Source organism: Centroberyx affinis, unplaced genomic scaffold (genome assembly GCF_046629955.1).
Source record: "Centroberyx affinis isolate AG114_WGS23_722 - 3 ecotype Tasmania unplaced genomic scaffold, CSIRO-AGI_Caff_v1 ptg006512l_1, whole genome shotgun sequence".
Taxonomy (NCBI): Eukaryota; Metazoa; Chordata; class Actinopteri; order Beryciformes; family Berycidae; genus Centroberyx; species Centroberyx affinis.
In genome coordinates, this window is record NW_027283297.1 from 1 (window position 1) to 58,626 (window position 58,626).

The 58,626-nt window shown below is 44.6% G+C and overlaps 48 non-coding genes and 1 pseudogene across 48 annotated transcripts; 48 read left to right on the forward strand and 1 right to left on the reverse strand.

Moving 5' to 3' along the window:
• The first annotated feature begins 91 nt into the window (after nucleotides 1-91).
• On the forward strand, nucleotides 92-282 carry LOC139638718 (U2 spliceosomal RNA). Its single transcript, XR_011694790.1, has one exon. It is a non-coding gene; the product is annotated as a U2 spliceosomal RNA (small nuclear RNA).
• Nucleotides 283-618: 336 nt separating this feature from the next.
• Nucleotides 619-734, forward strand: LOC139638745 (U5 spliceosomal RNA). Its single transcript, XR_011694815.1, has one exon. It is a non-coding gene; the product is annotated as a U5 spliceosomal RNA (small nuclear RNA).
• Nucleotides 735-902: 168 nt separating this feature from the next.
• Nucleotides 903-1,093, forward strand: LOC139638701 (U2 spliceosomal RNA). The gene has a single exon (XR_011694775.1). It is a non-coding gene; the product is annotated as a U2 spliceosomal RNA (small nuclear RNA).
• A 336-nt stretch (nucleotides 1,094-1,429) lies between these two features.
• Nucleotides 1,430-1,545, forward strand: LOC139638727 (U5 spliceosomal RNA). The gene has a single exon (XR_011694797.1). It is a non-coding gene; the product is annotated as a U5 spliceosomal RNA (small nuclear RNA).
• Nucleotides 1,546-1,713: 168 nt separating this feature from the next.
• On the forward strand, nucleotides 1,714-1,904 carry LOC139638714 (U2 spliceosomal RNA). The gene has a single exon (XR_011694786.1). It is a non-coding gene; the product is annotated as a U2 spliceosomal RNA (small nuclear RNA).
• Nucleotides 1,905-2,240: 336 nt separating this feature from the next.
• Nucleotides 2,241-2,356, forward strand: LOC139638728 (U5 spliceosomal RNA). The gene has a single exon (XR_011694798.1). It is a non-coding gene; the product is annotated as a U5 spliceosomal RNA (small nuclear RNA).
• Nucleotides 2,357-2,524: 168 nt separating this feature from the next.
• LOC139638725 (U2 spliceosomal RNA) lies at nucleotides 2,525-2,715 on the forward strand. The gene has a single exon (XR_011694796.1). It is a non-coding gene; the product is annotated as a U2 spliceosomal RNA (small nuclear RNA).
• Nucleotides 2,716-3,051: 336 nt separating this feature from the next.
• On the forward strand, nucleotides 3,052-3,167 carry LOC139638729 (U5 spliceosomal RNA). The gene has a single exon (XR_011694799.1). It is a non-coding gene; the product is annotated as a U5 spliceosomal RNA (small nuclear RNA).
• A 168-nt stretch (nucleotides 3,168-3,335) lies between these two features.
• LOC139638719 (U2 spliceosomal RNA) lies at nucleotides 3,336-3,526 on the forward strand. Its single transcript, XR_011694791.1, has one exon. It is a non-coding gene; the product is annotated as a U2 spliceosomal RNA (small nuclear RNA).
• A 336-nt stretch (nucleotides 3,527-3,862) lies between these two features.
• LOC139638730 (U5 spliceosomal RNA) lies at nucleotides 3,863-3,978 on the forward strand. The gene has a single exon (XR_011694800.1). It is a non-coding gene; the product is annotated as a U5 spliceosomal RNA (small nuclear RNA).
• A 168-nt stretch (nucleotides 3,979-4,146) lies between these two features.
• On the forward strand, nucleotides 4,147-4,337 carry LOC139638737 (U2 spliceosomal RNA). Its single transcript, XR_011694807.1, has one exon. It is a non-coding gene; the product is annotated as a U2 spliceosomal RNA (small nuclear RNA).
• Nucleotides 4,338-4,673: 336 nt separating this feature from the next.
• LOC139638731 (U5 spliceosomal RNA) lies at nucleotides 4,674-4,789 on the forward strand. The gene has a single exon (XR_011694801.1). It is a non-coding gene; the product is annotated as a U5 spliceosomal RNA (small nuclear RNA).
• Nucleotides 4,790-4,957: 168 nt separating this feature from the next.
• On the forward strand, nucleotides 4,958-5,148 carry LOC139638748 (U2 spliceosomal RNA). Its single transcript, XR_011694818.1, has one exon. It is a non-coding gene; the product is annotated as a U2 spliceosomal RNA (small nuclear RNA).
• Nucleotides 5,149-5,484: 336 nt separating this feature from the next.
• On the forward strand, nucleotides 5,485-5,600 carry LOC139638749 (U5 spliceosomal RNA). Its single transcript, XR_011694819.1, has one exon. It is a non-coding gene; the product is annotated as a U5 spliceosomal RNA (small nuclear RNA).
• A 168-nt stretch (nucleotides 5,601-5,768) lies between these two features.
• LOC139638702 (U2 spliceosomal RNA) lies at nucleotides 5,769-5,959 on the forward strand. Its single transcript, XR_011694776.1, has one exon. It is a non-coding gene; the product is annotated as a U2 spliceosomal RNA (small nuclear RNA).
• A 336-nt stretch (nucleotides 5,960-6,295) lies between these two features.
• Nucleotides 6,296-6,411, forward strand: LOC139638732 (U5 spliceosomal RNA). Its single transcript, XR_011694802.1, has one exon. It is a non-coding gene; the product is annotated as a U5 spliceosomal RNA (small nuclear RNA).
• A 168-nt stretch (nucleotides 6,412-6,579) lies between these two features.
• LOC139638720 (U2 spliceosomal RNA) lies at nucleotides 6,580-6,770 on the forward strand. Its single transcript, XR_011694792.1, has one exon. It is a non-coding gene; the product is annotated as a U2 spliceosomal RNA (small nuclear RNA).
• A 336-nt stretch (nucleotides 6,771-7,106) lies between these two features.
• On the forward strand, nucleotides 7,107-7,222 carry LOC139638733 (U5 spliceosomal RNA). Its single transcript, XR_011694803.1, has one exon. It is a non-coding gene; the product is annotated as a U5 spliceosomal RNA (small nuclear RNA).
• A 168-nt stretch (nucleotides 7,223-7,390) lies between these two features.
• On the forward strand, nucleotides 7,391-7,581 carry LOC139638703 (U2 spliceosomal RNA). The gene has a single exon (XR_011694777.1). It is a non-coding gene; the product is annotated as a U2 spliceosomal RNA (small nuclear RNA).
• A 336-nt stretch (nucleotides 7,582-7,917) lies between these two features.
• LOC139638734 (U5 spliceosomal RNA) lies at nucleotides 7,918-8,033 on the forward strand. The gene has a single exon (XR_011694804.1). It is a non-coding gene; the product is annotated as a U5 spliceosomal RNA (small nuclear RNA).
• A 168-nt stretch (nucleotides 8,034-8,201) lies between these two features.
• Nucleotides 8,202-8,392, forward strand: LOC139638721 (U2 spliceosomal RNA). Its single transcript, XR_011694793.1, has one exon. It is a non-coding gene; the product is annotated as a U2 spliceosomal RNA (small nuclear RNA).
• Nucleotides 8,393-8,728: 336 nt separating this feature from the next.
• LOC139638735 (U5 spliceosomal RNA) lies at nucleotides 8,729-8,844 on the forward strand. Its single transcript, XR_011694805.1, has one exon. It is a non-coding gene; the product is annotated as a U5 spliceosomal RNA (small nuclear RNA).
• A 168-nt stretch (nucleotides 8,845-9,012) lies between these two features.
• On the forward strand, nucleotides 9,013-9,203 carry LOC139638705 (U2 spliceosomal RNA). Its single transcript, XR_011694778.1, has one exon. It is a non-coding gene; the product is annotated as a U2 spliceosomal RNA (small nuclear RNA).
• Nucleotides 9,204-9,539: 336 nt separating this feature from the next.
• LOC139638746 (U5 spliceosomal RNA) lies at nucleotides 9,540-9,655 on the forward strand. The gene has a single exon (XR_011694816.1). It is a non-coding gene; the product is annotated as a U5 spliceosomal RNA (small nuclear RNA).
• Nucleotides 9,656-9,823: 168 nt separating this feature from the next.
• On the forward strand, nucleotides 9,824-10,014 carry LOC139638706 (U2 spliceosomal RNA). Its single transcript, XR_011694779.1, has one exon. It is a non-coding gene; the product is annotated as a U2 spliceosomal RNA (small nuclear RNA).
• Nucleotides 10,015-10,350: 336 nt separating this feature from the next.
• On the forward strand, nucleotides 10,351-10,466 carry LOC139638750 (U5 spliceosomal RNA). The gene has a single exon (XR_011694820.1). It is a non-coding gene; the product is annotated as a U5 spliceosomal RNA (small nuclear RNA).
• A 168-nt stretch (nucleotides 10,467-10,634) lies between these two features.
• On the forward strand, nucleotides 10,635-10,825 carry LOC139638707 (U2 spliceosomal RNA). The gene has a single exon (XR_011694780.1). It is a non-coding gene; the product is annotated as a U2 spliceosomal RNA (small nuclear RNA).
• A 336-nt stretch (nucleotides 10,826-11,161) lies between these two features.
• On the forward strand, nucleotides 11,162-11,277 carry LOC139638736 (U5 spliceosomal RNA). The gene has a single exon (XR_011694806.1). It is a non-coding gene; the product is annotated as a U5 spliceosomal RNA (small nuclear RNA).
• A 168-nt stretch (nucleotides 11,278-11,445) lies between these two features.
• Nucleotides 11,446-11,636, forward strand: LOC139638722 (U2 spliceosomal RNA). Its single transcript, XR_011694794.1, has one exon. It is a non-coding gene; the product is annotated as a U2 spliceosomal RNA (small nuclear RNA).
• Nucleotides 11,637-11,972: 336 nt separating this feature from the next.
• On the forward strand, nucleotides 11,973-12,088 carry LOC139638738 (U5 spliceosomal RNA). Its single transcript, XR_011694808.1, has one exon. It is a non-coding gene; the product is annotated as a U5 spliceosomal RNA (small nuclear RNA).
• Nucleotides 12,089-12,256: 168 nt separating this feature from the next.
• Nucleotides 12,257-12,447, forward strand: LOC139638708 (U2 spliceosomal RNA). Its single transcript, XR_011694781.1, has one exon. It is a non-coding gene; the product is annotated as a U2 spliceosomal RNA (small nuclear RNA).
• A 336-nt stretch (nucleotides 12,448-12,783) lies between these two features.
• On the forward strand, nucleotides 12,784-12,899 carry LOC139638739 (U5 spliceosomal RNA). Its single transcript, XR_011694809.1, has one exon. It is a non-coding gene; the product is annotated as a U5 spliceosomal RNA (small nuclear RNA).
• A 168-nt stretch (nucleotides 12,900-13,067) lies between these two features.
• On the forward strand, nucleotides 13,068-13,258 carry LOC139638709 (U2 spliceosomal RNA). The gene has a single exon (XR_011694782.1). It is a non-coding gene; the product is annotated as a U2 spliceosomal RNA (small nuclear RNA).
• Nucleotides 13,259-13,594: 336 nt separating this feature from the next.
• On the forward strand, nucleotides 13,595-13,710 carry LOC139638751 (U5 spliceosomal RNA). Its single transcript, XR_011694821.1, has one exon. It is a non-coding gene; the product is annotated as a U5 spliceosomal RNA (small nuclear RNA).
• Nucleotides 13,711-13,878: 168 nt separating this feature from the next.
• On the forward strand, nucleotides 13,879-14,069 carry LOC139638711 (U2 spliceosomal RNA). The gene has a single exon (XR_011694783.1). It is a non-coding gene; the product is annotated as a U2 spliceosomal RNA (small nuclear RNA).
• Nucleotides 14,070-14,405: 336 nt separating this feature from the next.
• LOC139638740 (U5 spliceosomal RNA) lies at nucleotides 14,406-14,521 on the forward strand. Its single transcript, XR_011694810.1, has one exon. It is a non-coding gene; the product is annotated as a U5 spliceosomal RNA (small nuclear RNA).
• Nucleotides 14,522-14,689: 168 nt separating this feature from the next.
• Nucleotides 14,690-14,880, forward strand: LOC139638712 (U2 spliceosomal RNA). Its single transcript, XR_011694784.1, has one exon. It is a non-coding gene; the product is annotated as a U2 spliceosomal RNA (small nuclear RNA).
• A 336-nt stretch (nucleotides 14,881-15,216) lies between these two features.
• LOC139638741 (U5 spliceosomal RNA) lies at nucleotides 15,217-15,332 on the forward strand. Its single transcript, XR_011694811.1, has one exon. It is a non-coding gene; the product is annotated as a U5 spliceosomal RNA (small nuclear RNA).
• Nucleotides 15,333-15,500: 168 nt separating this feature from the next.
• On the forward strand, nucleotides 15,501-15,691 carry LOC139638713 (U2 spliceosomal RNA). Its single transcript, XR_011694785.1, has one exon. It is a non-coding gene; the product is annotated as a U2 spliceosomal RNA (small nuclear RNA).
• A 336-nt stretch (nucleotides 15,692-16,027) lies between these two features.
• LOC139638742 (U5 spliceosomal RNA) lies at nucleotides 16,028-16,143 on the forward strand. The gene has a single exon (XR_011694812.1). It is a non-coding gene; the product is annotated as a U5 spliceosomal RNA (small nuclear RNA).
• Nucleotides 16,144-16,311: 168 nt separating this feature from the next.
• LOC139638715 (U2 spliceosomal RNA) lies at nucleotides 16,312-16,502 on the forward strand. Its single transcript, XR_011694787.1, has one exon. It is a non-coding gene; the product is annotated as a U2 spliceosomal RNA (small nuclear RNA).
• Nucleotides 16,503-16,838: 336 nt separating this feature from the next.
• Nucleotides 16,839-16,954, forward strand: LOC139638743 (U5 spliceosomal RNA). The gene has a single exon (XR_011694813.1). It is a non-coding gene; the product is annotated as a U5 spliceosomal RNA (small nuclear RNA).
• Nucleotides 16,955-17,122: 168 nt separating this feature from the next.
• On the forward strand, nucleotides 17,123-17,313 carry LOC139638716 (U2 spliceosomal RNA). Its single transcript, XR_011694788.1, has one exon. It is a non-coding gene; the product is annotated as a U2 spliceosomal RNA (small nuclear RNA).
• A 336-nt stretch (nucleotides 17,314-17,649) lies between these two features.
• LOC139638744 (U5 spliceosomal RNA) lies at nucleotides 17,650-17,765 on the forward strand. Its single transcript, XR_011694814.1, has one exon. It is a non-coding gene; the product is annotated as a U5 spliceosomal RNA (small nuclear RNA).
• A 168-nt stretch (nucleotides 17,766-17,933) lies between these two features.
• LOC139638717 (U2 spliceosomal RNA) lies at nucleotides 17,934-18,124 on the forward strand. Its single transcript, XR_011694789.1, has one exon. It is a non-coding gene; the product is annotated as a U2 spliceosomal RNA (small nuclear RNA).
• Nucleotides 18,125-18,460: 336 nt separating this feature from the next.
• On the forward strand, nucleotides 18,461-18,576 carry LOC139638747 (U5 spliceosomal RNA). Its single transcript, XR_011694817.1, has one exon. It is a non-coding gene; the product is annotated as a U5 spliceosomal RNA (small nuclear RNA).
• A 5,359-nt stretch (nucleotides 18,577-23,935) lies between these two features.
• LOC139638723 (U2 spliceosomal RNA) lies at nucleotides 23,936-24,127 on the forward strand. Its single transcript, XR_011694795.1, has one exon. It is a non-coding gene; the product is annotated as a U2 spliceosomal RNA (small nuclear RNA).
• A 330-nt stretch (nucleotides 24,128-24,457) lies between these two features.
• LOC139638753 (U5 spliceosomal RNA) lies at nucleotides 24,458-24,570 on the forward strand. Its single transcript, XR_011694822.1, has one exon. It is a non-coding gene; the product is annotated as a U5 spliceosomal RNA (small nuclear RNA).
• Nucleotides 24,571-52,311: 27,741 nt separating this feature from the next.
• On the reverse strand, nucleotides 52,312-52,476 carry LOC139638724 (U2 spliceosomal RNA; annotated as a pseudogene).
• Nucleotides 52,477-58,626: the final 6,150 nt, after the last annotated feature.

Genomic DNA, 58,626 nt, shown 5'->3' on the forward strand with positions numbered 1-58,626 from the left:
ACCAGCAATTGTTATGGTAAAAGACTGCGACACCCCGACGAGGACGGGCCGGACCGGAGGGGCGGCCTTGTGCTGCCAACGGCAGGGGGTTATCGCTTCTCGGCCTTTTGGCTAAGATCAAGTGTAGTATCTGTTCTTATCAGTTTAATATCTGATACGTTCTCTATAAGGGGACAACATATTAAACGGATTTTTAGGACCAGGAGTCGAAAAAGGGGCTTGCTCCGTTCGCTCCACGCATCGACCCGGTATTGCAGTGCCGCTGGGAACGGTGCACCCTTCTCTCGCTCTGTGGAAAAGCAAAATCTCAAAACATGGAAAGCCAGTCTGCAAGTCCTACCTAATATCTAATATCGGACCGAAGGACCAAGAACAAAGTGGACGGCGTTTTTGTGCGCCTGGAAACTGGTCAAAGCAGTCTGTGCTGCGTTTTCTCGGAGGTGAATTTCCGGGTCATCGGATTGGATTAGGCTCAGGCTCCCGAGAAGGCGGGGTGGAGTGCCAGCAAAGGTGTGGCCTGTACTTTGCTATGCAGCTAGCCAAACAGGGGGGAGCACCGTGAAGCTGTTGACCGAGACGACTAGGGTCTTTGGCCGCTCTTGCGGAGAGAGGCTGTACTTACTCTGGTTTCTCTTCATAACGTACAAGTCTTTCGCCTTTTACTAAAGACTTCCGTGGAGAGTAACACCAAAGAGTTAAAGGTATTTTTGGCGGGCTTAGCGCTTTGGCTGAGCCCTGTACAGTTGTGCAAGGAAACAGAAAACTCGGTCGGCAGATAATGCCAGAGACTCCGTGGGCGGAGGTGCTAAGCACCAGCAATTGTTATGGTAAAAGACTGCGACACCCCGACGAGGACGGGCCGGACCGGAGGGGCGGCCTTGTGCTGCCAACGGCAGGGGGTTATCGCTTCTCGGCCTTTTGGCTAAGATCAAGTGTAGTATCTGTTCTTATCAGTTTAATATCTGATACGTCCTCTATAAGGGGACAACATATTAAACGGATTTTTAGGACCAGGAGTCGAAAAAGGGGCTTGCTCCGTTCGCTCCACGCATCGACCCGGTATTGCAGTGCCGCTGGGAACGGTGCACCCTTCTCTCGCTCTGTGGAAAAGCAAAATCTCAAAACATGGAAAGCCAGTCTGCAAGTCCTACCTAATATCTAATATCGGACCGAAGGACCAAGAACAAAGTGGACGGCGTTTTTGTGCGCCTGGAAACTGGTCAAAGCAGTCTGTGCTGCGTTTTCTCGGAGGTGAATTTCCGGGTCATCGGATTGGATTAGGCTCAGGCTCCCGAGAAGGCGGGGTGGAGTGCCAGCAAAGGTGTGGCCTGTACTTTGCTATGCAGCTAGCCAAACAGGGGGGAGCACCGTGAAGCTGTTGACCGAGACGACTAGGGTCTTTGGCCGCTCTTGCGGAGAGAGGCTGTACTTACTCTGGTTTCTCTTCATAACGTACAAGTCTTTCGCCTTTTACTAAAGACTTCCGTGGAGAGTAACACTAAAGAGTTAAACGTATTTTTGGCGGGCTTAGCGCTTTGGCTGAGCCCTGTACAGTTGTGCAAGGAAACAGAAAACTCGGTCGGCAGATAATGCCAGAGACTCCGTGGGCGGAGGTGCTAAGCACCAGCAACTGTTATGGTAAAAGACTGCGACACCCCGACGAGGACGGGCCGGACCGGAGGGGCGGCCTTGTGCTGCCAACGGCAGGGGGTTATCGCTTCTCGGCCTTTTGGCTAAGATCAAGTGTAGTATCTGTTCTTATCAGTTTAATATCTGATACGTCCTCTATAAGGGGACAACATATTAAACGGATTTTTAGGACCAGGAGTCGAAAAAGGGGCTTGCTCCGTTCGCTCCACGCATCGACCCGGTATTGCAGTGCCGCTGGGAACGGTGCACCCTTCTCTCGCTCTGTGGAAAAGCAAAATCTCAAAACATGGAAAGCCAGTCTGCAAGTCCTACCTAATATCTAATATCGGACCGAAGGACCAAGAACAAAGTGGACGGCGTTTTTGTGCGCCTGGAAACTGGTCAAAGCAGTCTGTGCTGCGTTTTCTCGGAGGTGAATTTCCGGGTCATCGGATTGGATTAGGCTCAGGCTCCCGAGAAGGCGGGGTGGAGTGCCAGCAAAGGTGTGGCCTGTACTTTGCTATGCAGCTAGCCAAACAGGGGGGAGCACCGTGAAGCTGTTGACCGAGACGACTAGGGTCTTTGGCCGCTCTTGCGGAGAGAGGCTGTACTTACTCTGGTTTCTCTTCATAACGTACAAGTCTTTCGCCTTTTACTAAAGACTTCCGTGGAGAGTAACACCAAAGAGTTAAACGTATTTTTGGCGGGCTTAGCGCTTTGGCTGAGCCCTGTACAGTTGTGCAAGGAAACAGAAAACTAGGTCGGCAGATAATGCCAGAGACTCCGTGGGCGGAGGTGCTAAGCACCAGCAACTGTTATGGTAAAAGACTGCGACACCCCGACGAGGACGGGCCGGACCGGAGGGGCGGCCTTGTGCTGCCAACGGCAGGGGGTTATCGCTTCTCGGCCTTTTGGCTAAGATCAAGTGTAGTATCTGTTCTTATCAGTTTAATATCTGATACGTCCTCTATAAGGGGACAACATATTAAACGGATTTTTAGGACCAGGAGTCGAAAAAGGGGCTTGCTCCGTTCGCTCCACGCATCGACCCGGTATTGCAGTGCCGCTGGGAACGGTGCACCCTTCTCTCGCTCTGTGGAAAAGCAAAATCTCAAAACATGGAAAGCCAGTCTGCAAGTCCTACCTAATATCTAATATCGGACCGAAGGACCAAGAACAAAGTGGACGGCGTTTTTGTGCGCCTGGAAACTGGTCAAAGCAGTCTGTGCTGCGTTTTCTCGGAGGTGAATTTCCGGGTCATCGGATTGGATTAGGCTCAGGCTCCCGAGAAGGCGGGGTGGAGTGCCAGCAAAGGTGTGGCCTGTACTTTGCTATGCAGCTAGCCAAACAGGGGGGAGCACCGTGAAGCTGTTGACCGAGACGACTAGGGTCTTTGGCCGCTCTTGCGGAGAGAGGCTGTACTTACTCTGGTTTCTCTTCATAACGTACAAGTCTTTCGCCTTTTACTAAAGACTTCCGTGGAGAGTAACACCAAAGAGTTAAACGTATTTTTGGCGGGCTTAGCGCTTTGGCTGAGCCCTGTACAGTTGTGCAAGGAAACAGAAAACTCGGTCGGCAGATAATGCCAGAGACTCCGTGGGCGGAGGTGCTAAGCACCAGCAATTGTTATGGTAAAAGACTGCGACACCCCGACGAGGACGGGCCGGACCGGAGGGGCGGCCTTGTGCTGCCAACGGCAGGGGGTTATCGCTTCTCGGCCTTTTGGCTAAGATCAAGTGTAGTATCTGTTCTTATCAGTTTAATATCTGATACGTTCTCTATAAGGGGACAACATATTAAACGGATTTTTAGGACCAGGAGTCGAAAAAGGGGCTTGCTCCGTTCGCTCCACGCATCGACCCGGTATTGCAGTGCCGCTGGGAACGGTGCACCCTTCTCTCGCTCTGTGGAAAAGCAAAATCTCAAAACATGGAAAGCCAGTCTGCAAGTCCTACCTAATATCTAATATCGGACCGAAGGACCAAGAACAAAGTGGACGGCGTTTTTGTGCGCCTGGAAACTGGTCAAAGCAGTCTGTGCTGCGTTTTCTCGGAGGTGAATTTCCGGGTCATCGGATTGGATTAGGCTCAGGCTCCCGAGAAGGCGGGGTGGAGTGCCAGCAAAGGTGTGGCCTGTACTTTGCTATGCAGCTAGCCAAACAGGGGGGAGCACCGTGAAGCTGTTGACCGAGACGACTAGGGTCTTTGGCCGCTCTTGCGGAGAGAGGCTGTACTTACTCTGGTTTCTCTTCATAACGTACAAGTCTTTCGCCTTTTACTAAAGACTTCCGTGGAGAGTAACACCAAAGAGTTAAACGTATTTTTGGCGGGCTTAGCGCTTTGGCTGAGCCCTGTACAGTTGTGCAAGGAAACAGAAAACTCGGTCGGCAGATAATGCCAGAGACTCCGTGGGCGGAGGTGCTAAGCACCAGCAATTGTTATGGTAAAAGACTGCGACACCCCGACGAGGACGGGCCGGACCGGAGGGGCGGCCTTGTGCTGCCAACGGCAGGGGGTTATCGCTTCTCGGCCTTTTGGCTAAGATCAAGTGTAGTATCTGTTCTTATCAGTTTAATATCTGATACGTCCTCTATAAGGGGACAACATATTAAACGGATTTTTAGGACCAGGAGTCGAAAAAGGGGCTTGCTCCGTTCGCTCCACGCATCGACCCGGTATTGCAGTGCCGCTGGGAACGGTGCACCCTTCTCTCGCTCTGTGGAAAAGCAAAATCTCAAAACATGGAAAGCCAGTCTGCAAGTCCTACCTAATATCTAATATCGGACCGAAGGACCAAGAACAAAGTGGACGGCGTTTTTGTGCGCCTGGAAACTGGTCAAAGCAGTCTGTGCTGCGTTTTCTCGGAGGTGAATTTCCGGGTCATCGGATTGGATTAGGCTCAGGCTCCCGAGAAGGCGGGGTGGAGTGCCAGCAAAGGTGTGGCCTGTACTTTGCTATGCAGCTAGCCAAACAGGGGGGAGCACCGTGAAGCTGTTGACCGAGACGACTAGGGTCTTTGGCCGCTCTTGCAGAGAGAGGCTGTACTTACTCTGGTTTCTCTTCATAACGTACAAGTCTTTCGCCTTTTACTAAAGACTTCCGTGGAGAGTAACACCAAAGAGTTAAACGTATTTTTGGCGGGCTTAGCGCTTTGGCTGAGCCCTGTACAGTTGTGCAAGGAAACAGAAAACTCGGTCGGCAGATAATGCCAGAGACTCCGTGGGCGGAGGTGCTAAGCACCAGCAATTGTTATGGTAAAAGACTGCGACACCCCGACGAGGACGGGCCGGACCGGAGGGGCGGCCTTGTGCTGCCAACGGCAGGGGGTTATCGCTTCTCGGCCTTTTGGCTAAGATCAAGTGTAGTATCTGTTCTTATCAGTTTAATATCTGATACGTCCTCTATAAGGGGACAACATATTAAACGGATTTTTAGGACCAGGAGTCGAAAAAGGGGCTTGCTCCGTTCGCTCCACGCATCGACCCGGTATTGCAGTGCCGCTGGGAACGGTGCACCCTTCTCTCGCTCTGTGGAAAAGCAAAATCTCAAAACATGGAAAGCCAGTCTGCAAGTCCTACCTAATATCTAATATCGGACCGAAGGACCAAGAACAAAGTGGACGGCGTTTTTGTGCGCCTGGAAACTGGTCAAAGCAGTCTGTGCTGCGTTTTCTCGGAGGTGAATTTCCGGGTCATCGGATTGGATTAGGCTCAGGCTCCCGAGAAGGCGGGGTGGAGTGCCAGCAAAGGTGTGGCCTGTACTTTGCTATGCAGCTAGCCAAACAGGGGGGAGCACCGTGAAGCTGTTGACCGAGACGACTAGGGTCTTTGGCCGCTCTTGCGGAGAGAGGCTGTACTTACTCTGGTTTCTCTTCATAACGTTCAAGTCTTTCGCCTTTTACTAAAGACTTCCGTGGAGAGTAACACCAAAGAGTTAAACGTATTTTTGGCGGGCTTAGCGCTTTGGCTGAGCCCTGTACAGTTGTGCAAGGAAACAGAAAACTAGGTCGGCAGATAATGCCAGAGACTCCGTGGGCGGAGGTGCTAAGCACCAGCAACTGTTATGGTAAAAGACTGCGACACCCCGACGAGGACGGGCCGGACCGGAGGGGCGGCCTTGTGCTGCCAACGGCAGGGGGTTATCGCTTCTCGGCCTTTTGGCTAAGATCAAGTGTAGTATCTGTTCTTATCAGTTTAATATCTGATACGTCCTCTATAAGGGGACAACATATTAAACGGATTTTTAGGACCAGGAGTCGAAAAAGGGGCTTGCTCCGTTCGCTCCACGCATCGACCCGGTATTGCAGTGCCGCTGGGAACGGTGCACCCTTCTCTCGCTCTGTGGAAAAGCAAAATCTCAAAACATGGAAAGCCAGTCTGCAAGTCCTACCTAATATCTAATATCGGACCGAAGGACCAAGAACAAAGTGGACGGCGTTTTTGTGCGCCTGGAAACTGGTCAAAGCAGTCTGTGCTGCGTTTTCTCGGAGGTGAATTTCCGGGTCATCGGATTGGATTAGGCTCAGGCTCCCGAGAAGGCGGGGTGGAGTGCCAGCAAAGGTGTGGCCTGTACTTTGCTATGCAGCTAGCCAAACAGGGGGGAGCACCGTGAAGCTGTTGACCGAGACGACTAGGGTCTTTGGCCGCTCTTGCGGAGAGAGGCTGTACTTACTCTGGTTTCTCTTCATAACGTACAAGTCTTTCGCCTTTTACTAAAGACTTCCGTGGAGAGTAACACCAAAGAGTTAAACGTATTTTTGGCGGGCTTAGCGCTTTGGCTGAGCCCTGTACAGTTGTGCAAGGAAACAGAAAACTCGGTCGGCAGATAATGCCAGAGACTCCGTGGGCGGAGGTGCTAAGCACCAGCAATTGTTATGGTAAAAGACTGCGACACCCCGACGAGGACGGGCCGGACCGGAGGGGCGGCCTTGTGCTGCCAACGGCAGGGGGTTATCGCTTCTCGGCCTTTTGGCTAAGATCAAGTGTAGTATCTGTTCTTATCAGTTTAATATCTGATACGTTCTCTATAAGGGGACAACATATTAAACGGATTTTTAGGACCAGGAGTCGAAAAAGGGGCTTGCTCCGTTCGCTCCACGCATCGACCCGGTATTGCAGTGCCGCTGGGAACGGTGCACCCTTCTCTCGCTCTGTGGAAAAGCAAAATCTCAAAACATGGAAAGCCAGTCTGCAAGTCCTACCTAATATCTAATATCGGACCGAAGGACCAAGAACAAAGTGGACGGCGTTTTTGTGCGCCTGGAAACTGGTCAAAGCAGTCTGTGCTGCGTTTTCTCGGAGGTGAATTTCCGGGTCATCGGATTGGATTAGGCTCAGGCTCCCGAGAAGGCGGGGTGGAGTGCCAGCAAAGGTGTGGCCTGTACTTTGCTATGCAGCTAGCCAAACAGGGGGGAGCACCGTGAAGCTGTTGACCGAGACGACTAGGGTCTTTGGCCGCTCTTGCGGAGAGAGGCTGTACTTACTCTGGTTTCTCTTCATAACGTACAAGTCTTTCGCCTTTTACTAAAGACTTCCGTGGAGAGTAACACCAAAGAGTTAAACGTATTTTTGGCGGGCTTAGCGCTTTGGCTGAGCCCTGTACAGTTGTGCAAGGAAACAGAAAACTCGGTCGGCAGATAATGCCAGAGACTCCGTGGGCGGAGGTGCTAAGCACCAGCAATTGTTATGGTAAAAGACTGCGACACCCCGACGAGGACGGGCCGGACCGGAGGGGCGGCCTTGTGCTGCCAACGGCAGGGGGTTATCGCTTCTCGGCCTTTTGGCTAAGATCAAGTGTAGTATCTGTTCTTATCAGTTTAATATCTGATACGTCCTCTATAAGGGGACAACATATTAAACGGATTTTTAGGACCAGGAGTCGAAAAAGGGGCTTGCTCCGTTCGCTCCACGCATCGACCCGGTATTGCAGTGCCGCTGGGAACGGTGCACCCTTCTCTCGCTCTGTGGAAAAGCAAAATCTCAAAACATGGAAAGCCAGTCTGCAAGTCCTACCTAATATCTAATATCGGACCGAAGGACCAAGAACAAAGTGGACGGCGTTTTTGTGCGCCTGGAAACTGGTCAAAGCAGTCTGTGCTGCGTTTTCTCGGAGGTGAATTTCCGGGTCATCGGATTGGATTAGGCTCAGGCTCCCGAGAAGGCGGGGTGGAGTGCCAGCAAAGGTGTGGCCTGTACTTTGCTATGCAGCTAGCCAAACAGGGGGGAGCACCGTGAAGCTGTTGACCGAGACGACTAGGGTCTTTGGCCGCTCTTGCGGAGAGAGGCTGTACTTACTCTGGTTTCTCTTCATAACGTACAAGTCTTTCGCCTTTTACTAAAGACTTCCGTGGAGAGTAACACCAAAGAGTTAAACGTATTTTTGGCGGGCTTAGCGCTTTGGCTGAGCCCTGTACAGTTGTGCAAGGAAACAGAAAACTCGGTCGGCAGATAATGCCAGAGACTCCGTGGGCGGAGGTGCTAAGCACCAGCAATTGTTATGGTAAAAGACTGCGACACCCCGACGAGGACGGGCCGGACCGGAGGGGCGGCCTTGTGCTGCCAACGGCAGGGGGTTATCGCTTCTCGGCCTTTTGGCTAAGATCAAGTGTAGTATCTGTTCTTATCAGTTTAATATCTGATACGTTCTCTATAAGGGGACAACATATTAAACGGATTTTTAGGACCAGGAGTCGAAAAAGGGGCTTGCTCCGTTCGCTCCACGCATCGACCCGGTATTGCAGTGCCGCTGGGAACGGTGCACCCTTCTCTCGCTCTGTGGAAAAGCAAAATCTCAAAACATGGAAAGCCAGTCTGCAAGTCCTACCTAATATCTAATATCGGACCGAAGGACCAAGAACAAAGTGGACGGCGTTTTTGTGCGCCTGGAAACTGGTCAAAGCAGTCTGTGCTGCGTTTTCTCGGAGGTGAATTTCCGGGTCATCGGATTGGATTAGGCTCAGGCTCCCGAGAAGGCGGGGTGGAGTGCCAGCAAAGGTGTGGCCTGTACTTTGCTATGCAGCTAGCCAAACAGGGGGGAGCACCGTGAAGCTGTTGACCGAGACGACTAGGGTCTTTGGCCGCTCTTGCGGAGAGAGGCTGTACTTACTCTGGTTTCTCTTCATAACGTACAAGTCTTTCGCCTTTTACTAAAGACTTCCGTGGAGAGTAACACCAAAGAGTTAAACGTATTTTTGGCGGGCTTAGCGCTTTGGCTGAGCCCTGTACAGTTGTGCAAGGAAACAGAAAACTCGGTCGGCAGATAATGCCAGAGACTCCGTGGGCGGAGGTGCTAAGCACCAGCAATTGTTATGGTAAAAGACTGCGACACCCCGACGAGGACGGGCCGGACCGGAGGGGCGGCCTTGTGCTGCCAACGGCAGGGGGTTATCGCTTCTCGGCCTTTTGGCTAAGATCAAGTGTAGTATCTGTTCTTATCAGTTTAATATCTGATACGTCCTCTATAAGGGGACAACATATTAAACGGATTTTTAGGACCAGGAGTCGAAAAAGGGGCTTGCTCCGTTCGCTCCACGCATCGACCCGGTATTGCAGTGCCGCTGGGAACGGTGCACCCTTCTCTCGCTCTGTGGAAAAGCAAAATCTCAAAACATGGAAAGCCAGTCTGCAAGTCCTACCTAATATCTAATATCGGACCGAAGGACCAAGAACAAAGTGGACGGCGTTTTTGTGCGCCTGGAAACTGGTCAAAGCAGTCTGTGCTGCGTTTTCTCGGAGGTGAATTTCCGGGTCATCGGATTGGATTAGGCTCAGGCTCCCGAGAAGGCGGGGTGGAGTGCCAGCAAAGGTGTGGCCTGTACTTTGCTATGCAGCTAGCCAAACAGGGGGGAGCACCGTGAAGCTGTTGACCGAGACGACTAGGGTCTTTGGCCGCTCTTGCGGAGAGAGGCTGTACTTACTCTGGTTTCTCTTCATAACGTACAAGTCTTTCGCCTTTTACTAAAGACTTCCGTGGAGAGTAACACCAAAGAGTTAAAGGTATTTTTGGCGGGCTTAGCGCTTTGGCTGAGCCCTGTACAGTTGTGCAAGGAAACAGAAAACTCGGTCGGCAGATAATGCCAGAGACTCCGTGGGCGGAGGTGCTAAGCACCAGCAATTGTTATGGTAAAAGACTGCGACACCCCGACGAGGACGGGCCGGACCGGAGGGGCGGCCTTGTGCTGCCAACGGCAGGGGGTTATCGCTTCTCGGCCTTTTGGCTAAGATCAAGTGTAGTATCTGTTCTTATCAGTTTAATATCTGATACGTCCTCTATAAGGGGACAACATATTAAACGGATTTTTAGGACCAGGAGTCGAAAAAGGGGCTTGCTCCGTTCGCTCCACGCATCGACCCGGTATTGCAGTGCCGCTGGGAACGGTGCACCCTTCTCTCGCTCTGTGGAAAAGCAAAATCTCAAAACATGGAAAGCCAGTCTGCAAGTCCTACCTAATATCTAATATCGGACCGAAGGACCAAGAACAAAGTGGACGGCGTTTTTGTGCGCCTGGAAACTGGTCAAAGCAGTCTGTGCTGCGTTTTCTCGGAGGTGAATTTCCGGGTCATCGGATTGGATTAGGCTCAGGCTCCCGAGAAGGCGGGGTGGAGTGCCAGCAAAGGTGTGGCCTGTACTTTGCTATGCAGCTAGCCAAACAGGGGGGAGCACCGTGAAGCTGTTGACCGAGACGACTAGGGTCTTTGGCCGCTCTTGCGGAGAGAGGCTGTACTTACTCTGGTTTCTCTTCATAACGTTCAAGTCTTTCGCCTTTTACTAAAGACTTCCGTGGAGAGTAACACCAAAGAGTTAAACGTATTTTTGGCGGGCTTAGCGCTTTGGCTGAGCCCTGTACAGTTGTGCAAGGAAACAGAAAACTAGGTCGGCAGATAATGCCAGAGACTCCGTGGGCGGAGGTGCTAAGCACCAGCAACTGTTATGGTAAAAGACTGCGACACCCCGACGAGGACGGGCCGGACCGGAGGGGCGGCCTTGTGCTGCCAACGGCAGGGGGTTATCGCTTCTCGGCCTTTTGGCTAAGATCAAGTGTAGTATCTGTTCTTATCAGTTTAATATCTGATACGTCCTCTATAAGGGGACAACATATTAAACGGATTTTTAGGACCAGGAGTCGAAAAAGGGGCTTGCTCCGTTCGCTCCACGCATCGACCCGGTATTGCAGTGCCGCTGGGAACGGTGCACCCTTCTCTCGCTCTGTGGAAAAGCAAAATCTCAAAACATGGAAAGCCAGTCTGCAAGTCCTACCTAATATCTAATATCGGACCGAAGGACCAAGAACAAAGTGGACGGCGTTTTTGTGCGCCTGGAAACTGGTCAAAGCAGTCTGTGCTGCGTTTTCTCGGAGGTGAATTTCCGGGTCATCGGATTGGATTAGGCTCAGGCTCCCGAGAAGGCGGGGTGGAGTGCCAGCAAAGGTGTGGCCTGTACTTTGCTATGCAGCTAGCCAAACAGGGGGGAGCACCGTGAAGCTGTTGACCGAGACGACTAGGGTCTTTGGCCGCTCTTGCGGAGAGAGGCTGTACTTACTCTGGTTTCTCTTCATAACGTACAAGTCTTTCGCCTTTTACTAAAGACTTCCGTGGAGAGTAACACCAAAGAGTTAAACGTATTTTTGGCGGGCTTAGCGCTTTGGCTGAGCCCTGTACAGTTGTGCAAGGAAACAGAAAACTCGGTCGGCAGATAATGCCAGAGACTCCGTGGGCGGAGGTGCTAAGCACCAGCAATTGTTATGGTAAAAGACTGCGACACCCCGACGAGGACGGGCCGGACCGGAGGGGCGGCCTTGTGCTGCCAACGGCAGGGGGTTATCGCTTCTCGGCCTTTTGGCTAAGATCAAGTGTAGTATCTGTTCTTATCAGTTTAATATCTGATACGTTCTCTATAAGGGGACAACATATTAAACGGATTTTTAGGACCAGGAGTCGAAAAAGGGGCTTGCTCCGTTCGCTCCACGCATCGACCCGGTATTGCAGTGCCGCTGGGAACGGTGCACCCTTCTCTCGCTCTGTGGAAAAGCAAAATCTCAAAACATGGAAAGCCAGTCTGCAAGTCCTACCTAATATCTAATATCGGACCGAAGGACCAAGAACAAAGTGGACGGCGTTTTTGTGCGCCTGGAAACTGGTCAAAGCAGTCTGTGCTGCGTTTTCTCGGAGGTGAATTTCCGGGTCATCGGATTGGATTAGGCTCAGGCTCCCGAGAAGGCGGGGTGGAGTGCCAGCAAAGGTGTGGCCTGTACTTTGCTATGCAGCTAGCCAAACAGGGGGGAGCACCGTGAAGCTGTTGACCGAGACGACTAGGGTCTTTGGCCGCTCTTGCGGAGAGAGGCTGTACTTACTCTGGTTTCTCTTCATAACGTACAAGTCTTTCGCCTTTTACTAAAGACTTCCGTGGAGAGTAACACCAAAGAGTTAAACGTATTTTTGGCGGGCTTAGCGCTTTGGCTGAGCCCTGTACAGTTGTGCAAGGAAACAGAAAACTCGGTCGGCAGATAATGCCAGAGACTCCGTGGGCGGAGGTGCTAAGCACCAGCAATTGTTATGGTAAAAGACTGCGACACCCCGACGAGGACGGGCCGGACCGGAGGGGCGGCCTTGTGCTGCCAACGGCAGGGGGTTATCGCTTCTCGGCCTTTTGGCTAAGATCAAGTGTAGTATCTGTTCTTATCAGTTTAATATCTGATACGTCCTCTATAAGGGGACAACATATTAAACGGATTTTTAGGACCAGGAGTCGAAAAAGGGGCTTGCTCCGTTCGCTCCACGCATCGACCCGGTATTGCAGTGCCGCTGGGAACGGTGCACCCTTCTCTCGCTCTGTGGAAAAGCAAAATCTCAAAACATGGAAAGCCAGTCTGCAAGTCCTACCTAATATCTAATATCGGACCGAAGGACCAAGAACAAAGTGGACGGCGTTTTTGTGTGCCTGGAAACTGGTCAAAGCAGTCTGTGCTGCGTTTTCTCGGAGGTGAATTTCCGGGTCATCGGATTGGATTAGGCTCAGGCTCCCGAGAAGGCGGGGTGGAGTGCCAGCAAAGGTGTGGCCTGTACTTTGCTATGCAGCTAGCCAAACAGGGGGGAGCACCGTGAAGCTGTTGACCGAGACGACTAGGGTCTTTGGCCGCTCTTGCGGAGAGAGGCTGTACTTACTCTGGTTTCTCTTCATAACGTACAAGTCTTTCGCCTTTTACTAAAGACTTCCGTGGAGAGTAACACCAAAGAGTTAAACGTATTTTTGGCGGGCTTAGCGCTTTGGCTGAGCCCTGTACAGTTGTGCAAGGAAACAGAAAACTCGGTCGGCAGATAATGCCAGAGACTCCGTGGGCGGAGGTGCTAAGCACCAGCAATTGTTATGGTAAAAGACTGCGACACCCCGACGAGGACGGGCCGGACCGGAGGGGCGGCCTTGTGCTGCCAACGGCAGGGGGTTATCGCTTCTCGGCCTTTTGGCTAAGATCAAGTGTAGTATCTGTTCTTATCAGTTTAATATCTGATACGTCCTCTATAAGGGGACAACATATTAAACGGATTTTTAGGACCAGGAGTCGAAAAAGGGGCTTGCTCCGTTCGCTCCACGCATCGACCCGGTATTGCAGTGCCGCTGGGAACGGTGCACCCTTCTCTCGCTCTGTGGAAAAGCAAAATCTCAAAACATGGAAAGCCAGTCTGCAAGTCCTACCTAATATCTAATATCGGACCGAAGGACCAAGAACAAAGTGGACGGCGTTTTTGTGCGCCTGGAAACTGGTCAAAGCAGTCTGTGCTGCGTTTTCTCGGAGGTGAATTTCCGGGTCATCGGATTGGATTAGGCTCAGGCTCCCGAGAAGGCGGGGTGGAGTGCCAGCAAAGGTGTGGCCTGTACTTTGCTATGCAGCTAGCCAAACAGGGGGGAGCACCGTGAAGCTGTTGACCGAGACGACTAGGGTCTTTGGCCGCTCTTGCGGAGAGAGGCTGTACTTACTCTGGTTTCTCTTCATAACGTTCAAGTCTTTCGCCTTTTACTAAAGACTTCCGTGGAGAGTAACACCAAAGAGTTAAACGTATTTTTGGCGGGCTTAGCGCTTTGGCTGAGCCCTGTACAGTTGTGCAAGGAAACAGAAAACTAGGTCGGCAGATAATGCCAGAGACTCCGTGGGCGGAGGTGCTAAGCACCAGCAACTGTTATGGTAAAAGACTGCGACACCCCGACGAGGACGGGCCGGACCGGAGGGGCGGCCTTGTGCTGCCAACGGCAGGGGGTTATCGCTTCTCGGCCTTTTGGCTAAGATCAAGTGTAGTATCTGTTCTTATCAGTTTAATATCTGATACGTCCTCTATAAGGGGACAACATATTAAACGGATTTTTAGGACCAGGAGTCGAAAAAGGGGCTTGCTCCGTTCGCTCCACGCATCGACCCGGTATTGCAGTGCCGCTGGGAACGGTGCACCCTTCTCTCGCTCTGTGGAAAAGCAAAATCTCAAAACATGGAAAGCCAGTCTGCAAGTCCTACCTAATATCTAATATCGGACCGAAGGACCAAGAACAAAGTGGACGGCGTTTTTGTGCGCCTGGAAACTGGTCAAAGCAGTCTGTGCTGCGTTTTCTCGGAGGTGAATTTCCGGGTCATCGGATTGGATTAGGCTCAGGCTCCCGAGAAGGCGGGGTGGAGTGCCAGCAAAGGTGTGGCCTGTACTTTGCTATGCAGCTAGCCAAACAGGGGGGAGCACCGTGAAGCTGTTGACCGAGACGACTAGGGTCTTTGGCCGCTCTTGCGGAGAGAGGCTGTACTTACTCTGGTTTCTCTTCATAACGTACAAGTCTTTCGCCTTTTACTAAAGACTTCCGTGGAGAGTAACACCAAAGAGTTAAACGTATTTTTGGCGGGCTTAGCGCTTTGGCTGAGCCCTGTACAGTTGTGCAAGGAAACAGAAAACTCGGTCGGCAGATAATGCCAGAGACTCCGTGGGCGGAGGTGCTAAGCACCAGCAATTGTTATGGTAAAAGACTGCGACACCCCGACGAGGACGGGCCGGACCGGAGGGGCGGCCTTGTGCTGCCAACGGCAGGGGGTTATCGCTTCTCGGCCTTTTGGCTAAGATCAAGTGTAGTATCTGTTCTTATCAGTTTAATATCTGATACGTCCTCTATAAGGGGACAACATATTAAACGGATTTTTAGGACCAGGAGTCGAAAAAGGGGCTTGCTCCGTTCGCTCCACGCATCGACCCGGTATTGCAGTGCCGCTGGGAACGGTGCACCCTTCTCTCGCTCTGTGGAAAAGCAAAATCTCAAAACATGGAAAGCCAGTCTGCAAGTCCTACCTAATATCTAATATCGGACCGAAGGACCAAGAACAAAGTGGACGGCGTTTTTGTGCGCCTGGAAACTGGTCAAAGCAGTCTGTGCTGCGTTTTCTCGGAGGTGAATTTCCGGGTCATCGGATTGGATTAGGCTCAGGCTCCCGAGAAGGCGGGGTGGAGTGCCAGCAAAGGTGTGGCCTGTACTTTGCTATGCAGCTAGCCAAACAGGGGGGAGCACCGTGAAGCTGTTGACCGAGACGACTAGGGTCTTTGGCCGCTCTTGCGGAGAGAGGCTGTACTTACTCTGGTTTCTCTTCATAACGTACAAGTCTTTCGCCTTTTACTAAAGACTTCCGTGGAGAGTAACACCAAAGAGTTAAACGTATTTTTGGCGGGCTTAGCGCTTTGGCTGAGCCCTGTACAGTTGTGCAAGGAAACAGAAAACTCGGTCGGCAGATAATGCCAGAGACTCCGTGGGCGGAGGTGCTAAGCACCAGCAATTGTTATGGTAAAAGACTGCGACACCCCGACGAGGACGGGCCGGACCGGAGGGGCGGCCTTGTGCTGCCAACGGCAGGGGGTTATCGCTTCTCGGCCTTTTGGCTAAGATCAAGTGTAGTATCTGTTCTTATCAGTTTAATATCTGATACGTCCTCTATAAGGGGACAACATATTAAACGGATTTTTAGGACCAGGAGTCGAAAAAGGGGCTTGCTCCGTTCGCTCCACGCATCGACCCGGTATTGCAGTGCCGCTGGGAACGGTGCACCCTTCTCTCGCTCTGTGGAAAAGCAAAATCTCAAAACATGGAAAGCCAGTCTGCAAGTCCTACCTAATATCTAATATCGGACCGAAGGACCAAGAACAAAGTGGACGGCGTTTTTGTGCGCCTGGAAACTGGTCAAAGCAGTCTGTGCTGCGTTTTCTCGGAGGTGAATTTCCGGGTCATCGGATTGGATTAGGCTCAGGCTCCCGAGAAGGCGGGGTGGAGTGCCAGCAAAGGTGTGGCCTGTACTTTGCTATGCAGCTAGCCAAACAGGGGGGAGCACCGTGAAGCTGTTGACCGAGACGACTAGGGTCTTTGGCCGCTCTTGCGGAGAGAGGCTGTACTTACTCTGGTTTCTCTTCATAACGTACAAGTCTTTCGCCTTTTACTAAAGACTTCCGTGGAGAGTAACACCAAAGAGTTAAACGTATTTTTGGCGGGCTTAGCGCTTTGGCTGAGCCCTGTACAGTTGTGCAAGGAAACAGAAAACTAGGTCGGCAGATAATGCCAGAGACTCCGTGGGCGGAGCTGCTAAGCACCAGCAACTGTTATGGTAAAAGACTGCGACACCCCGACGAGGACGGGCCGGACCGGAGGGGCGGCCTTGTGCTGCCAACGGCAGGGGGTTATCGCTTCTCGGCCTTTTGGCTAAGATCAAGTGTAGTATCTGTTCTTATCAGTTTAATATCTGATACGTCCTCTATAAGGGGACAACATATTAAACGGATTTTTAGGACCAGGAGTCGAAAAAGGGGCTTGCTCCGTTCGCTCCACGCATCGACCCGGTATTGCAGTGCCGCTGGGAACGGTGCACCCTTCTCTCGCTCTGTGGAAAAGCAAAATCTCAAAACATGGAAAGCCAGTCTGCAAGTCCTACCTAATATCTAATATCGGACCGAAGGACCAAGAACAAAGTGGACGGCGTTTTTGTGCGCCTGGAAACTGGTCAAAGCAGTCTGTGCTGCGTTTTCTCGGAGGTGAATTTCCGGGTCATCGGATTGGATTAGGCTCAGGCTCCCGAGAAGGCGGGGTGGAGTGCCAGCAAAGGTGTGGCCTGTACTTTGCTATGCAGCTAGCCAAACAGGGGGGAGCACCGTGAAGCTGTTGACCGAGACGACTAGGGTCTTTGGCCGCTCTTGCGGAGAGAGGCTGTACTTACTCTGGTTTCTCTTCATAACGTACAAGTCTTTCGCCTTTTACTAAAGACTTCCGTGGAGAGTAACACCAAAGAGTTAAACGTATTTTTGGCGGGCTTAGCGCTTTGGCTGAGCCCTGTACAGTTGTGCAAGGAAACAGAAAACTCGGTCGGCAGATAATGCCAGAGACTCCGTGGGCGGAGGTGCTAAGCACCAGCAACTGTTATGGTAAAAGACTGCGACACCCCGACGAGGACGGGCCGGACCGGAGGGGCGGCCTTGTGCTGCCAACGGCAGGGGGTTATCGCTTCTCGGCCTTTTGGCTAAGATCAAGTGTAGTATCTGTTCTTATCAGTTTAATATCTGATACGTCCTCTATAAGGGGACAACATATTAAACGGATTTTTAGGACCAGGAGTCGAAAAAGGGGCTTGCTCCGTTCGCTCCACGCATCGACCCGGTATTGCAGTGCCGCTGGGAACGGTGCACCCTTCTCTCGCTCTGTGGAAAAGCAAAATCTCAAAACATGGAAAGCCAGTCTGCAAGTCCTACCTAATATCTAATATCGGACCGAAGGACCAAGAACAAAGTGGACGGCGTTTTTGTGCGCCTGGAAACTGGTCAAAGCAGTCTGTGCTGCGTTTTCTCGGAGGTGAATTTCCGGGTCATCGGATTGGATTAGGCTCAGGCTCCCGAGAAGGCGGGGTGGAGTGCCAGCAAAGGTGTGGCCTGTACTTTGCTATGCAGCTAGCCAAACAGGGGGGAGCACCGTGAAGCTGTTGACCGAGACGACTAGGGTCTTTGGCCGCTCTTGCGGAGAGAGGCTGTACTTACTCTGGTTTCTCTTCATAACGTACAAGTCTTTCGCCTTTTACTAAAGACTTCCGTGGAGAGTAACACCAAAGAGTTAAACGTATTTTTGGCGGGCTTAGCGCTTTGGCTGAGCCCTGTACAGTTGTGCAAGGAAACAGAAAACTCGGTCGGCAGATAATGCCAGAGACTCCGTGGGCGGAGGTGCTAAGCACCAGCAATTGTTATGGTAAAAGACTGCGACACCCCGACGAGGACGGGCCGGACCGGAGGGGCGGCCTTGTGCTGCCAACGGCAGGGGGTTATCGCTTCTCGGCCTTTTGGCTAAGATCAAGTGTAGTATCTGTTCTTATCAGTTTAATATCTGATACGTCCTCTATAAGGGGACAACATATTAAACGGATTTTTAGGACCAGGAGTCGAAAAAGGGGCTTGCTCCGTTCGCTCCACGCATCGACCCGGTATTGCAGTGCCGCTGGGAACGGTGCACCCTTCTCTCGCTCTGTGGAAAAGCAAAATCTCAAAACATGGAAAGCCAGTCTGCAAGTCCTACCTAATATCTAATATCGGGCCGAAGGACCAAGAACAAAGTGGACGGCGTTTTTGTGCGCCTGGAAACTGGTCAAAGCAGTCTGTGCTGCGTTTTCTCGGAGGTGAATTTCCGGGTCATCGGATTGGATTAGGCTCAGGCTCCCGAGAAGGCGGGGTGGAGTGCCAGCAAAGGTGTGGCCTGTACTTTGCTATGCAGCTAGCCAAACAGGGGGGAGCACCGTGAAGCTGTTGACCGAGACGACTAGGGTCTTTGGCCGCTCTTGCGGAGAGAGGCTGTACTTATTCTGGTTTCTCTTCATAACGTACAAGTCTTTCGCCTTTTACTAAAGACTTCCGTGGAGAGTAACACTAAAGAGTTAAACGTATTTTTGGCGGGCTTAGCGCTTTGGCTGAGCCCTGTACAGTTGTGCAAGGAAACAGAAAACTCGGTCGGCAGATAATGCCAGAGACTCCGTGGGCGGAGGTGCTAAGCACCAGCAATTGTTATGGTAAAAGACTGCGACACCCCGACGAGGACGGGCCGGACCGGAGGGGTGGCCTTGTGCTGCCAACGGCAGGGGGTTATCGCTTCTCGGCCTTTTGGCTAAGATAATATAGTTGGAAGTGTGGAGCGATCGCCCTTCATTATGCCATCATCGGCGGCTGAACAGCAGGCATTAGCCGTGCTGAAAAATACGCTACGTTTTGTATGGAAAGTGAAAGACGGCGAGATGATGAGTAGATACAGCTTTGGAAAAGAGATCCTTTTTGGGGCCTTGTGTTTAAAAGTTGATGATCTGCTGTGCCTCCAGCAAAATGCCAAAGACAAGTATTTTGACGTTACTTTTTACAGTCTGGTCAAGATGGAGGAGGCTCGTGGGCTGGTTTCCCGCTTAGCAGATGGCTTGCTTAAGTGCTTTCAGGTGGAAAATCTGTGCAGGTCCAACCAGCGAGTGGTCACTGTCCACATTTACAACCTCTGGGTCACGGAAGAGGCGACGAGATCTTTCCTCGCCAAGTACGCCACAGTGATGCCGGGTGTGAGGGAGATTAAGGACGCCTTGGGACTTTGGACTGGTAAGCGCCAATTCAGAGTGCTGCTGAAGGACGACGTAGGAGGCCATGATGGCTTCCGGCATCCTCCTGCAGCTTTTACGATTGGGGCTGACAGAGGTTTTCTGATATATGCTGGACAGCCGAGATTCTGCAGAAAGTGCTCCACGTATGGTCACATAGCTGAGGTATGTGTGCAGCTGCGGTGCAAAAATTGTGATGGATTGGGGCACATTATGAAAGACTGTTTGCGGCCGAAGAGGTGTAGCCTATGCGGCTCTGAGCAGCACCTGTTCAAGCAGTGCACAGAGGTTCCCTCGTACGCCGCCGCTGTAAAGAACAAGATGGCGGCCCACAAGGTGCACCAGGCAGAGGCTCTTACTGCGGCGGAGCCTCTACGCGATCTTGAGATGGTGGTGGCGGAGATTCAGAGAGAGAGAGAGGAAAGGGAGAGGGACAAGGAGGTTCCTGTTCCCGGTCAAGATACTGGCGCAGAAGCAAGTGGTGTGAGCTGGGACCAGCAAGTTGAGGAAGCCGGGGCTGATGGGGAGAGCGTTTCCCCGCCCGAATGGGCCACGGTGGAAGCGAAGGGGAGGACATAGTAAGAGGAAAAGGAAGAAAACCAGCCAAACGGTCCCTCTCTCCCCGCCGTTGGTGACAGAAAATGCGTTTCAGCCTCTGTTTTCAGGTTCTTCGGATGATGAGGGGGAAGAGGGGAGGGGAGATGTGGGAGCAGAAGAGGATGCTTCGGACAGTGAGACAATGACACCAGGAAACGCGTCTGCTTCCTCTGAGGCTGCAGGTGTTTTTGAGACTTCTACTACCTCGGGGTCCTCCCTGCAGACTGCCTCTACTGACCCCCTCCCTCTTAGCGGGGTTGTTGCTGAAGCGTCACCCGCGACTATTACACGATCGGACAGCCCCCCCCCCTCGGAGACACTTTTTCCTGAGCGCGAGACTACTGATGTGGACCACTTGTATGAGTGAGTGTGAGCATTCCTTTGATATCTGATTTATGTCTTGTTTTAAAATAATAAGCATTAATGTCAGAGGCTTGAAAGATCGGGCTAAAAGGGCTACTGTGTTTGCTCATTTGGCCTCCATTAAGTTTTCTTTATGTTTGTTACAGGAAGTCCATTTAAAAGATGAAAATGATTTATTTTTGTTTTCCAGAGAATGGGTTAAGGGTGATTCCAGGTGGAGCATTGGGGGGGTTCACTCTACAGGGGTGGGTGTATTATGTGGGGATGGTGAGATCAAAATTGTTGGGAGTTTCTCAATTGTACAGGGGAGAGTTTTGGTATTGGATATTGAATGGAGGGAGAGGAGGCTGAGAGTAGTTAATGTTTATGCAAATGTAGAGCCAAAGGGGAGAAAAGAACTGTTTGATAATTTAGATACAGTATTCATGACCAATAGTCACGTTATACTGGGAGGGGATTTTAATTCATCACTAGATGGCAATACTGCGAGCACTGTGCTTGGGAATTTGATAGCGAGGTATCAGATGGTAGACTCCTATAGGAAAGTCCACCCTTTAGAACCAGGGTTCACGTGGGCAAATAGTAGAGGGGCTAAAAGTCGGATTGATTATGTTTTCTGCCCTGCGGATTTAAGGGTGACTTCGGTTCATACCTCCCCTGTTTTTTACTCAGATCATGAAATGTTGATTGTTGAGGTGAATGTAATAGTAGTACCTTTTGGGAAAGGATACTGGAAGCTGAATAATCAAATTCTGGCAGATGTTCAGTTTAGGAAAACTTTTCGGGCCTTCTTTAAAAAATGTATGGAGGTGAAATCATTCTACCTTGAGGTGACTGAGTGGTGGGAAAGTACCAAAACAAGAATTAAACATTTTGTACAGACATATGCAAGGGAGAAGAAGAGACTGGAATTTAAAGAGTACTACCAGGTGCAGAAAGAAGTAGAAAACATAATTGTACAAAGAAACACAGATAACGCTGTAGACTATGAGACATTGAATTACTTGCAAAATAAGCAGCAGTTGTTCTTTCAAAGGAGAGCTGAAGCATTTAAGTTCAGAAGCTCAAGGGAGAAATGGGAGAAAAACGAAAGATGCTCTTCTTATTTTTTTAAGCACTCTAAGAGTAAGGCGAAGAGAAGATGCATTTCCTCCCTCCTGAATGGTAAGGGAGAGGAGGTTAGGGCCACAAAAGAGATGTTGGAGGTAGCAACAGCGCATTTTTCTAATTTTTTTTGTGAGGTTGAGGTTGATAGCGAAAACGGAACGAGCGTGTTGCGTAATATTGACAATGAGGTACCTGCAGACTTAAAAGAGCAGTTGGAAAGGGATCTGGAATTGGATGAAGTATATAGAGCGCTTAAATCGATGAAGGATGGTAAGGTTCCGGGAATTGATGGTCTCACAAAGGAATTTTATCTAGCGTTTTGGGATGTAGTTGGCCCGGTATTGTTAGAACTATTTAGATGTATATGTCAGAAGGGACAGATGGGGAAAACCATGTGCGAGGGGGTCATTTCACTTCTTTACAAAAAGGGTGACAATAGGATGCTAGCCAATTACAGGCCCCTGACGATGCTATGTACAGATTATAAAATTTTTAGCAAGGTGCTGACCAGCCGATTGGGATCTGCCCTGCCACATGTTATTGGGTCGGACCAAACTTGTGCTGTTGAAGGTAGACAAATTTGTTGGAATACACAGTTACACAGAGATGTGCAAGCATATGCCCAGGATAGAAATCTATCTTTTATAGTCCTAAGCTTGGACCAAGAAAAAGCATTCGATAGAGTCAACCACAAGTTTTTGTTTAGAATTTTGGAGAAGTTTGGCTACGGTAAACGTTTTTTGAGTTGGCTTAACATCCTTTATACCAATGTGGGAAGCAGAGTGAACGTGAATGGCCACTTGGGAGAAGTGTTCAGACAGGCCAGGGGTGTCCGTCAGGGGTGCCCATGCTCAGCTTTGTTGTATGTAGTATTTATAGAGGTGTTGGCATGTGCAATAAGAAAGAACAAAAATATCAGGGGTGTATGCCTGCCAGGAGGCGAGTCGTTGATCATGTCACTGTACGCGGATGACACAGTATTGTATCTTGAAAATGATTTGTGTTTAAGGGAAGCCATGAGGGTTATTGAAGCCTTTTCTTATGCCTCAGGGGCTAAAATCAACAGGGGAAAGTCGCAAGTAAAGTACTTGGGAAAGTGGAGTAATAGAAGGGAGGCCCCTTGTGATCTAGCCCTTTGCACTGGCCCTATAACCATTTTAGGGATTTCTTATGGCAATGAGGATGATGCAAAAACAAACTGGGAGACACGACTAGCTAAGGTGACGACAAAACTTAATTTGTGGGGGCTAAGGAGATTGACCATCAGTGGTAAGATATTAGCCGTTAAAGCAGATATACTCCCGTCTCTATTGCATTTAGCTTTGGTTTTTCCCATGCCGGCATTAATTGGCCTGAAATTGCATAAAGCCATTTTTAAGTTTTTGTGGGGAGGTTATGAGTACTTGAAAAGGGATCAGATGTATCAGCCCATTGAGAGGGGAGGGAGAGACTTACCCAACCTAGCCCTGAAACTGAAAGTGCTATTTTATACTTGTGCTTGCAGACTATTGGTGTCGTCACCTGTGCACAAGTGCCAATTCTTGCTTAGATTTTGGCTTGCTGTTCCCCTTAAGTCTGTGATGGGTGTTTGGGACAATAGTTCCCCAAAATCTGAGCAAATACCAACATATCTTATGAAAATAATTAGATGGGCCAAAAAGCACAGAGAATGTTTAGATAAGCAGCTTGCATTTGATCACAAGAAGCTTTATGCTAAAATGATAGAGAAGCTGGACCCCAGGGACTCAATCCATATACCCCGGGAAGTGTGGAAGAGAGTCCAGAATAAGGAGTTAGATAATAGATTGAAGGATTTTAATTGGTTGGCCCTGCACAAGCGGTTTGCGGTGAGAAATACAATGTACAATCATGGGTTGACAGCCAACAAGTGGTGCCCAAGGGTGAATTGTAATGGTGTTGAGACAATTGAACATGTACTGTGGGAATGTCTGTTTGCTCAGCAAGTATGGAAGAAGCTTGGTCAAAAGTTTTTAATTTTAAAAGGTATAAGTTGGACGAAAACCCAAGAAATGGAATTTAAAATAGAGAAGGGGCAGTTGAGCAAAGTAATTCTCCTTGTGTCACTAGTAAGAGCCAAGCTATGGGAGGTTAGGTGTAGTACAGTGAACAGAGACACCAAGTGGACAGTGGCAGGTATTGCTAGGAATATAGAAGGTGCCCTCCAAAGACAGCTTCTCCTAGAGATTGAGAAGTGGGGTATAGACTCCATTAAAAGTAAATGGAAAGTAATTTACACAAATATGGAAGACTGAAAGCAAAATACAAAAACCTTTTGGTGTCTGTTTTCCAGGGCTAAAATATGCCATAAAGAAGGGTATGATAGAAATATTATTTGCATGTTGGTATAGCCTTTTGATCCTCAGAGAGAAGAGAAACAGTGGCCGGTAAAGCCCAGATGGGTTTTTTCTTTTTTTGTAGCTGTTGGCTGTGAGCTGTAGTGTTTTTTCTTTGGGCAGCTCAGGCACAATTAACATGATTTGATGTGTTTCTATGATTTATTTGAGGGTGGCCGTATGGAATATGAGTTATAGAATGTGTCGGTAAACTAAGCCGATGTACTAAAAGACTAATGTATTGTGGAATATTGTATTGTGTGACTTGTATATACTGAAGATTTGAAGGTGTCAATAAACTATTTCCAAAAAAAAAATCTGTTCTTATCAGTTTAATATCTGATACGTCCTCTATAAGGGGACAACATATTAAACGGATTTTTAGGACCAGGAGTCGAAAAAGGGGCTTGCTCCGTTCGCTCCACGCATCGACCCGGTATTGCAGTGCCGCTGGGAACGGTGCACCCTTCTCTCGCTCTGTGGAAAAGCAAAATCTCAAAACATGGAAAGCCAGTCTGCAAGTCCTACCTAATATCTAATATCGGACCGAAAGACCAAGAACAAAGTGGACGGCATTTTTGTGCGCCTGGAAACTGGTCAAAGCAGTCTGTGCTGCGTTTTCTCGGAGGTGAATTTCCGGGTCATCGGATTGGATTAAGCTCCCGAGAAGGCGGGGTGGAGTGCCAGCAAAGGTGTGGCCTGTACTTTGCTATGCAGCTAGCCAAACAGGGGGGAGCACCGTGAAGCTGTTGACCGAGACGACTAGGGTCTTTGGCCGCTCTTGCGGCGAGAGGCTGTACTTGCTCTGGTTTCTCTTCATAACGTACAAGTCTTTCGCCTTTTACTAAAGACTTCCGTGGAGAGTAACACCAAAGAGTTAAAGGTATTTTTGGCGGGCTTAGCGCTTTGGCTGAACCCTGTACAGTTGTGCAAGGAAACAGAAAACTAGGTCGGCAGATAATGCCAGAGACTCCGTGGGCGGAGGTGCTAAGCACCAGCAATTGTTATGGTAAAAGACTGCGACACCCCGACGAGGACGGGCCGGACCAGAGGGGCGGCCTTGTGCTGCCAACGGCAAGGGGTTATCGCTTCTCGGCCTTTTGGCTAAGACTGCGATCACCTCCTGCTGGTGGTAAAAATTCTTGCCTGTTGTGGCATTGACTGTTACCCACACTTGGGAGGATAATATATTTATTCCTAAAGTGAAAATTACAGTTTTGGTGGTTGTATTTCTTTCACGAACAGGAATTCATCGGTTCAGAGTCCTTGCTTGCCTGTACTCAGATTTTCACCAAGACCAAACCACCCGAGAAAAGGTAAGTGTTTTGTATTTTACCTTTTAGGAGTGATTTTACTGTTTTACTTCCCTTTTAGCCCCTTTTTTAGTTCTTTGGTAGTTTTTGTACGTGGTGGTTTAGGTTTCTTAATTGTTTTTAACTTGTGGTGTCCCCACCATGTTGGCTGGCCAGGCTGGCATGCGGAGGCACCACAGCGTGCGTTTTAAATTGAAAGAAAAAGATGGCAGGCTCCTCGGCCCTCATTTATCAACATTGCGTAGAAAAGGTTCTAAATTCTCTCTTACGAATACAATTTAGAATGTGCATAAGTACAAAAAAATCGGTATTTATCAAACGTGCGTACGCACACCTGTAAGTAACCTGCCTTGATAAATATCACACGTTCTAAACCACCATCATGCTCGTGCACAGCCACTCATTAACATAAATTTACGCCCCCAATTGACCATATATGGTGACAACCTTCCCTTTAAATGCAGCAGGAAACGTCATTGATATCTCTTCTGTGCTGAACACAGGTCAGACAAAGAACGCAGGAGGAAGAATTTACAGATGCAGACACTGAATTATTAAAATTATTAAAAATAACCGAGGTTGTGGCACCACAAAATACTTTTTGGAACACTCGATGGTAGATTGATAACCAAGCGAAAACATCCAGCCCGTCAGCAGGTGAGAGCGGCGGCATTAAACAGTTTTATCAGCAGAGCAGTGGCAGAAAAAAAAAAGAAGTTTTGACCTGAATCCAAAATAATCATAGTCAACAACAGGGACATTGCTGCAACAGGCGGAGAACAGACTGAGACCAGCCTGTCCGATGTGGACCGGACACTCCGGACACCGGATTGTGATAGATAATTTTCATTTGAATATATTTCTCTCAGCCTGCAGGTCCTCCCTGAAGGAGAAGGTGGGGCAGAGGTCCAATAAAACTAAATCTACTGAGTCGCCCCTCATCGCTTTCAGTTAAAAAGTTGGTGCGCTCTCTGAGAACGCTCCATGCGCAATGCATAATGCTCCAAATCATCCATCAAAGCAAGATGAGCCATTTTACGCACACAACTATCAATGTCTTATTGTTGCCTTTTATGATTGCCTATACCCTGAATTTCATCACCCATACTAATAATTAAAATGATGATTAATCGATTTAATTCAGTATGCTTAAATGGACTAGATAATATAGTTGAACAATATGCACTGTCGAAATTGTATATGAATGGTATAACATGCACTTTTAGTCTCAACTACTGAAGCCTATGGAATTTTATATTAATAATTATGAAAATGCCTATTCATTTGATTGTCTGTTCCTGTCGTTCTTGGTGGTCTTTCATTTTCAACTGCTTGGTGCTGTGCGTAAGCATGGTCAGAGCTGTGCTTAAATTTACGCACGTTCTCAAGCATAAGTACAAATTGATAAATCCGACTCTTTGCTTAGAAATGGTCGTACGCATGGTTTACACACATATTTGTACTTACGTACTCTTGATAAATGAGGGCCCTGGAGATGTCCAGAATGGACTTCTCCAGGAAGCTTATACAAAAGGCATTAGGTTTCACGGCAAAGGACTTGAACTGTATTTTGACCCTTCCCTTCAACAAAGGGTTCGATGTAAGTTTCGGATCCGCTATTGTGCTTCGAGAATTTTGGACACGCTTTGAAAATGTAAAAACCCAGTTTTCTGCCTTCAATGTTGAGAAACTGACTGACAATGCCTCAAAAGTGGTTATTGTCAGAATGTTCAATGAGACAGTGAATGCAGATGACATTTGTTTGTGGCTGGGAAGATATTGCACTGTTAAGGGCCAGGCTACCAAAGTGAGAGATGAGGATGGCATTTGGACTTGCGCCTGGAGGGTCCCCATCCAACAATGGCAGGACCCCCAGGGCTACCAAGGCCTGAAACATCTGCCATCAATGATAGTTCTGGGAGACAACAGAGGCTACATTCACTACCAGGGACAACCCAAGCTCTGCCACAAGTGTGGTGAGCATGGGCACCTGGCAGAAGTGTGTCAGCAGACCATTTGTAGGAAATGCAGAGAAATTAGGCATACCTTTGAGGAGTGCACCAATGGCAGAAAGTGCAATCTTTGTGGAGAAACAAACCACCTCTTCAGAGATTGCCCCAAGTCATTTGCCAACAAACTGAAGGCAGCAAAAAATGGCGGACAAGATGAGGCAGTTAGAGAGCTAATTGAAGAGGCTACGCTGGAGATTTCAAATCTCCCGCCAAATCCTGTGACTGGAGGACAGGGATCAGGTGAGGCGAGAGTGGGGGAGGGGCCTGAAACTGCCCCACAAGTGGAGAGTGGTGAGGAAGATGGGGCAATGCAGGCAGAAGGAGGAGCTAGCTCAAAAAATGAAGGAGAGAGAGAGGGGGAGGAGCCTGAAAATGCCTCACAAGTGGAGAGTGGTAAGGAAGACGGGGCAATACAGGTAGAGAATGGAGCTAGCTCAGAATATGAGAAGGAGAATGAGTATCTTCCCCTCCCCAATGCCCAACAGGCCAAGAGGCCTAGACCAGAATTGTCCTCTGAGTCTCTTGGAGTCTCAGAGAAGAGGGGAAGAGCTGGGAACTACTCAAATAGTTCATCTATGGAGGAGCCCAGAGTCTTCTACTTCAATCCCCCAAATGAGGTCTCTTTCCTAACCGTTGGCAGCACAAGGCCGCCCCTCCGGTCCGGCCCGTCCTCGTCGGGGTGTCGCAGTCTTTTACCATAACAATTGCTGGTGCTTAGCACCTCCGCCCACGGAGTCTCTGGCATTATCTGCCGACCTAGTTTTCTGTTTCCTTGCACAACTGTACAGGGCTCAGCCAAAGCGCTAAGCCCGCCAAAAATACCTTTAACTCTTTGGTGTTACTCTCCATGGAAGTCTTTAGTAAAAGACTTGTAAATTAGCCAGGGGGGTTGTATGGGTGAAGTGGAAAAAACTGAACGGAAAAGACTTGATTTTATCCAGGCTAGAGTCTCAAAGGGTCTCAGACAGAGGTGAAAATGAAACTTTGTCGTAGGACAAAATTAAAGACATTTTTGGAAAGGCCTTGACCTGGAGAGTAACATGTCAATATGAAGAAAATGGGTGGTTCCTGTACTGCAATATTGCCCTTTGAACTCTGACCCTGGGCTACTTTTGAAGGCTTATTATACAGCAACACAAGGGGCTAGAGACATGGGGTCAACTTCTCTAGAAAGCTATTGAGCTGTACTTTCATGGGAGTGGGGTTACTGATGGCAGGCGGCACTGAGTTGGGTTGAAATGCAATATTTTCTGAAATTCTCCTGCTTCCCATTAAGATGGCTGAAATCTGACAAAAGATTTGTTTTTTCCACCCTCAAATACCCCAGTAACAATGTAAATTCCATGTTTACAACGTCAAATATAGGAGAAACAACAACAAAACAACAAAACCCACAGAGCAAGGCTTTTATTGTGAAGTGCTCATAGGAAGTGCAAACTGTAGTTTGCTGTTTACTGGCAAACTGCTCATTAGAAAGATGCAATACACTTTGAACCAACAGGTTGATGTTATAAGAGGATATAATCACATAAATTACAAAAAAAGAAGAAAAACAAGCAAAACAACAACAAAACAACAAAACCCACGGAGTAGGGCTTTTATTGTGAAGTGCTCATAGGAAGTGCCAAACGTTTTTCCGGGTGGAAAGTATTAAAAATATACTTTTGTTGGTGCTATTTTGCCGCGATTTCATCAGCTGTGTTTCATGGGCAGAAAGAGGTATGTTCAATGATGAAATGGATTATGCAACATTTAGAAACGCTAACTCCCGACTGGTTCTTCTATTTAAATTATGCTTATTGTAAAGTAGATGTAATGATACAGACATTATAAAGTGCTATATTTTATGGAGTTTGTTGAGATACCACTGAAATAACTTGTTATATAGGTTATGAGCCAAATGTATTTATTTATCTAGCAGGTGACATCAAATGGTAATCAAACCATCATATCAAATGGTGCTTGGCCTCGAAATTGATCTACAACCAATTTTTTTTTCATTAACATTATCACCAAAGAGCTCAAGCAAAGAAATGCATCAAACCAGAATGCTTTATTGGGCAGAAAATGTAGCCAGACTGTGTGTTCCATGGTCGGAGAGACCATGGAACACACAGAGAGAAAGTTGCAGGCGTCTAATACTGCCGCGAGAGGCTTTACCATGGAGTCTATGGAACACCTGGTGCATCTTACACAGACGCACAAGGCTACCTTTAGCGTCATTATAGCGACGGCAAGGGATTTGACAAAGAGTCAACATAGGACGAGTTGGGAATGAGAACGGGTTGTGTAAGCAATATTGGTTAATTGCCATATCATTAAGGCTTAGTAAAACTTGCTGTCAACGACATAATAGTAAGAATAACCAAATAGAGGAAGCATGAATGAAAAGCATGAGGGATGCACCGTATTCTTTAATTTCAAGTTGAATGTTATAGAGTTAATTCAATACATCAATCTAGCGACCCCCACTCCTATCAGTATAAAGCTCTTCAGTGCCAAAGATAGTTGAACAGGGAGAAGATAGCTACTTCTGAAACCCTGCCCACAAATACCCAGGCTGCAGGAGAGCCCTCAGTCCATCTGGCCCAACCAAATGATCTCAAAACAGAAAGAAAACAAAGAAGGAAAAGACAAGTTCAAGTTAGTTTGTTTATAAAGCCCTTTATTACAAACATGTCTCAGAGGACTTTACAGAGAATAAGACTAACTAGATTGAATTTATCAAAAAATAAGTGCACTGAAAAAAAAAATTCATTGGATTTACACAATTGAATTGTGGACATTGGTTGCACATGAATTGTTTGCTTTGACAGCAACCTATACATTTGTGTTGCTTCAACACATAAATATTAAATTCATGTAATGTAATTTAATAGGGGATTTTTTACTTGTTTTGGTCACTTTACTCCAACATAATTCAGTCATGTAATATGAACATAATTCAGTCATGTTATTTGAACATAATTCAGTCATGTTACATTAACATAACTCAGTCACTTTACTCCAACATAATTCAGTCATGTTATTTGAACAAAATTCAGTCATGTTATTTGAACATAATTCAGTCATGTTATATGCACATAATTCAGTCACTTTACTCCAACGTGATTAAGTCATGTTATTTTAACATGAATATATTACTTCAGCTACATGTTTTTGTACATTTACTCAAATGTCTTACCAAATGGTCCAACACACCCCTTTAAAAGGTGAATAAAAACCAAATAAACCCAAGATATGATACGCAGTTCATGATTCAATACAACCACGATACAATGTTAGAAATAAAAGTTCAGTGACAACAAAGTCTGACTGGGCAGAATTATGTTTATTTCTGAGCCACAAATCTTTCTAGCCATGGCACTGGCTTGCTCAAATAAACAATTCAAAAACATTACAAAGTGAAAATATAACTTGGATGGAGTTTGTGAAATTGTGACAGGAAAGCCATCTGATTTGTGATTACTACAGCAGAATAAAATAGAGCTCATATCACAAATCATTTTTCTGACCCACAATACACTGTCACATTTTTGTATTGCCATTCTGAATTTTGATATATTGTCCCATGCCTAATGAACAGTGAACCCAGATCCATCAAATGCTTTGGTGTCAACTCGCAACATTTCCACCACTCATAAAAATGCAAAAAAGTGCCTTGGACGATGCCATGGGTAAATGGTCAGGATTATTAAATAAGGAAATGTATGTTTGTCAAAATAAAAAAACATGTTGAATTTCCATGGCACACAAATGTAGAATAACACATTCTACAAATCACATGTAAAGAGAAAAGGAACAATTATGAACATCGTGCCTTTTACAACATTAGATGAAAAAGGCTTTACTTACTACTCTCAATGTAGAAAAACACATTCTACAAATCAAATGTAAAGGGCAAGAAGGAACAATTATGAACATTGTGCCTTTTAAAACATTAGATGAATAAGGCTTTACTTACTAGCTTTACTTGAAAATTGAAATTTACGCATAGCCCAATCATTTTTATTTTAAAACCATTTTCAATTGCACATTTGCTAAATTCTTGTTTTGACAGCCTTGTGTTTATATGAAAAGGTAAAAGATTCTTTTTTGAAGATAGGCAACAACACTGATCTCCACCTTGACTTCCATCTTAGAGTCTTTGGATGGCAAAACTGTCCTTAGCCAAACCCATCTTAGAGTGTCTTTAGATGGCAAAATTGTCCTTGGCCAAACCAATCTTAGTGTCTTTAGATGGCAAAATTGTCCTCAGCCAAACCCATCTTACAGTGTCTTTAGATGGCAAAATAGTCTCAGCCAAACCCATCTTAGTCTTTAGATGGCAAACTTGTCCTTTCCCAAACCATTCTCAAGAGAGAGAAACGCATGAAAAACAAAAGAACCAAAACTAAACGGGCCACCAAAAAAACATTCAAATAATTATTTCTCTCATGTCTGTATTACCCTCCTCCATCTCTCCTCCCATCATCTGCATTTCTGAATTTCTCACTGGTTTAGTTTGGTTTTCAGGCTTTGAGCCTTATTTGAGAGTTCACCCCCATCCAACTCCATAATGATCTTTTGCAACACCTCAAAAGTGTAGCGCAGCTTTGTGGGGTACCTCATGTTCAGCCCATAAATGAGCCCAAACAACATCGCAGACGCGAAGGCCACGTTCTCAAGATCCTGAAGGACCGTCACACCCTCGAGGACAATCCCCACATCGTGGGGCTCATTGGTGGCAGCATCTCTGTTGATAAAGATCCCCATGGTGGTCTTCTCTATGGCACGCTGAGTTGAAGCTTCATCCATGTCCTAGTGTTAAGAGAAAATAATCAGAAAACCTGCCAACATTGGGAAAAAACAAAACATTGTCACAACAACAAAACACAAGTACAATCCGCCTGACTAAAGTGTGTTATCAAGAAAAATAATAGAGTAAGCTATGCATTTACCTACAGTATAGAGAGACATGTTACATCAAACCAGCACATGTTGATACAATCTTAATTAACCTAATGTATCATTGTGTACCAAGTACTTCCATGCTTTTAAAATATCTTTCATATCCATTTCTTACAGTGAGAAGCAGAGGCATAAGGACAGGACGTGAAAACTGCCACGACTTCCTGAATGTTCAGGAATATGATAATGTAATATTAGAAGATGATGTAGACTGTCAGATCTGTGATTACTAGAACCACTGGGAGTTGACATCTTCCATCTACACATGATATAATTAAAAACAGCATGTAACATAATCATTATATACATTTTCAAGTAGATATTGACGTTTTCCATATGATTTGAGTTCACATATCTTAGAGCGTGTTTTACATACAGGTCAGATGAACCTAGCAAGAGTGGAGTGCAACGTGGAAAATGATCAGACTTGATGCCTGCCGCAGTCAATTTATGGTGGTACAATTCTATCACCTAGCTATCTGCTAGATTATGTCCAACTTTTGCACACGTCAACCTCAAAAGTAGAGAAGAAAATACAATTAAATGTAAATAATGAAAGTAAGTTGATGGCCATTTTCCTATTGAATCAAATGCAACCAAGTCAACTGGTTAGCAATTTAGAACTCCTGCACACGCGTAGTACTCCAGGGCCAAGATCTACTGGCACTGCCTGCCGCTCTGTAGACAACCTAAACTCACAACAGTGCACAGTTCAAACACCACTGGCCAACACAGCGAGAGAGGAGGAGCAGGTACCTGTGAATATCCCCAGAGGCTGCTAGGGCACATGACGACTGCCTGCATGTAATAAAGACTAGTCTGTTGCAGTTGACACGAGTTTGACAGCGGGAGAAATCAAAGGATCATTTTTGTGTAGTTGGATCAGCCCTCAGGCGTCAGGTCTCAGCCTTGCTGCCAATTTGACATGGTGGCCAACGGTGGTACTGTAGCCTAAAATTCACCTGCGGCCCAAAAAGCGTTTTTCCCATAGACTGCCATTATAAAAGACAGTCCTCTAAAACTGTTAAGAAGATACCTACAACACCACACAAGACCTTAAAACACTCTTTCAATTATGTATTTTTTAATCATGAAGGCCGATTTAAAAAAAAAAAAAAATCACCCAGTCGTATAAAAGGCTGTTTTTTGTGTGTGACGTCACCCCAGGGTACGAGCCAAGCACGCGCCTCTGAGCTCTGCATCGGGGACAAGCGTCCTGCCTCCTCTGCTGCTCCGTCTGTCAGCTGTGTTCCTACAGCCCGGCTTCGCTTTTATTAAGATATTAAGTATTTTACATGAGTAGCCCACCGGTATTTAATATGTACAGACAAGAACAGATCACCGAAAACAGAGGTTTGGGATTAGGTGTGTTTTCTGTGCTTGTTCCTGACATGGAGATGTAGACAGCAAGCTAACTGTTAGCCTTGATTTTAGCCTACTTGACATGTACTCCACAGTCTGTCTGGCGAACCCAACCAGTCTGACATTACATGCTATTCATCACTTTTGTATTTCGTTGTGAATTAACTTTATGTTCTTTTAATTTTTTTAAATAAACGATTTTAAATAACTTGCCCTGTACGCGATTTCTAATTCAGTTTCATGACAGTATTGTATGGTGCTGTGTGGTTAACCTGCCTGCATGGTAGTGACTGTGAGTCTAGCTACCAGGCTGCTGTGTAGGGAAGTGAACTAGGTCCACATTTAGTTCTGACAGATAAACTAACTGTATGATGACATCTTGTCAAACTACCATGGCGAAGTGCTGTAAATGCTTAAGTATACAGAGCCAACTCATGATTTTCATTACCTAGTTCTGCTAAGTAACTCAAATAAAATAGCAAGGAACTGAAGCTGCGTTTAAATGTCAGAATGTAATGTAATTTCGATTGGATTAATTACGTACGCCTGTTTGAGTCGAAGATAACAGCTCCATCTTGTATATAACTTTCTAAATCCTCTTACAAAAGTTGAATAGGTTATTCACAAATAAAAAACTAAATTAGATCTACATGTTGACGCTGAATGAACATTAAGTATTGAGGGGCAGACGAATATGAACTTTAGGAGATTCCTTCTCTCTCTCTGCTCTCTCAGCCGCCCCTCCCCCACCAAACTGTCCGTTCCCACGCTCCCACCTGCTCACTTGATTACGAGAGCGCGACTGGGAAGTAAACCAGGAAGAAAAAAACTTTTTTGGCATATGCGCTGGGTGAGCTGCTTACATTCAAACAAATCGGTGGCCATTTTTCCATTCATCCTCCAGTTAATATAGAACCTCCTTGAGTTGGATGTCATATTTCCATAGTTGTGTAGTCTAACCCAGAAATGCGTAAATGGTACATACATGTTGGCAGGTCTAAATTAGTCCAAAATAGATTGATTAACCATGAGCACTGCCTCACTCTATGCATTTATGTATATAGTGACTTACATTTATACATACAGTGACTTACCATGTACTCCTGCACAAGGTCATTAGGATCCTCGTTGACATAGATACAGAGTCCTTTGATGATGGATTCCCTTCCCGCATCAATATCATCCTCAGAGATAAATGACAAAACAACAGACTCACATTTAAACTTAATACTCTGATATTGCAATTTTCAAATCACAGGAGGGGCAACATTTGTTAAAGGCAAAATGTGTGTCAGAATACCATTTTAAATTAAATACTGTCGTGCTGCAGAGATGTCCTGGCCTACACATCATATTCTACAGACTTAAGAAAACATCTTTGTTTGGTATAGATCCCCGCAAAAATCACACCATAATCATTTTAATATGTTTTTCAATGAAAATGAGAATAATAATGTAAACATTATCATTCCCTCTAATATCGCAATTGCAAAATTAGATATTTTTTCACAATCGTTCAGCCCTAATCAATTTAGATCAATTTCTATACACTGACCAACTTTTTATTTTGGGGTGGATGCAACTGAGCCATGCCGACTAATGCAGACTTCCGCATGCTTCCTACATTTCTATTTACATGCTTTGAGGACGCTGTGGCTTAAAATCCCCACCCCCTCAACCATGAATCATGGTCTTCTATGTCAACGTTTTTCAATGTCAACATCCCCTCCACACAGAATCTAGATATGTTGCTAACGGACCCTTGATATAACATCCAAGGGTCTGTGAGCGAGACTATCACTCCCAAAATGACAGAAAAATTCTAATGGACACACTTTTGTCTTGTACTGAGCCAATGCAAACAGAGAAACATAATCAAGTAGTTTGAGTTCTTACAGTGACCATGGAAAACATCTCCTTCAGCCTTCTCCCTTGCTGCCCCCTTCTACTTTCGAACACCTTCAGCAGGTTCGCAGAGTGCAGGTCCAGTTGTGATAGAAACTTCGATTGTAGAGGGACGGTCGTGATGCGTTTGAACTCTGCATTTATCTGAAAGCACATATGGTACCACTTCATTAGACAATTTTCACCAATGTGGCACACTGACATGCACACGAGTCACACAAACTATTACAGTACTGAATAGGGTTGTCATGGTGTTGCCATTTTTACACTGGTGGTGCTTCCCTCCTCAATCCCTGTCATACCGTTATACTGCCTTTTGCCACTAGACGGCAGTATAAGCGCTATCAAAGTCAGAGTCGCAGACTTGATTTCCTAACAAGTAGGTCTGGAATACCCACACTGAAATTTGAATCAATATATTGCATCAAAATACAAAAAAATATGTAAAACTATAAGTGTTATCCCATCAGACAGTTCCAGAAGGCAATTAATCAGTACTATTAATGACTATATACCTGAGTAGTATATTTTGGGGGGGAACCAAATCCTCCACCATAATTAAGATATGAGTGACCTGTAATCTGGAGAGTATACTCAATTATTGGTAAAATATCAATGATTATCAGTCAATTATGATAAATTGTAATGCTCATCCAAACAAAACAAACAAAAAGTTGCACATGAATTGAACACCGTCATATTAGTTTGTTTATCATTTAGTAGCTAGTAGTAGTAAATTTAACATGGAAGCTCTGAATATGTAGGCTAGTTTTATTTTTTTGATTACAAAAATAACTGTGTGTGTGAGGCTAGTAAGACCAGGATGACTCCAAGACCACATCCCATCGGGAACACCGCCCACCACAACAACCCTAGTACAGAAGACCATTTACTAACCTCAGTCACATCGAAGAGCGCTGGCCATCTCATCATGAAATCGCTGATCATGCGAGCACAACAAATGACTTTGTATCTTCTTAATGCGAATGTTCTCTCCATTTTAGCCCGAACAGTCTCCCTGTTGTTGCGTTTCTTAACATCTGAAAGGAGTTCAACTCTAATGTTCTCTAGGGTCTGGTCATTCTCTCCAGGGGGATAGGAGGGGCAGTAAGCCACTTCACCTCTTCTTGGTCTCTTAAAAACAAAAGCAGGACTACATTTACCATCTGGTTTATGCTTCAAGGCATTTACAGCAACTTCAGGACATCCAATTTTCCAGAAATGTGTGCGGTAGTTTGACAACTTGTATTTGAGACTTGTTTTCCATCCCCCATACCCAGTTTCTGAGCCTCTTTCTGCTAAACATGGATGTCTCAGGATGAGCCCCTCTGCGACTTTTTCAAACTCCCTATCTGTGACATAGACTTTGTGCTGGACTATCTCCTGAATCAACCCTTCAAGTATGTCAGACTTGAGCTTTGGATCAGGGATCAGCAGTGTCCCTTTTTCTCTGTAGGCCCCGTTGGCCTGCTCAAGCTTCAGCTCTGCATCGTATGAAAAACGGGGAACACGGAAGATGTCTGGCCAAGAAGACCTCGAGGAAGTGGACTCCGGAGAGGAGAGTATGACTGTATCGTCACCAGAAGAAAGGGATCCATCAGGGTGACTAGGAACGTATGTTGGAGTTAATGGGGAACTGTCCATACAGCCACCAGCATCAGCATTAAAAGGTCTGAGGGACATGTGGATCACTTTGACTGTAGCTTTGTCCTGTATTTCTTCCATGGAAGTCAAGTTCATAAACTCGTTTCCGAAAAGTGCATCCATGAATTGCAGTCGAAAGGGGTCCTGTATTTGACACTGCCTCCTTATCTCATTCTCCAACTCAGCCACAGTTTCAGGCAGGCCACAGGCAAACACCACTCTCTGGCAGCTGTCCTCACCCAGGATGACTTTGAGAACCGCTGAGGTTGTCATGGTCAAACTTCTCTTTCTGTGAAAACACGTAAGAGAACACATGATGCAAGTTGTAGAGCCTACATGAAATCAAGAGGCACCTGTGGTGAAAGTTGAATGACGTGAAATGCATATTGCCACTTCAGTTTTAAAACAAATTCTCAAAATTACTCCTTTCCCAATGGTAAACATGCAAACATAAGGCTGGGTGATTTATATTTTAGATATAAAAGTGTAATTAAGGGGCTTGCTGCAAAGCAACATGCACACTTTGTCATTCCTGTTCTATTATCAGAGAAGAGGATGAGAATGCAACTCTTCAACTGATGCTCATATATTTTACAATAGCAATGAAAAATGAAATTAAAATATAGTACACAACCCAATGCAAAACCACAATATGTTCAAAGTCATCAGTGTTTTTTGTATTGTAGCCCATTTAGTAGCCTTGATGGAAAGGCAAAGACTTTGGAAAGAAATTCATACATAGGAATCCACTTCATTATTTGTATTTGTCTAAACAAACAAAGCATTTAAAGCATAAGCCTTTCAAAATGGCTTTAAGACAATGAAAAACATAGCCAATTCAATCAGGTGAGTCCAAAATTTTGACTGGTAGTGGATGTGATTTGTAGTAAATGGGCTAAACATAAAAAAAAACAAAAAACGGTATGTTTAATTTGTTACCTGACCTCTGACACAGATTGACCTCTTTAAGGTCACCATCCGCACACGTCCAACTAGATAGTCAGCCAAGGGGTAATCATCAGCAAGTTCACAGACTTCTACAAGAACAAGCTCTCGTGTGGGAGATGGACTCAGCTCATAGGCTCTATAGTGCTCTCTATATCATCCACACAGCTCTTTCAAAATAAAAAACAACTTCTGGTGCAAAATGCACATTTGATGAATTTCCCCAAATTCAGGTAGTCCACCTTCATACCCATGGGCAACTATCATCCCTTTTCTGTAGTTTATCCCCTTGCTCCAAACATCTTTTGCAAGCTGGATTTCAGATAGGTCAGGATATCTGTGCCTAACAACTTGAGCTATGTCCTCCTTCAAAATATCTAGTGGGACTGTAGACACATTTGAGACATCCAGTGTTGGTTTATCAAGACTTGGAGATGACAAGTGGTATCCAATCATTAGTTGATGTTTCACAGCCAGCGAGAGGGGCACATTTTTAAAGCAACTGGTGTGTCTAATGACCTGTTTAAAGAAACTGTGCTTTGCCTCAAACCTGATCGTCCAAAGCCCCACAAGAGGACCAAACAATCTAATCATTTCTGGGTAATGTTCAAGGTAGTGGTGTTTGGGCAGCAGTTTAGCCTCAGGAAAAAGCTCTTGATATCTTTGTCTGTGCTCGGAGATTTTGCTGTCTAGGTATCCAATGGACTCATCAGTGTGGACTGGGGCAACCACAAGCTCAATGATCTCTTTTAAGTCCAATAGCACCTGCCATGCTGGATCATGCTCAGGAATCTGGGGCCCAATAAGAAATGGAAGCAATCGTAACAAGCTCCAATTTTCATGGACATTACCACCTATGCTTTTCCTGCTTGAGAGATTTTGTGGCAAAACATGTGGCTTATTAGTCTTATCCGTCCACTTGTAGGGGAAATGCAGAATTGAACTGTTAATGTCTGCCACAGTGATGCATTTGTTTGATATTAGCAATGTGAGACACCGTGCAAGTTCGATAGGTACAATGCCCTCAAAGATATCATGGGCAATGTCAGGAGGGTAGCCAGTAAGGACATCAAAATGAGAAAGCGCTTTTGTCAAGGGACAAGCTTTTTTCACTCCAAAACAGCTATTGCCACTCTCTTCAGCTGACCTGACATGAGCTTCATGAAGCTCTTTCCTTCTGAGGCTAAAAGCCCCTGATCTCACCTCTTGCAACTGGAAGTCTGAGCTTCTTGCAGTACAAAACCGACAAACATAATGGCCTATGAAACTTTCAACAAAGCCTGCTATCCCGTGAGCTCCTAAATTGTCGGCTGCAACAGTTTGAACTGTACCTTTTAGCGATTTTCCTAACTGATGTACCAAAACGCCATCTTGTTCCAAGAAACTAAGATCATTTAGCAGTGGCTCCAAAACTCTCTCATACCCATAGGTCTTAACATCGTCTGATTTGCACAAAAGGGCTAAGTAAATGGAGGACAATGAGGAATGAGAGCCTGGGGGAAGGTTACTCAGCACCCAATACACAGCACAGAGCTTGTGTTTTTTACGGGAGGTGCCCAGAGGGTTGCAGACTTCAAAGTCATCCACATATAAACCAATAGATATTCTCAAATCCTCTCCTGACAAGAAACCGTTTTGCTTAAAATGTTGGCCGTCCCTGAAAGACCTATACAGTCTTTTTCTGGTCTCTGTTTCCCCTTGCGTTCTGTGAGTATCAACTATCTTGTCCAAAACATCTTTCCTATTCAAAAGCACTTGCAGGGATTTAAGAACAGGGACATACTGAAAGGTTTTATTTTCTTTAGCATCCAAAATGTACTCAACTGGTTCAACAACATTAAAGTTTTCCTTATAGTACTGCTTACGTTGATAGGCAGAACTCAATGGACCACCCTTCTGTATGGCTTTATGTATAGGGTTCACTGTGCACAAAGTAGCTGCTATTTCCTCTATGGTAGATCTGTCGACCTGGAGATTGTGCTTCTGAAAAATGTCACCTAAAACATTATCAATGAGGGGAATAGATAGAGGGCCATTTAGGTGGTGAAGCTCTTGTAAAAAATTATTGATTGCTGTACTTGGTACATGGGAAAAATGTTCTAGCTTCAACAAAGCTGCTGCAAACCTGTGTTCAATTACATTTGGAAGGTCCTTTGTGGCATCAGTATTAGAATCTGGTTGTGCATCAGTGCATGCCTCACCTAAATCATCATCTGAAGCATTTTCTTAGGATTCCTGAGAAGCTACTGTAGATGTCACAATCTCTGGTTTAAAATCTGTTAGTGAATAAGAATTATGTTTTCTGCTCCTGTGAGATTTAAAAGTTCCAAAGATATGCGTTTGAAAATTGCAATCCAAAAACATGCAAGTTACTATTTCATTTTTCTTCAGGTGTGCATTGATGTGATCCCAATAATCTCTTTCAGACACAATATCTTTACAAGGACAAAGATGACAGCTAAATACACAACTCCCTGATCGTCTCTGACTGGTTTGAGTAACGTGAAATCTATTTAAATGAATAAGAAGAGCATTCCATGTTCTAAAAGAGCAAGGACAGCTTAAATATGCACATGGATAACGATTATTATGCCCATAATGGCCATGTTTCACCCGATAATGCTTCAATAGTTGGGACCTACTTGATACGGCTAATGCGCAGGCCTTACAATGCCACATTCACACCAACATTCACTGAAAAAGAAGAAATGCCAACAATTAGCCAACAATATAAGTAAGCACAACTCGACAACGCCAAAATTAGTTCCACCTGTATTATGAAATGTGTGATTTCCAAATCTTTCCCACAAATATGCAAATATTACTCCAATACCTAAAGCTGAAAAGCAAAATGCATGTGGGCACAACAATTTGCAATCTTGTGATGCATTTTGTACTTATGAACAGCTGTTTGCAAATGTGATATCAGGTTTCCCACGCAGAAAAATTTGTGGCGGTCAGCCACAATATCAGCACTGACCGCCACAATGTTTTTTTTTGTTTTTTTTCACCATTTAATTGTAGAACTGCGCGTAGCGCATTGATTCTCTCCGCCCCTAATTGCTCCGGGCGCGCTCCCTCTCACTCCCTTTCTCTGTCTCTCGCTCTCTCATCGGACCCGTCTGTGCGCCTCCCATTGCACACGTGGGCTATTTTTTTTTCCATGCCAAGAGGACGGCTGGCTTAATTCCCGAAAAGAACTAACAATTAACGTTACTCAGAATACAGCTGGGTTTCCGAGATTAGCACGTGGTCTAGCTGTTAGTCAGAGTTAGGTTAATATTACCATTTTAACTCCCTCAATCAAGATTAATATTGAAAAATATTTTCAAAGAAGGAACAGGACTCGTCCTGAGGAGGAGCAGGGACAGGGGACTGGATCAGGTAGCTGCTTAGCAGTAAAACAGAGTTGCATTTGCCAGTATTTGCAGTCATTTTGGCATTATCCTCCTGCACAAAGTTATGCCACATGCCTTTCACTTGTGTTGTGAGAGATATGAAGTTATATCATGATTTGCAAAGTTGAAACACATGCACAAATAGCTATACATTTTAAAAACTGTATATTTGGAAATCAAAATCTGTTTACAAATACTGTTACTTGTCACAGGTAAGTTTGGAGCAAATTGTGTAATTTAAGTGGTCTACATCTCCAAATGTCAGTCAGACAGATGACTGTCTGACTGACCTGAATATGCCTCTTGATTAGTGTGGCCAAACAGTTGCAGGGAAAACAAAGTTGAACGATTTGACCACAAACTTTATACATTTAAATACCATTTTATAAAACAACTTTAAGATAAAACAGCACATTATTATTAAGTCTTGTGTTTATTACCAAAGCACTGATCAGACACAGTTAAAGAGGAAAAAATATGAACGCGTTGTGCTAAATGTCTATTGTCTATAAATTTGGGCTGGTGCTCGTAAAAATTTCAGCAGGGAGCACCAGTACTCCTAGTGGAAAAGGTTAGTCTGGAGCCCTGTTCTTACATTGAATTTTTAGAGCTATAATTATTATTTAAGTACGTTGTTCAAAGTTATTCAAAGTTTCTTTTAAAGACCCCCCACCCCATTGTAACAATGTTTCCCAAACCTTTAGTTGAATGATTGTCACTGACACTCAAACCCTGGCTGCTCAGGTAGTCAGGTATTACTTTCCATTTGGATATAATCTTTGAAATTCTTACACAGCACAAATAATTCTTAGGATGGCTCTAGCACAGGGGATGAATAAACAAAAACTATATACTCACCAAAACAAATGAGCCTTGATGTGCAAGCGCAAAAGGGGAGTGTGTGGATGGTAATCTGTAACAACAATAACAACATCATCAATATAGCATATTCCATCTAAAATGGAAAACTTTTTCACAAATCATCCAAAGTAGTATAGCCTATAATACATAAAGGACAAGAGTGTGTAGGTGTATATGTGTGAGTATGGGCACTTCAAAGCCTTAGCTCAGATTTGGAACAAACAAAAGCTACACCAAAAAAAATTTGCCTTGATGTGCAGGCACAATGCAGACTGTGCAGATAGTAATCTGTAACAGCAACATTAATACATTCCATCTCATGGAAAATATATTCACAAATCAACTAAACTGGCATCTATAACCTATAAGACATAATGGGACTAGCATCAAGTTATTGCCAATAAATTGAACAAAAACAGGTTAATGTCGGCTCCTGCATAGTCTGCATATACAAATGAACGGCTCTGTAAACGAGTTGTTGATGGCGATTAACAAAGAGGCGAGCTGGGAAAGGGAATTGGCATGTCCGCCTTCTCACCTCACCCTATATCCAAGAAATCACGTCTAATTGCCCCTCTCGCTGCCCCTGAAAAGCTGAACGCAGCCTTACTGGTATTGTTTACCGGCCTTATCCAACTTTACCGCCCTGCTCTTTGTCCACTAAAATTCGGTTTGCCATTTACCGGCTAAAGTTACCTGACTCCATCTGAATGCAGCATATCATTAGCAGCCAAATCTGACCACGGGACTCGCAGTGGCCATGCAAAATATCCATGCAACGACATATTACCCGTGTGTACCTCTTACCACTGTGTCCCAATAAATCCGAAAAATCCCTTGACTCAATTTTGAGAACTAATCTCAGGTTAGCTAACGGTTACCGTTAGCCATTTCAACCTGTTTTAGCTAGCTACACGTGTTAGTCAATCATATTGACGTTTCAACAAAACCAGATACTCCAGTATATAACGTTAGCACCATCGACACGTTAACTTAAAATTAGTAATCAAAATGAGCGCCACAAATCACATTTATGACAAGAAAATATTAGAATGATAATACCAATTATGAAATCAGCCATGCGTGCAGAACAGCTTGATGAAAATCCGGTATTTCGCCATTAGCTTCGTAAAACATTCGACAATAATCTAAACCCACAACAGATATTTTGGTTTGTTATGTACTGGCAACAACTCTGCGTTCATACACATTAAGATTTGATGGATGTATACAGATTTACTTTGCCGCGATGCTTACCGTGGACAGGTGCACACCACGTAGCTCCAAAAGGCAGCTTCCAACGTCTTCTTAATTCTTCTTCGATTTCTTCTGCCACGCAACATCCGGTTCAGGTTTAATTAGATTGAAACACTTCTTCACAACACGATCAAATTGCTTTCAGATGAATCTATTAAGTTTAATTTTAACTTGACGCAATAAAATCATGTTCCAAGCTCAAACATGAATTAATTACGTTGAACACGTGATCAAGTTTAGTATATCCAATAGAGGCAGGTTCCCTTTTTTTCAGTGTATAACCCCCCCTCTCATGGATTTACCCATTTCCCCTAAAGCGAGAGTTTTGTTTGCCACTTCAATAAATTGATTTCCTATCACATCCCAGAAATTCATGTAAAATTATTTTGACAGACCATCCATTCCTGGAGTGCATTGTTGCCCTAGCCTCCTCCCTGGGAACACATGCCAGAAAACGAGCCGTTTTGATTTGGCTCCCCTTGTGACGTCCCAAGGGGATCAATTTGCATACGCCGACCTCCATGGTGGATAACCACTCCCACTCCCCTCTGCTCTCTGTGCGCTGTCGGCCGCCATTGTTTTCCTTCGCTACTACAGCTTAGCAGATGTCAAAAGCAAGAGCAAAACATGCTAAATGTTCCGTTGTTGGCTTCAAGGCTGAACACGGAGCTCTACACTGCCTCTCAGCATCGGAAGGTAAAAAGATATTTTTTTACAATAACGTTCTGACTACAGTAAACTTAGTCCAAATTTGCATGTTTGTGCTAACCGCGTTACCTCGGACTGCTTCGTAAAGGAGTGTCAATACAAAGCAGGATTTACATCAACACTGCTCCTGGAAGATGGAAGATGGATTTATCCCAACTGGATGTGGCCCAACAGCAAATGTGCAATCGGTAAGTGTCGCCACTTTTATTTATATTTACAGTTGGGTACAGTCAGCTGGGCTTGACAACATGTCGAGGTTTGCTAACGTGTGTAAAGTTATGTTCCATTTGCTTGTTTGCGACATTGTTTTCATGTTTGTTTTTTAACACAGTCTATGGTGCTTTGTTGCTAAATCAGTTGCCTTGTGTGGAGAGATGTGTCCGCTAACGTAGCTTGAGAATGAGAAATGAATACGGTAGTTTATGGTGTTTCAGTCCGATTAGCATCGGGTAGCGATTTAGCTCCAGTCCCGATGGGACGGAGTTTGATGCGGGCCTGTGAATACGAGGAAGCCTGTTGGCCATAACGACAACAACAGTTAGCAATCGTCTAGTTAACCAGGTCCCGAAAGGACAAAGCTACTATGATCCAGGCTAGGAGTTAGTACCGTTAGCGACGTGCTAATCTAGCGTTAGCGTTAGCTCCTCTGGCTCACTTTGCGGACACATCTCCTTTCCGCACCTAACGTGGCAAAACTCTAACAGTACTTTGTTTATCGGGGACTCTGGTCACCGCAAACATTTCACTTCTAACGCCAAATGAATGGAAGGGAGTTACTGGCTGATGACGTAATATTTCACGTTCTGTCTTTGCACCTAGTCTGGCAAGTCTAGTCTTGTAATCAGCTGGGGTTCTGGCAAAAAATAACTAGAAAACCTGAACAACGAGACTACAATAAATGCTACCTTTCTCGAGATTGTAATGTCCTATTTTTCTTGAGACTGTGTTTAGAACCAACTGCATGGTAATTATTGAGGCTGTAGTTTGTGGTAATGTTACTGGATTGCAGTATATTGTAAGGTGTAGGTATTACTCATGATGCAATATCCTAAACAATATTTGAGATAATTGGTTGCATTAAACATTGCTATTCCCTGCTATGGGGCCAGCACATCTCAGACAGTCGTTAAATAAATATACAAATGTTAGAACAAAGTATAAACTATAGTATAAAATAATTTATGACTCAAAATTGCACATTTTGCTACTCGCCAGTGTCAGGCCACACCATGCAATGTATATTCTTTTGTAATGGAACAGCTGATGACTTCTGTGTTTCTGTTACTCCACAGATTACGTCGATGAGTTGATGGGCCTCATCTTTGATCAAGTCTTCCAGGACCCTGTACCTCATGTGGGCCAGGTTTTGAAGATCCCCATCCCAGAAGACTTGTGCACCCAGTCTGACAGGCCAGCCAAGGAGGACGTCAATGCAGCCACATGTCTCGGTTCAATCAAGAGGCAGTGTGAACCCGACGCAGCTGGCAGCATCAGGGAACTCACAGCATTTGCACAGCACCACACACACTGGTTATCAATACTCTGACCCTGTGACCTAGAAAGCCCCAGCACTAGCTGACAAAGGATCTGTCGGCTAGACACTGAGAAGAGGGTACACATACTGTCAATATATTTCATTTGAATACTTAGTCTCTTCTATTGTTGTTTTGGTTATCTGGCATGAGGTCAGGTTGTAGTTGGGTGTTTTCCATGAATACATAACAGATAACTAAAAACATCAAATTATAAATCATTATTGTGATTGATACACCCTGTGTACACTCACAGATGTAGATTTTGTAACATAACAGCAGCCCATTATGGTCCTGCATAAGCAGTATGTTATGTTTCTACATGTGCCTTTTTTATGCCTTTTCTAAAATAAAATAATTTTATTCTGTATGAACAGTCAGTGTTGTGGTTACTTATTGGTTTCACATTTAATTTACATGGGTGTGTAAAGGGAAAAACGTATATAATCCCACACACAGTGTCTATACTTACATGGTGCTTTATTACATTTCAATGACTGAAATGTAATAAAGCACCATGCAAGTGTAGACAGTGTGTTGGATTATATTACTTTTTCAGTAACTTTTGTCCTATACCCCTGTCACTAAAAGACTTTTAGGTGTGCTAAAGTTTTTTCTACATGGATGTGTAATAAAGTATAACAACACACAGTTATTTTACTCAAATTTATTGTCATGTAAAGTATTATCGAAAGTCACATCAATTCATGGACAGAATGCATAAAAGAAACTTACTGCTCTCTACCTCTAAGCTGTAAGGGCCCATAGTCTGCTTTATAAATGTTCATTGCATTCTGTAGTGAGAACACATTCAAACATACAGGCTCCAGACCAGGATGATCAACATGCATGTAGGTGGATCCTGAAGCTGCTTCATTCTTCTGGTAACCTAGGGAATGAGAAAGGGTAACTGTTACTGAATTTTGCAAGCTTTATACGAACATTACACTGACGATTACGTTTATCTATATTATATGTTTATTAGCACAGACAATTTAGAGTAGATGTGAGTACTGTACAACCTAATGTACAGGACAAACAAAGGTGTCAACTCTAAAAGAGGTAAGATGTTATGTACAGGGGGAATGACCCGCAGGCCTCCATGAGATGCAGTTTTTTAATATTTCAGCTATAGTTCAGCTAGCGTTATAGCTGAGTAACACTGGCATAAATTACGACAGCCATATGTCCAAATGGTAGATAACATGGGACATAACCATATGTTTGCCGGTGTCGTGACAATATTTGTATCCACTGCAGATGAGTTCTTTTGCGTCTTTGTGCCATGGCTAGGCCAACTCAATGGTTAAAATAAATATTAAGAACGTAAAAAGGATTAAAATGCCGACAACGCCACCTAGGAATTGGAAGGAGCCTAGGACTCCATTAAAAACGGCTACACAGGTTCTTTTAAAATCAGGGGTGAGCAGAGTTAAAACCACAACGCAGAGGTAACTAATTAAAAGGGTTTATTATGATAAAACAAATATAAAAAGATAAAAATGTTTAGGAATCCTAAAATCAAAAAAATAAAAGCACGCTAAAACATCCCCCTTATCAGTCCATTCAGTCAGTGTCTCGCCGTTGAAGGGACCACCAGTCCACACGAACGCCAGCACACGATGAATGTCGGCAGCCACGAAGTCCTCAGCGGTCTGTCTTCCTCCCCACGCCAACAGCTATGGCCGCCGCGGTCTCCTCTCCGGGGCTCCACTCGTTCGGGGTCCTGCAACAGATAACACCGCCAGTATCCTCCAGACACAACTCTAGCACACCACCCACTTGCCCGGCCCCACAGCCGGCCCTCTCGGTGTCCGCCGCAAAATACTGGTAACAACTACTCACGGTTTTCCTGGGCGGCAACGTTACGCTACCGACCCAGGCTGGAGTATTCACGCCGAACGGACACGGGCTACTGCGCTTCGGGCTACTAGGGTGGCTCGTCTGCTGGACTGGTGGCTCGTTCGCTGGACTGGTGGCTCGTCTTGCTGGCTCGTCTTGCTGGACTGGTGGCTCGTCTTCTGAGCTACGGGTTCAGCGGGGGACGCCTTGCAGTTCTTTGTCTCTCTCCCTGCTCGCTCCTTCCTCTACCTTTTAATCTCTGCCGTTTTCCAATTCACCAGCGCTCCACACCTGTTGCCAATTCGCTGATTGTTTTCTGGGTTGGTCTGTGCCTGTGTGCTTCAGGGCAGTCAGGAAAAAACACTTCCGCATGCGATAACAAGTAAAACCATAAAAACACAGCAATCCAATAAAACAACTGATTAAAAGAATCATTAAAAAACCACAGCAAAACAATAAAAGACATACAATCCAAAACATGCAAAAAGTAATTAAAACATGCATGAACCCATAGCACTGACCCCGTCACATCTTCACATCAATTTGATGTATTTGAACATAATAACTACATAATGTCTGGTGTGGATTAGTTTCCTATCGCTAGCCAGTACAACGGCAATTGGAAGACACTTCATGGAACAACATTACAGCAGCTATCCAAGTAGCCAGCTAAAAGCTACCGACACCTACTGTGTTGACGAGCTTACTAGACAGCCTCAAACCACCGGCACCGGTGAAGGTCAGGCTAAAAATGAACCAAACAAACAATACGGTATAGTTACAGTGCGAGACACTCCGGCAGGTAACGTTAGATATCGTTTTTATGGGATACAAATTTGTCCGCTATGGCTATCCAGAAAGACCACATAACGTTAGCCGACGCAACCACATACACACACGGTGAGAAAGTACGAAAACAGTGAAATTTCAACCTACCAGTCAGACACATCCTGCTGTAACCGTGTCTGTAAAACTTCGGTAGTTGCATCCTCTTGTTCGGTTGACAGATTCCGCCTCAAAAATGTAGGTTTTACATGTTCTGTCACGGAGTTTTCTTCTACAAGCAGCTGCCATGTTGGTGTTGGAGTTTTTCCGCGTCTGCACCCTCCCCCCTCACCCAGCCGATCAGGCGGCCAATCAGAGCAGCGCCTCATTATCAGAGCATCCCCGCCTACTCAGAACAGCGCATAGTTAATGAGGGGAGAAACTGAGAGGATGGAGAGGCCCCATAGAGCCTGAATTTGTGTTTTTTTTTAAACAGAATTCATAACCTTATTTTAAAGGCCACTGAGAAATGTTTTAAACAGCTAAAAAGAGCATAATATGGGACCTTTAATGCTCTATATACAGTAGTTCTGTAAGTTCAGTATCTTTTTCTAAGTCTTCAATCATATCCATAAGTACTTTTTTATTTACATGTTGGAGAAACTTTTTCAATTCTTCTTCGTTTATGTTTACATTTTTAAATTGATTTGAAAAATAGTGCACAGCTGTGTCAATCATTTCTTCTTTACCATTTACTGTTTTATTATCCTAGGTAATATAGTTCTCCTCTTCCCTTGCTCCTTTACTTGTTTGAAGAAATAGGATGAACATTTCTCATCTTCCTCCCATGCTGTCTGTTGACTTCTAAAGACAAAATGCTTTTCTTTTTTTTTCAAAAAATTGACGTTTTTGCAGCAGTAATTTTAGTGATTGTTTGTCAATCCCACTCCTATTCCAGTTAGCACTAATGTAAAGTTTTCTGCTTCCTTTTGTAATAAATAAAAAAAACTCTGTATTTCTCTTTATTTCTTATTTTGCAATAATTTTGGGTAAATATTTTAATTCTATCTTTTGTGTCTCACCATTCTGTTATTTTATGTAGAAGCATTTCAGGTCTACACATCCTTTGAAAAATTCCCTAAAATTTTTGTTGAAATCCTTGTCACAGAGCAGAGTATTATTGAATTTCCAGTACGATTTTCCATATTGCTGGGAGTTGATGTGACAAGAGACTGACAAACAATTGTGGTCTGAAAAAAAGGAAGGCGTTACATGTCCTGCTCTTATTTTAAGTGTATTAGGTATGAATACATAATCTAGCCGACTTTTGGCCCCTCTATTGTTTTCCCAAGTGTATCCTGGGTCACATTTGTGTGCCTCTTTGTAGACATCAATTAAGCTGTAGTCTTTAATTAAGGTTCTGACCTGTAGACAATCTTTACCTTTGTCCAGGTCAACACTGAAATCACTTGCCCAGATTATTGTTCTGTTGTCATAAAGTCTGCATCCATGTGGTTGAACATTTCTTTCCTGGCCTTGGGTTCTGTATAAGCATATATATTTATAAATCTAAATTTTAAAACTTTCCAGTCCGCATCAACCACCAGGACTCTCCCCTGAACCAAAGCAAAACTGCCCACTATTTTTAAATCTCTCTTACTGCATAATATGCTCACCCCTGAGGAATAAAGCCCATGCCATCCTTCTTGATGATGACCACCCACTACACTCAGAATTCCAGACTCTCCCCTCAGGTGTCTGTTTCAAGGTACCAAGGATTAAAACAGACCAACCCGGTCTCACGGCAGTGCGTGGAACAGTCACAAAATGTGATCTATTGATTCGTGTACATGGACACGATTTTGCAATTTTTTTCGTGACACTCAGCACGACTTTCAAACTAATATATTTCAATTGGAAGTATCTTTCGTGCCTGCAACACTTCTTTTTTTTTCTGTCAGTCGGGACTCAGGAAGTAGTGTGACATTGAAATAAAATGGTGGCCAATAAGGGTGTTGTGGTCAGGGTGGTGGATGAGCGTATGCGTTTGCCTTCGATGCCGACGACCGGGGTTTGATTCCCAGCGTGTTCAAAGTACATTTCAACCGTAAGCCACATGTAAATTTTTAACGAACGTTTTTCTTATTTAACCATGACCAAACCGTTTCTCTAAACTTAACCAAGTTGTTTTAGTTGCCTAACCATAACCGTAACACAAGTAGTTTTATTTGCCAAAACTTACGTTTTCAAATTCGTGGTGGAGGAACATAATTCAGGTCGTGGTGGAGGCACGTTTTTTAGGTGTTAATTACGTGTTAATTTCACGAACAAATTGCTAAATCGTGTCCATGTACACAAATCAATAGATCACATTTTCGTGACTATTTCACGAACTGCCGTGAGACCGGGTTGAACAGACACAAGCACTCATTTGTTCTAACAGCTATTAGCTTGTTAAATAGATAGGCACTCGCACTTTGCTGTAGTAATGCTTTACTGTAATGCACTTTACCCTAGACTACAACTCACTGCGATGTGTGTTTGATTATGTCTTTTTTAACTTTTGTATTGTTCTTTGTGTTGTCTATTGCTGTGTTGTTTTTGGCCTGCGAAACGATTGCCCTCTGGGATCATAATGAAGTTGAACTGAACTAAAGCCCACCCAGACTCCATCTCAAGTCTCCTTTAAACCATTCTCTTGAAAAGGTTGAAATATCTTTTTGATCTTTTAGATGTACTTCTTGTATGAAGCAAACTGTGAAGTTTAGGGAGGCTATATATGTAAACACTGATGCCCTTTTAGCTTTGTTCTGAAGCCCCCTAGCGTTTGTAGTTATATCTATCTTACTACTAAATGTGGGTTTATAAAAATTCTGTTACCCTTATTGAACCAAAAATCAGTACAAAGATCTGACTGTATGACTATTTTTCTGACAAAAAAAACTATGGAGAGTTATCACTGAGTGGTGGCAGTTCGGGAAACAGTTCATTAAATTTCACCTTCTTTTTACTTGCTTTGTCCTCTTTTACCTGGGAATTTTGCCTGCCACTGGCAGATATCCCGCTACTTTCCTCAGATGATGAGAGGCAGGTCCCTGACACAGTCTCTCCAGTGATGTCTTCTTTCTCCCCTTTCCTTTGTCCCCTCTGCTCGTCACGTAATCCCTGGCTGTTATATTCTGGTGTTGTTTTTGGGCTGATTATCTTCCCTTTCTTCCGCCGTCTTTTTTCACCAGGAACCGTTGTCCACTCTCGTCCGTCCTCGCTGCTCTGGATAATCTCTACCGTTGCATCCTTCATTTTACCAGTCTGCTCGTTTCTTCGTTCCTTGTCTGTGATGTCCTCATCGGGTACTGCCGTCTTCGCCGTTCTCTCTGTCACAAGTTCACGCATTACATCTTCAATGTCTCTGAGCATATGGTCTTCCATGGGGGCCGCTATGTTGTTTTTCGCCGCTGCTGCATATGGCTTTGGCTTAGGGCAGTCTTTAGCCAAATGCTGCGACGAGCCGCATAGATTACATTTCTTTGCTGCTTGGCAGTCTTTCATTGTGTGTCCAATAACGTGACAGTTTCTGCATTGTACTTGTGTGCATGTTTCGGCTACATGTCCATATGTGTTACACTTTCGGCAGAACCTTGGTTGACCTTAGTAGATTAAGAAACCGCGGTCTGCTCCTATAGCGAAGCGGCGGGCGGGTGTAGATAGCCATCATGGCCGTTTCTGTCCTCTCTCAGCTGAATTTTAAATTGTTTTTTCCCAGTCCATATTCCTAAAGCATCTTTTATTTCCCTCACTCCAGGCAAGACAGTCACGTACTTATTGAGGAAATATCTTACTGTTTCTTCTGACACCCATGGGTTGTACATGTGTACAGTGACGATGCGGTTGTTATTTCTTGCCAAAGAGACGACCTGAAACTTTTTCAGCGTAGAATTTGCTTGCTGGTTAGCCAAATCTTGTGCCTCTTACATCCGGGTGCTGGTGTAGAAAGAGACATCGTAAAAACTTTCTGTCGTATTCTGTTGGAGGCAGAAAATGTCATCTGGCTTCATCTTCAAGGCACTGAAGAGGATTTCTCTTCCAAACACCAGTCTTTCAATTACTTAGTCTTCCGTCTTCCATACAAAACACAACGTGTTTTTCAGTCCGGCCATTGTTCTTGCCGACTGCATAGTGGCCGATGCTGCCATCGCCAAAGAAAACGTGGCCATGAGTGTACCTGGCACATGATCTTGATCTTAGCCAAAAGGCAGAGAAGCGATCTGCGAAACTGATAAGAACAGATACTACAGTTGATCTTAGCCAAAAGGCCGAGAAGTGATAACCCCTTGCCGTTGGTAGCACAAGGCCACCCCTCCGGTCCGGTCCGGTCCATCCTCGTCGGGGTGTCACAGTATTTTACCATCAATATGGTACAATCAATATGGTAACGGGTACCTTGGAAGAGCCACCAGCCAAAGACACCCAACTTTGCATCAAAAATGGAGAATAAATCTCAAGTTCAGACTCCCCACTACCAGTAAGAGCATCAAGTGACGACAGATTTAACAAACTTGTTGTTCTTTTTATTCAGAGAGAAGCAGTTGTCAATGGTGTGCCACACTTCCTGCAATACATTCTCCTTATTACCTCACCTCAGCGTTGACAGTGAAATTCAATGAAGGCTTATGGCCCCTGGAATCTGCGTCAAAACGCTCTGATGCCCGGGCCACACCGCCTGTGTGAGCGGCACGTGTGCGTCGCGGAACCTGTTGCTTTTAATTTCGGTGCCCATGTTAACAGGTTAGAGCAGCCACACAGCCAGCGTGAGCAGCGCGGCTCAGGCGTGGCGTGGCTGTGGCTCATTTAGAGATTTGGCGTGTCGCCTATTTTTTCAGCATGACGCGTGTGGTTCTCAGTAAATATAGACAGGGAAAACGATCTGTTGGTACACTCTAAAAACGAAAACTTGAAATTGCTCGCCTTAATGTGATTTTTGAGTAAATTAAACAAAAAATATTAAATTGCCCTGTCAACTAAATAAAATTATTTGTTACAACTAAACGTATTAATTTCCTCGTGAAAAGTTGGGCCCACTACAATATTGCTGTTGGGAAGACAGGCATATTTTAGTCAGACTCCAGGTGGGGCTTGGCCAACTACTTTGCGCATGCTCATTTGGACGCCTTGGTTACAACGGGGTCTACCAAATGATTGTGCAGGGAGTTTCCACTACCATCTTCCATCTTTTTGCCATGTTCCCAGTGACTGCAGCTCTCTGTGACGTGGAAGTAGTCCATAGAAGGTGAGTGTTTTTATCGAAATAATTTTAGAGATCGCTGTTTTGCTGTAATTACATGTGTAAATTTACGTAATCTAGCCTGCTTCGGCAATTTAAATTATTGCTACGTTAGCTAGGTAGCACATGGAGGTAGCCCCATGGCTGCTTGCATTAGTTGGTGCATATTGGTAAGGAAGAATGAAATAGAACTATTCATAGTCAGTGGTTTTGACCAATTTAATTTTTTTGATATGGAGTGTATTGAAACGCAGGGGCAGCAAGAACTTGAGATGGCATGCCACACATTTCACCACCGCTAGCCGCGATGCTATAACATCACGGCTAGCAGCTATTAGCGTATGCTAATAAAAGCTAGCGAGTGCTTTCCCATTTAAAAGTCGACATTTTAATTCCGACAGTGTAACCGTTGCTTGTGAAAGTAATTTGCATGGTGGACAGCCACGTTTAAGAGAGACCTAAGAAACCTAAGACACCGAGAATGTATTTTCTTTGCATGGTGCACTTTTACATTGAAGTGCTGCAATTTTTCTGCTAATGTTTGGTATAAGGCCTCATCTTCCATTAGCCACCAGAAGGCGGGCTAGCAGGCACACGCACATGGGACATTCTGAAAGGCTTACTGTGAAAACAGCTTAAGGAGGGAAACATTTTTTAACGTTGATGAATGAATTTGATGTTTTTCATAGTATACAGCATTATAAGAACCAGCAATGGTGAAAAGAAAATTAACAATTACGTTGATTTGAATTTTTAAGAAATTAATATATTGAAAATATAGTTGACGTGGCTTAATGAGCTTATATCGAAATGGTGCCTTAAGTAGGGGGAAAAAATTTAATTTTTAATTGGTAAATATTTCTTTGCCTGCTTAAGCTGTTTTCACATTAAAGCTGGGTAGGCAACTTTGAAGTAATGAGCGACAATTTGAAAGTACACAACAAGAAAATCCCCCTCCCTTGCTCCCCCTCCCCCCCCCCCTTCCTTAACTGCTCCCTTCAAAGGAGGCTCAGGCTGCATGAGAGCGGGGGCAAACTTAATAAATTGAAATTTTCTTTACACAGTACAGCCCTGCTAGATCAATCTAGTTGTAACTAAAACATTCGCCAGTTAAAATATTTTTTGTCTATTAAGGTTACAAAAACGCATTGTGATATAGACATTGGTAGAGCCAGGGTCCTAAGCATTGGCCACACTTGATAAATTACAAACCTCAATTCTGCTAGCTCAGTCTAATTGTAATTAATACATTTGTTGGAAAAAACATTTTTTTTGTCACATCAATTAGCTCCCACTGTGTCAAAGCCATAGCTACAATAGCTACCTAACAGGGATTGTTTGACCTGAATGTGGCTGAATATAGGCTATTTGTTTTGTTTCTGCAGTTTGCAGGGCATGCAGGACTCGGCTGTGTGCGTGTGATTGACAGGGAGGGGTGGGACGCCTCCTCGCAGAAGATCTGTCCCATTTGGTTGTTGAGATCCAGACGCCCTGACAGGTACAGAGACCAGACCTTTTCTCAGAGCATTTGATTTATGTAAAAAGATTTTCAACAAATATTATCAAAATGGTTGTAAAATAAATTGCCTCCCCTAGCTTTCACCCTTGTGCCTCACTTTAAAAAGCTACCCTCTCAGGACCTTAGAGGACAAAAATGTCCCCTTCCTAAAACTGCTATAAAAATACTATATATTAATATTTTTTTCCAATTTTACTGAGTTAAATCTTTTAACCAACATCAATCCTGATCATAACCACCAAATATTCATTCATTTTCAGAATTTTAACCCTTTAAATGCCAGTTTGTTTACATAATACCACTGTTGTTTTTTTATTTAAAAAACACAACAAATGAATTATTTTCCATATACTAAATGCTAGGAGGAATTTTTTTTTTGGATTATCACAGTCTGGGATATGTCGATGATTAGCAACAACATTGATTTTGATATGTTATTATTTTTTGTGCAGTGTCAGATAAAAAAAAACTACCCTCTAAGTACCTTAGGGACAAAAATGTCCCCATTGAAACCCATTAAAACCATAATTTTTGATCCCACGGCCATTACAGCATGAAATCATGCATTCTATTATATCAGGCTTTCAATCTGGACTCCTGGCTTCAAAATTGTAGTTTTTACTATTTTTCACCAGATGGAGCCATTTTCTCATGTTTGGCCTATGGGGCAAATACATTTTTGTATGAAATGAAAGCCTAATATAATAGAATGCATTATTTTATGCTGTAATGGCAGTGGGATCAAAAAATGCAGTTGTAATGGGTTTCAATGGGACATTTTTGTCCTCTAAGGTCCTCAAAGGCACTATTTTGTGTACACAGTGTAGACTTATTATAGGAGCTGAGGTTGAAATTCCAAAATTAAGCAAAAAATACACACCCTTGCCAAAATTTATGCCATATGCATTAACACAGCCAAAATTATCGAAAAATGAAAAAGACAAAAATTTCCCTAGTGATGCACAAGGGTTAAAGGCATACTAGGCAGAAATGGCATGAACTCATCCAAAAAATTATCCTACTCACTCATTACTTATGGTCCATTGGTAGTCTGTGAAGGTGTGTTTGTTTGCCTTCTGCCTGGATTTTCTCATTTCTTTAAAATTTTTGAGGCGTTTCTGGGTGTCAACCATCTGGCAGTAGGTGTGTGCGGCTGCAAGCAAAACCACTGCTAAATCATTGTATATCTTTAAGCCACGCAGCGGTCCCGAACTCTAAAACAGCAACTGGTCGGAGCTAAGTGGAGTGAGTAAGAGCAGTGAGCTAAGAGGTTATGAATACGATAAAAGAAATTCAAACAGATTAATTTACGTGAAGTGACTGAAGATTGAATGATAATTGAATACAACAACTGTGCTGGTGAAAACGGGAAAAATTCATGAAATAGCTAGATGAGAACTAGGATATTGCACAGAGTAAAGTGCACATACTGTATTGTATTGTTTTACATTGCCAGTGGCAGGTTCTTGGGATTAAAGTGACCTAGTGCAGTTGAAGGAGTATAAAAGTAGAGGTGTGTGAGGGGGGTGCCGTGAGCTGTTGCACAAATCCACAAATTGTAAATTAGCTAATTTGTTTGCCTCGTATTGCTTTCTCATTTCAGTTAACTTATGAAGTGCAAGTTCTGCAAGTTTGTCAGCTCCAGTCAAGAAGTTCTTCTGAGGCACCACCAACTGCGACACGGAAGAGGAGCACACTGGCCCTGTGTTCACAGTGACTGTGTGTGTACCTTCAAAACTCCTGGCACACTAAAATCACACCTTTCCAGATCACATAGCAGTATAGTCAAAAGGCAAGAGAAGTCAACATTTGTTTGCGAATTATGTGAATTTAGAGACATATGTAGTGAACGCAAGTTCCTTGCTCATCTTGGACATCATTTAAAAAATCAAGAGACTGTGCATTGCCCCTTTCTAAGGTGTGCATTTAAAACAAACAATCTTAAAAGCTTCAGTTCTCACAGAAGTAGAAAGCACAAAAATCATACTCTAAGGGAGATTCAAAAGCATGTAGATGTTGAGACTCTTGAACACAAGCTTGCATCTCTTTTTCTGTGCATGCAAACAGTGTTACATGTTTCTAAAAGTGCATTACAGAAAGTTGTTGAAGAATTTCATGATATTCTGCACTTTTCCAAATTTCATTCCCTTCAAAGAATCAAAGAGGTGCTTACTAAACATAATATTGAAATTGATGATGGTGTTGTACAAGAAATTAATGAGGCAATCTTCAAAACAAATCCACTAATTTTAGCTACTGAAACAAAAGGCGCATTGTCCACTGATCACAGGAGGAATTTACATTTCAAGGAGCACTTTCCTGTAATTGAACCAACTGAATATACATATGACAGGACCCATAAAAATGCCTTTGTTTATGTTTCAGTTGTTCAAGTTCTAGAGGATTTATTGAGACGGCCAGACTTTTTAGATAAGTTGGTGTTCAATGAAGAACATTTAACCGGCCAGTACAGATCCTTTCAAGATGGTCAGTACTTAAAAGACAATAAGCTTTTGGGGGTGCAAGAGACAAATATTTCTATAGGGCTCTATATTGATGATTTTGAAGTATGTAATCCCTTGGGGACATCTAGAAAAATTCATAAGATCACTGCTGTGTATTGGGTTATTCTCAATTTACCAGTCAAGTTTCGCTCTAGTCTACCCTTAATTCAGCTGGCTGTTCTTGGAAAGAGTGCTGATGTGAAACTGTTTGGGTATGATGCATTTCTTTATCCACTAATTAAGGATATAAAGTCTCTGGAACAAGAGGGGGTGTTTGTGGAGGTTCTAGATAAGTTTGTAAAGGGAACAGTATTCTGTGTCTGCAGATAACCTTGGCGCACATAGTCTTGCAGGCTTTCAGGAATCTTTCAATGTTGATAAGATTTGCAGATTTTGTTTGCTTAGTCGAGACCAAATTGGAATTATTGAGGCAAGAGATTTTCCATTAAGAACTGTAGAGCAACACAACACCTTTGTGGTGGAGCTTGAAGCTAGTGATAAGCAAAGTGTGAATGGTGTTAAAGGGGAATGTGTACTGAGTAAGCATCTGTCATACTTCCATACAGTTACTGGATTTCCCCCAGATATTTTACATGACTTTTTTGAAGGTGTTATCCCAGTAGAATTATCATTGTGTCTGAAAGAACTGATTAGAAAAGGATTCATTACATTTGATGGACTGAATAACCGCATAAAATCGTTCCCATATAAGTATTCTGATAGGGTCAACAAGCCACAGCAACTTACAAAAGCAAGCTTTGCAAAGGGAAGTGTCAGTGGCAATGGACACGAAAATTGGGCACTATTACGATTACTCCCTCTTATGATTGGCAGCAGTATACCAGAACAGGAGCCCTCATGGGAAATATTGATGGACCTTAAAGAGATTGTTGAGATTGTTGTCTCTACTACAATTTCAGAGGAAATACTGTGTTACTTGGAGAGTAAAATATCTGACCACCGGAAGTTGCTTATTGATAGTTTTCCTGACTTTAACTTGCGGCCAAAGCACCACTTTATCGAACATTGTCCACATCTCATACGCTGCTTTGGACCTCTAGTGGAATTATGGACTATGAGATTTGAGTCTAAGCATAGCTTCTTCAAAAAAGTGGTGCGTGATGTTCATAACTTCAAGAATGTGCTTCTTACACTCTCTTCTAAACATCAG